General features: G+C 36.2%; 2 protein-coding genes across 2 annotated transcripts; both read right to left on the bottom strand.

Annotated features, from left to right (window-relative positions):
- Positions 1–26,877: 26,877 nt before the first annotated feature.
- On the bottom strand, positions 26,878–32,268 carry LOC142221792 (uncharacterized). The gene is made up of 2 exons (XM_075291609.1): positions 32,076–32,268; positions 26,878–27,335 (listed from the first exon to the last, which is right to left on the bottom strand). The coding sequence occupies exons 1-2, from the start codon at positions 32,259–32,261 to the stop codon at positions 26,979–26,981; spliced, it is 543 nt and encodes a 180-aa protein (XP_075147724.1). The 5' UTR covers positions 32,262–32,268; the 3' UTR covers positions 26,878–26,978.
- Positions 32,269–58,879: 26,611 nt separating this feature from the next.
- Positions 58,880–67,949, bottom strand: LOC142241881 (uncharacterized). Its single transcript, XM_075313721.1, has 4 exons — positions 67,814–67,949; positions 67,386–67,668; positions 66,603–67,270; positions 58,880–59,895 (listed from the first exon to the last, which is right to left on the bottom strand). Exons 3-4 carry the CDS (start codon positions 66,716–66,718, stop codon positions 59,298–59,300), a joined length of 714 nt encoding a protein of 237 aa, XP_075169836.1. The 5' UTR covers positions 66,719–67,270; positions 67,386–67,668; positions 67,814–67,949; the 3' UTR covers positions 58,880–59,297.
- Positions 67,950–72,089: the final 4,140 nt, after the last annotated feature.

The raw sequence follows: 72,089 nt of genomic DNA, 5'->3' as shown, positions 1-72,089 counted from the left end.
TGTACCGAAAACGTTTTTCTTTTGTTAGAGTTTTTGAATTGCTTCCAAAATTTTAAACTTTTATCATCAAAAAAATTCGTTTGTTACAAAATTTTTATTTTTTCAATAAAAAAAGTTATTTTTGAAACAACAACACAGTCCATTTCGTTTATATCAAACACTGTTCTTTTCTCACTTTAGGTCTTTAATAAGACACATTTTACAGTTCAAAATTTAATATACTACAATGTAATGTTGAACATTTTTTCGGAATCTTCCGAACATGTCTGGAATATATGTAAAAAAAAAAAACAAAAAAAAAAAAACTTTGGTCGAAGCAGGGATCGAACCCACGACCCTTGGCATGCAAGTCGGACGTAGCAACCACTGCACCACGGTGACAAACTAAATGTTTGTTTCTGTTAAATAAACTTTGTTTATTCGGTTCGTGGGCGCCGCAAGCTATGCTATATAAATATAACTTATATGGATATTTATCTATTGATGACCATAACAGGTACATAGCCCAGTGGTTAGTGTGTTGGCTTACAAAGTGCATGGTCCGCGGTTCGATTCTCCGTCCAGGCGAATGGTAAAAAAAAAAATTTAAAAATTTATAAAATCGTATAATTTCTTTTACATTGTTGGTATTACAGGAAAACGTGTTAAGAACTAAAAAACATCGTGGATGTGAGAAAGATGTGAGGAAAATGCAATTAGCAAGAAAACAATGTTTTTTTGAGTTAGTCTTTATGAAATTATTTTTACATCCTGGAAAAGAATAAACGTTTATCACAAAAAGTATATACTTTTCTCCCAAATACACTTCCTTACCGAAACTGAGGCCTATCTTGAGGCAAAACCGAAGGAGTACTACCAAAATGGTATTAAAAAATTGGGAGGTCGTTATAATCGTTGTATCGCTCTTGAAGGGAACTATGCTGAATAATAAAACCGAATTTTAACAAAAAATGTGTTTTTCTTTGTTAGACCGGGGACTTATCAGCCAACCTATTATGGGAGCTGTACCTAAATCTGAAACGATTTCGGCTAAATTTGACACACAAAGTTGGAATGTAATTTCTACTATGAGAGCTATATCTAAATCTCAACCGATTTCAACAAAATTTGGCATACTTGCATATACCATCAATTGTACTCTTTATGCAAAATTTGAAGTAAATCAATATGAAATTCTGGCCTCTGGGGCCAGAATAATATATGTGTGAGCTATATCGAAATCTGAACCGATTTAGTTGATATATTGCAAGTTTTACGGGACTTGCAAAACATTTAGATGTACGAAATTTGAAGAAGATCGGTTCTTAAATACATCAATTATTATCACTTCGGTGATTAATATATATATGGTTGCTATATCTAAATCTCAACCAAAATCAATGGTGATTGTATTTGACCCGGTGTATGTATGTTCCGGCTGTATACACTTGTTTCTTTCTTTTCTATCTTTCTAGCTCCAGATATTTTAAATAGTATTCCATACCTCACAGCACCATAACTATAATATGCAACAGCTAATCCTTGTTAGACATGTCCGTATCTAAGAACATTTGCCTTACATTGTGCTTCAGATGCACAAATTTTCTCATTGATGGTACCGACTTTGTTAACATTGTGCCGTGGGAATACAAACTATAACGATATAATCAATAACTCTTAACTAACTTCAACCACAAAATTTAACGTTACACATTTCGATTAGACTGACAGTCTTCAACGTCACCAAATATTGAAGTTATCATCAGCAGTTTCAAGTTCAATTTCCCAACAATGTCAATAAGGGCTTTTTGTGGTGTACATCAGGGAATCAAATTGTTCGGAGACTTGTGAAGAGTAGTAGTAAGCAATACACTGCTCACTCAATTACATACACTGAAAATATATAAACTTAATTATATTATTGGGAGTTTTTTAGTAAACTACATTTCTTTGATATGAACATTATTTAATAAAGACAACATTTTGCATATTGGTTCATATTGGTTCAAAAGAGGTCATATTTAATAAGCATATCCATTCAAATGTATAATTTTGTTATTTTACTTCATATATTGCACACATACACCCTCCAAAAAGTCGTGTTTGTAGCAAGCATATATATATATATATATTTTCAGAATGTGTTCAAATAAAAAATTGCACTTAGCAAACATATTATTTTTATACCCTCCATCATAGGATGGGGGGTATATTAACTTTGTCATTCCGTTTGTAACACATCGAAATATTGCTCTAAGACCCCATAAAGTATATATATTCTGGGTCGTGGTGAAATTCTGAGTTGATCTGAGCATGTCCGTCCGTCCGTCCGTCCGTCCGTCCGTCCGTCCGTCCGTCCGTCCGTCCGTCCGTCTGTTGAAATCACGCTAACTTCCGAACGAAACAAGCTATCGACTTGAAACTTGGCACAAGTAGTTGATATTGATGTAGGTCGGATGGTATTGCAAATGGGCCATATCGGTCCACTTTTACGTATAACCCCCATATAAACGGACCCCCAAATTTGGCTTGTGATTGCTCTAAGAGAAGCAAATTTCATCCGATCCGGCTGGTACATGGTGTTAGTATAGGGTCTCTAACAACCATGCAAAAATTGGTCCATATCGGTCTACTTTTACGTATAGCCCCCATATAAACGGACCCTCAAATTTGGCTTGCGATTGCTCAAAGAGAAGCAAATTTCATCCGATCCGGCTGAAATTTGGTACATGGTGTTAGTATATGGTCTCTAACAACCTTGCAAAAATTGGTCCATATCAGTCCACTTTTACGTATAGCCCCCATATAAACGGACCCCCAAATTTGGCTTGTGTTTGCCCTAAGAGAAGCAAATTTCATCCGATCCGGCTGAAATTTGGTACGTGATGTCAGTATATGGTCTCTAGCAATCGTGCAAAAATTGGTCCATATCAGTCCACTTTTACGTATAGCCCCCATATAAACGGACCCCCAAATTTGGCTTGCGATTGCTCTAAGAGAAGCAAATTTCATCCGATCCGGCTGAAATTTGGTATGTGGTGTTAATATATGGTCTCTAACAACCATGCAAAAATTGGTCCATACCGGTTCATAATTATATATAGCCCCCAAATAAACCGATCCCCAGATTTGAACTCCGGAGCCTCTTAGAGGAGCAATATTCATCTGATCCGGTTGAAATTTGGTACGTGGTGTTAGTATATGGTCTCTAACAACCATGCAAAAATGGGTCCATATCGGTCCATAATTATATATAGCCCCCATATAAACCGATTCCCAGATTTGGTTTGCGGATCCTCTAAGTGAAGCAAATTTCATCCGATCAGACTGAAATTTGGTACATGATATTAGCATATAGTCTCTAAGAACCATTCAAAAATTGGTCCATATCAGTCTATAATTATATATAGCCCCTATATAAACCGATTCCCAGATTTGAACTCCGGAGCCACTTGGACGAGCAAAATTCATCCGATCCGGTTTAAATTTGCAACGTGGTGTTAATATATGGCCGCTAATAACCATGCCAAAATTGGTCCATATCGGTCTATAGTTATATGTAGCCGATCCCCAATCACACAAAAATTGGTCCATATCGGTTCATAATCATGCTTGCCACTCGAGCAAAAATAATCTAGCAAAAGTTGTCGAAATTTTATTCCTATAGACAATGTTGTCTAATTTTATTTCTATAGAAAATTTTGGCAAAATTTTATTTCTGTAGAAAATGTTGTCAAAATTTTAATTCTATAGAGAATGTTGTCAAAATTTTAAATCTTTTGAAAATTTAGTAAAAATTTTATTTCTATAGAAAATTTTGTCAAACTTAATTATATACGTATTTAATCGGCCATTTTAAGTTTAATATATACCACGTATGGACTACGTGGTATATATTACGCAACTCAAGTAAATCGATTGTGGATGACAGTCTTCAATCCATGGTGGAGGGTACATAAGCTTCGGCCTGGCCGAACTTGCGGCCGTATATACTTGTTTACCCTAAGCAGATGTTTGTTTGTTTGTTTGTAGCAAAATATCTTAAATTTAGTTGTTTTGGAATACAAATAAGTCGATAATAAATCGATACTCAGCAGCCTCCATATCTATTTGATGTAAATATTTTTTACATATTTTTAAAAGTCTTTCGTTATCTATCCCCGTCTCCACCTATATCGTTTCCCTCTATTCTACCTCTCTCTCTCTCTCTTACGTTTCTAAACATATATAAGTTTATTCAGAAACGTTATATTTAAGAAATTGTTATACCCTCATCACTTTGTAAACCAACATTTTTGATACCATTTCAACTCCTTCAAATTTGTTGGGAGTATGTAAAGGTTTAGATTCCCATATACAAATATATAAATCAGAACCGATTGGGAAAAACATTTTTAAACTTCTACAAAATCTCTTGACATTAAATTTAAATCGGCTAACGCCCTGCAACGAAACACAATCTTAAATACCCAAAAAATTTTTTCTACCCGTGTATGCCTAAGGTCAAATAGTACAAACAATATTTTGTTTGGACCAATCCTGAAAATATATATTCTTGAAGCAAAATGTGTTTGCGGTATATGTTACAGAAGCGATATTTTTGAGGGTGTACGGACCGAAAATACCTCTAAATTTTGAATTTCCGGCAAATCGTATAAAAATTGCGTTGTCTCAAATTCAAATAGGGAGATCGGAATAAAAGGGGGTATATCAAAATCGGTCGATACGCCCTATATTCGGCTTACTTATGTGTGATTCCAAAATACCTCTTGATTTTGAATTTCAGACAAATCGCATAAAAATTGGGATTTCCACACACTTAAGAGGTAAAATCTGAAGATCGGTCTATATGAGGTAAATACAAAAACATAAACCGATACACACCATATTCGGCGTACTTATGCGTAGACCCAAAATAACTCTAAATTTTCAATTTCAGACAAATCGGATAAAAATTGCGGTGTCTAGAAGCCCAAGAAGTAAAATCGGGAGATCGGTCTATATGGGGGCTATACCAAAACATGGACCGAGACACACCTATTTGTCGTCCTAAAATACCTCTAGATTTTCAATTTGAGACAAATCGAATAAAAACTACAGTTTCTAGAAGCCCAAGAATCCAAATCGGGGGATCGGTGTATATGGGAGTTATATCAAAACCTGGACTGATATAGCCCATCTTCGCCTGCGTGCACGGACGAAAAAGACTGTTTTTCATATGTTTGTGTATAAAAATTATATGTTTGGAACTCTAATTTTTAAACACAATATTTTTAAGTGCAAGCATATAATGTTCATAAACTATCATAATATGTTTAGGACATAATGTTAATATGTTAGAACATATTATGTCTGGGACATAAAATGTTTGTAAATATAATATGCTTGGATGCAAACATATATTAATTTAGAAATAGACTATAAACATATATGTGTTTAGAAAGAGAGACATAAAGTGTATGCTGGAAGTAAAATAATGAAAGTAACCAATTGGCGCCTTAAAAATATATATACACAAAAAAAAATCCATTAAAGATTGGAAAAATACTATGTGTGAATATAAACAAGTATAAATTTACAAATTTGGAGTAAACATATATAGGTTGTGATATAAGACCGCCAAAAATTTTATATGCTTAAGTAAAAAGACTAAAATGAGTATTCGGAAAATTCATTCGGAACCAAGAGAAAAGACATTAAAAAAAGCATGAGTTTTGTTTATCATTTTCGCATTACGGGCACTTTTTTTTTTGTTTCGTCAAAACAAATCCGAACGTACACTGAAAAAAACAGTGAACCCACCAGGAAGAAAACTTTCGGTTAATTTTAGAAAATTTTGAATATTTGTAGAAAATTTTAACTAAACAGTATTACAAACGTTGGCATCACGCCGATGTCATAAAAATAAGTAAATATTTTTCGACAAATACAAGACAATTTATTAGACATAACTAAGTTTTTTCACTTGTTAAAGAAAATTTTGTAGTATGAAGACACGAATTTAGTTAATCTTTATGCTTCATTTGAGTGTATTTTTTCCTCGGGTTTAGTTAATTTAACTAACGTACACAAAAAAGTATTAGAGTAAAGAAAACATTCTCCAAACATAATATTTCTATGAACTAAAATAAATTTAAATTGGCTTTAGTGAAATAGAGAGTTCACTTTTTTTTGAGTGTAGGATGAGTAAGTCAAAATATTCAAACAAAGGTAATTAAAGGGATCTTCATAAAAACTAACGAAAGGGCACTATACACTGAAAAAAAAAAAAAAACATACCCGGTTCCAAAGATTGTGTCTCTATTTTAAAAATTTTGGTATTGATTCCAAGCTAATGAAAGCGAGAATTCAAGTAAGGATACTTTTAAGACACAATTCTCTTTAATGTGGGTTTTGTGTATTTGACTCTATGAAGCAAATTTTATTTTTTCGCTTTTTCAGCTTTTTTCATATGCTATAAAAAATCCGTTAAAAACAAGACAGTAGAAATTGTGCTATGTTTAACGTCTTTAAAATAAAGTGTTGAAAAACATGTCCTATTTTTTAACGATTTTTGCTTTGTAGTCAAGATGCAAAAATGCAACAAATTTAAAGATACTTTCATTAGTTTTAACGATTTTTTCTGAATTATTAAAGTCAAGTTGACCTTAGTTCAAAATTTTTTCTTTCTTGTTATGATACCCATTTTCAACTAAAATCACTTAATTATAAGGACAACACGACTTCATTGAAAAGTTTATCGACTTTTGAACATGGAAAAAAACTTTATATTAGAGAAATGCGTCGTCTAAGCTAAGCAAAATTTGTATTCTTATTTTAAGGCCGTGAAATCTTTGGTCACACGACAATATTTTCTTCAGTGTACTCTTTTTAGAGTTGTTACAGTAAAATGAAAACATTGGGAAACAGTGAAAAATTAAACAGTAAGATCTATAAAAACAAAGTTTAATTCCTCTTTATTAATAAGTAGTCCAAGAGGAGTTGACGGATACTTTCGAAAATAAAAGCGGACATTGAGTTTGAGTTTTGCCACTAAAATTATTTCTCATTTTAACGGCAAAACTCGCATCGGTAAAACCAGAATAACATTATAACTTTTTTAGGCAAATTGTATTATAACTTGGTGGGGAATGATCCAAAGAAACAATTGAATATGTTTATTTTCTTTAGAATAAATTATTAAAGAAAGCAAACAATTGTTCACACCTAAATAAATTTATGCGTTGGTTGTAAAATTATTGTTTCGAATTTAAATATAATGTGCTTTTGAATGGTTATCGTTAACTTTAGGATTCGATGGAAAAATATTTATATATTACTCGACTTCACATTCTTCCTTTGTAAGAGTTTTTTGAATTTCTTCGAAAATTTCAAACTTGTGTACAAAACCCTTTTTTGTTACAACTTTTTATTTTTGCAATAAAAAATAATATATGATTTGAAATCAGTCCATTTCGTTTATATCAAGCACTTTTCTTTTCTGAATTTAAGTCTTTTATAAGACACACTTTACAGTTTCGTAGTAAAAAGTTAATATAGTAGTATGTAATGTTGAACACATTTTCGGGATATTCCGAACGTATTTGGAATATACGTAAAACAATATATGTAAAAAACAAAAAAAATGGTGTCGGTCGAAGCAGGGATCTAACCCAGGACCCTTGCCATGCAAGGCGGACGTACCAACCACTGCTCCACGTCGCCAACAAATGTATGTTTAACAATGTTATGTTGTTATACAATGTTATGTTTGCATCGGCTCGTGGGCGCCTCAAGCTATGCTATATAAATATGACTTATAACGATAATTATCTCTTGATGACCATAACAGCTACGTAGCCCAGTGGTTAGTGTGCTGGCTTACAAACTGTGTGGTCCGCTGTTCGAATCCCCGTCCGGCAAAAGGTAAAATTTAAAAAATTATAAAATTTAATAATTTCTTCTACAATGTTTGTATTACAGAAAAAGGAGCTAAGAACTAAAAAAATCATGGAAGTGAGAAAAATGTGAGGGAATATACAATTAGGCAGAAAAAAAATTTGAGCACAATCTTCTTTGGGAGAAAATTATTCTAAGCATATAATATTTTTGGGTTCAAAATGTTTCCAAACATATTATATGTTCACATAATAACATATAGTTTTTTGGAAGACAACATTATTGAATTTGGATGGAAAAATACATAATGTTTGGAACTTAGACTACCCAAACATATTATATTGTTTAGACCAATATGCTTTCAAACATATTATATATTGGAAGAAATCAAATACATAAATATTTGGGCAATACCTAAAAATGTATATGCTTGAAGCAAAATGTGTTAGGGAGTATATGTTACAGAATCGATTTTTATTGAGGGTGTGCATACAAAAGACGAATATGAGCCAAATTTCAGGACGATAGCGCCATTATTGAAGACTGTAGCGTTATTACACCAGACAAACGGGCAGACGGACATGCTTATACCGTCTTAAAATTTCTTCCTATCAACAATATATAATTTATATAGTCGGAAATCGATATTTCGATGTGTTATTATACCCCATTCAACATTCTATGGTGGTGGGTATAAAAATATGGGACATACAAAGCTAAAGCCATTTTATTGCACAAAAGTGCATTTGTGATTTATCCCACGATACACATGTATTAGAGGTATAGTACACATTGAGGAATTTTTATTTTTGCTCCTTCACAGTGCTCAGTTCACATATATATGGGAGCTATATCTAAATCTGAACCGATTTTAACCAAATTCGGCATGAATACCTATAATATTAATTCTGTTGTGCATAGCCTAACATAAATCGGAGTAAAACTTTGGCCTCTATGGTTATATGAGTTTAAATCGGATATGTATGGGAGCTATATCTAAATCTGAACCGATTTCAACCAAATTTAATTCAATTCCTTATGCAAAATTTCACGTAAATCCGTGTTAAACTTTGGCCTCTGTGGTCATATGAGTCTCAATCGGGCGAAAGATATATATGGGAGCTATATCTAAATCTGAAACGATTTCAACTAAATTTACCACAATTGACGACAATATAAGTTAAGCTTCTTGTACAAAATTATGAACAAATCAGGGTAAAACTCGGGCTTTTGGGACCATATAAGTACATATCGGGCGAAAGATATATATGGGAATTAAAATCTGAACCGATTTGGCTCACATTTTGCATACTTTTTGAGACTCATAAAATATTTGGATTTATGGAATTTGAAAAAGATCGGTTGATAAACACGTCAATTATGACCCGATCAGTGATAAATATACACACAAAAAAATAACTGCAAATAAATATTAACAACTTTATTTGTATGTAAAATCTGCTGATGCTCAACAAATTTGTCTATTGAATACGAGGCATTTGTTGTTGAAATGTGTTTGCAGATGCTTGACAGAGGAAATAATAGAAATATTCTGAATTTTCAACAAATTGTTTTGTTGCGAAAATAGTTGACTGCTATCGATATGAAAACAAAAACAAAAATTCAAGACTGGTTACGCGCACATCGCTGAGAACATGTACGAAAGCTAAAAGAAGTATGCGAAGAATACCGTTAGAACAAAATGAGTATGAGCACATGTACGTGTATGATAGCAAGCAAAGAGCTCATTCATCAGAGAATACAGAAAAGCATTTATAAATGTCTGTGAAAAATGTATATTTTTCAATTTGGTAGTTTCTTAAATGTGTTTGTTTTATGAGATAATTAATAAAACCATATTAATATCGGGATTAGAATTATTGCAATTCTAATTAACTAGAATATATATCACTGGGCAAAAAGTTGTCAAAATGCTTGCTAGACCCTGGACTACTCAAATTTAAAATCGTCATACATTTACAAAACTGAGTATAGGATTTTCGACAAAAAAATTTTACATGTTCCCCGTCCAAAAATAGCATTTTGGTCATATTCCTCCTCTGTGTGTACTTAACAAAATATCTCCAAAATTGTTCCGGCAATTTTGCAATTTTGGTGCAATAATACTGTCAATTTCAATTTAATTTTTTGTCAATACACCATTAAATTTGTTACAGGTCATTGATAGACTCCAACAAACCACATACAATTTTTTTCGTTCAAATTCAAAAATATTTGTTGAGGATTAAACGTAACGTTCAACAACAAATATTTTGTACTGTTGGAAGCTCAACAAATTATGTTATTGAGAACACAAATTATTTGTTGCCTTCTGATGGTAACGATTGCTAACAACTTTTTTGTAATAATGGTTATTAAAAGTACAAATTAGTTTGTTGCAGGAAAATTAACAAATTTTGTTATTGGTTTTCCAACAAAAGTTATTGGTTCTCAAACTTATTTTTATCTGTGTATATGGCAGCTATATTTAAATCTGAATCGATTTTTTTCAAAATCAATAGCAATTATCTTTGTCCCGAAAAAAAGACCCTATGCCAAATTTGACGATCGGACATAAACTGCGACCAAATCCAACGCATTGATATTTGGAGGTTTTGGTTGCCATTGTGCAGTAGAATTGAAGCGAAGAGACTCCTTTTAAAGCCATTATTGGTTGACGCCTGTTGAGTGTGATAGTGCTGAGTCCTGTTGTAATGCCCATGGTCTGCGGACGAAATGATTGTCCACCACGGGCTTCAACTAGACTGGTGCTAGTACTCCACTTTGTCTCAAATTTTAAACTTTCAAAAAATTTCGTGATTTCTATACTTTTTATACCCACCACCATAGGATGGGGGATATATTAACTTTGTCATTCTGTTTGTAACACATCGAAATATTGCTCTAAGACCCCATAGAGTATATATTCTGGGTCGTGGAGAAATTCTGAGTCAATCTAAGCATGTCCGTCCGTCTGTTGAAATCACGCTAACTTCTGAACGAAACAAGCTATCGACTTGAAACTTGGCACAAGTAGTTGTTACTGATGTAGATCGGATGGTATAGCAAATGGGCCATATCATACCACTTTTACATATAGCCCCCATATAAACCGACGCTCAGATTTGGCTTGCGGAGCCTCTTGGAAGAGCAAAATTCATCCTATCCAGCTGACATTTGGTATGTTACATGGCCATAGGAACATACCGGGGAACTGCGAAGCGGATGAGTTGGCAAGGCTAGGAACTACCTTACATATTCCAGGGGAACTAGAATCTGTTGGTATGCCCCTGGCTACCTGCAAGCTCATGCTGCGTGAGAATGCTGTTATGATGGCAAATGTTCGATGGGAGAATTGCAAGGGCTGTAACGACACCAAGCAAATATGGCCCCATTTAAACTTAAACCGCACACTAGATATGCTAGTGTTCTCGAGACGTCAGATATCACTCCTGATATTTGCTATAACGGGTCGCTGCCTGATAGGCGATTTTGCAAAAACTATAGGCGCGAAGTATAATGACTATTGTATGAGCTGTCATGATGCGGAGGAAAAGGAATCAATTAAACACCTGTTATGTGAGTGTCCTGCATTTTGTGTAAAGTGCAAGCAACTTTTAGGAGCATATACCTTCAGATTACTGGCGGATCTGGAAAACGTTAACTTAAGCAGTCTGCTAATGTTTTTGGAACAATCTGGTTGGTTCAACAAAGAAAAATAATCAAGAAGGTTCAGCGGTTAAAACTAGAAGGGCCCATATGTAATAGGTACTTTTAGTTAATGTGGTATCACAATGGACTGAATAGTCTAAGTGAGCCTGAATCTTAATCGGGCTGCCACTTTAACCTAACCTAACCTACATGTTGTTAGTATATGGTCTCCAACAACCATGCACAAATTGGTCCCCATCGGTCTATAATTATGTAGCCTCCATATAAACCGGTCCCCAGATTTAGCTTGCGGAGCCTCTAAGAGCAGCAAATTTCATCCGATCCGGCTGAAATTTGGTACATGGTGTTAGTATATGGTCTCTGACAACCATGCAAAAATTGGTCCATAGCAGGCTTAATTATATATAACCTCCATTTAAACCGATCCCCAGATTTGACCTCCGGAGCTCTTGGATGAGCAAAATTCATCCGATCCGGTTGAAATTTGGTACGTGATGAAATTTGGTACATTGCACTAGTATATGGCCGCTAACAACCACGCCAAAATTGGTCCATATCAGTCTATAGTTATATATAGCCGATCCCAAAAAATAATCTACCACAATTTTATTTCTATAGAAAATATTGTCAAAATTTTATTACTATACGAAATTTTGTCATTATTTTATTTTTATAGAAAATTTTATCAAAATTTTATTTCTATAGAAAATTTTGTCAAAATTTTATTACTATACAAAATTTTGTGAAGATTTTATTTTTATAGAAAATTTTGTAAAAATTTTATTTCTATAGAAAATTTTGTCAAACTGACTATAAGTATTTAATCGGATCTTACAGTCTTTAGTACAAGTTTCTATGCAATCCATGGTGGAGAGTACATAAGATTCGGCCTGGCTGAACATACGGCCGTATATACTTGTTTAATAAAAATCTTATTGGATATACAAATTCACTGAAATACAATTATCAGAATAATCTTTTGTTCCAAATATTCCAAAAGTTTTGCTTCTCTGGTGCGATTCAGATGCTCAAAATGAAACATTGTTTCCCGAGAATTTGGAAGACGATTATCGTTCTCCTAGTTTTTTGTTTCAAAATCTTGATCTTATTGCGGCCCGCAAGGTGGTATGAGAAATTTTTAATATTTTTCCCAATTTTACTGATTTTCTACAGTAGCCTATATTTTTATTTTTATACCCTCCACCATAGGATGGGCATGTACTAGCTTTGTCATTTTGTGTGTATTTAACATATCGAAATATTTGCCGCAGACCCCTAAGGTATATATATTCTGGGTCACGGTGAAATTCTGACTCGATCTTGCGATGTCCGTTCGTCCGCAAACGCAAATCATGCTAACTTCCGAATGAAACAAGCTATCCATGTGAAAATTGGTACAATTAGTTGTTATTGATGTAGGTCGGATGGTATTGCCAATGGGGCATATCGGCCCACTGTTAGGTAAAGCCATCGATTTGGCTTGTGAAGGATCCAAGTTTCATCCGAGCCGTTTGAAATTTGGTACGCGACGATTGTATATGTTTTCTAACAATCATGCAAAATTTAGTCAACATCGGTTCATAATTATAATATAATTTCGGAAGCCTCATGAAGGAACAAAATTCATTTGATCCTGTTGACTTTTGGCCCTCTAATTACCATGTACAAATTGGTTCATATCGGTTCATAATTATTTATCTTTAGTATTGTAGAAGGTACATATAATTTGGCCTGAACGAACTTTCAGCGGTATTTAATTGTTTTGTTTTTTTTTTTTTTTTAACTTGTCAAACATTTATTGGGGATTTTTGTGAGTAATTTTAATTTAAATTGGGGATTTTTGGGGAGCGTCCCAAGTTGGAGGAATTATGAAAAAAGGAGACTATCTTGATATTGTACAATCAAATTTGCCTGATTTTGTGGAAGTTTTCGCCTACATTGAGAATCAAGTTGTTTTTGAAACAAGGGCAACCACAAAGCACCGATTTCAATCCCATCGTGAGTCACGAAAATTCTCGTGACTGTAATAAGTTAAAATATATTGATTAAATTATATGTATTAATTATATTTGAATCTACCGTAATTTTTCCAGTGTACTTTCCGTTTGCAATTGTTATTATGATGGCTCATAAACGATTTGAGACGATTTCTACCATTTTTTTCTGTTATTGTTAAACTTTTTCAAGATTTTAGCATATTTTATTGGAAGACTTCTTTACTATTAGTATTGGTCTTAGTTGTACGGAATGTGGTGGTGGTGGAGTACAATGGTGACATAACTTCTTCCTTAGACTAAAGATGCTTCGCGGCCAAATGGGTTTGTGTGTCAGAGAGTGTGGTTGTTTTTTATTGGAATATGTTTTGTTGTTAGGAAACATTTCATTGGGATATAAAAGTTTCCTAGCTTTTCGATGCTGCTTTCTGTTTTTTTTTTGTTCTTTGCTCTTCGCTATGGTATCAGCGACAACTTTTTTCATTTGCTATCTATCGGTCGTGTAGTATTTTATTGTCTGAATACAATTGGAAGAATGAACATCTCGTGGATTGAATGGAGAAAAGTTTTAAATTTCAACTTTGCTGCTTATTGCTGTGTGCTTTATGCAATGCAATCGACGTAAAGGATAAATATAAATAAATTGGATAGAATGGCTTGGTTTTGGAAGTAGAGCTGAACACAGAGTAAGATGGTGGCAAGGGTAATATACAAAAGTCAAGTCGCAAAATATAGCAATGACAGCTTCAAAAGTCAAAACAAAAAGCTTTAATTTAAAAACTAAATAAGCCAAGAATATCTTCCACTCACACACCTATCGCTGTGGATATAAAGAAGTTGATGTTTTTTTTTATATATTTCGACAATTCATAAATTGGAAATCTTAAAAGGATATTGAATACAAAAAATGTCTGTTAAATAGAAAAGTCGAAGTAAAGACACAAGTACCATTCAGACCTTTGCACTCTATTTATAACTCAAGAAACAGTTATAGTCAAGCCATTATTGTATTTTTAACTAATCTAAGTGGTAATCGGTGGATATATGAGATGTTATACACTAAAAGGCTTTGTTTACAGTCCCAAACAAAAAATGTCGCCAAAAAAGTAATGAAAATGTTCTTTTTAAATCCGGAAGTGGTGCAAAATTGACGCAGAAGCGATGAATTTAACATGGGCTTGTCATAGGACGAAAGTCCTCCCTTTCAACAGCCGTTGCACTGAATTTGCATCACTTCTTTAGGTGTGATCCGTATTCAATGTTTTGGATGTAAATAAAACAAGTACATATGGCCGTAAGTTCGGCCAGGCCGAATCTTATGTACCCTCCACCATGGATTGCGTAGAAACTTCTACGAAAGACTGCCATCCACAATCGAATTACTTGGGTTGTGGTATCTTAAATCATTTTCTAAATTGTGAGTTATTCCATACGTGGTATATATTAGACAAAACAAGTATATACAGCAGTAAGTTCGGCCGGGCCGAATCTTAAATACCCACCACCATGAACCAAATATTAGGGTTTCCTTTGAAATTTCAGGAGGGCTAGAGGACTTGAGGACACTTCCCGAAGATAAATTTAAAGATTTCACCTATGAGGACTATATCAGATTAAGAATTTATAAGAACCATTTTTGCTTGAGTTGTAGAGGAATCATTAACATCTCTTGTAAGTGTACAAGAAATTTATAAAATAACGCCTTGATTTGAAATCTTAAATCTGTAGAAGTAAAATCTGGAAATTTTACATTGAGTTTCAAGCAATTTTCATCATCAGTGCGCCTTCTACACCCTCAAGAAGTGAAGGCGGTCTATATTATATGGAGGCATTAGCAAATGGACCGATAAAAATTTAACCCGATACACGTTTTTGTGAGCCTAAAATACCAGAATATTTACAATTTCAGGCAAATCAGATAAAAACTACGGTTTCTAGAAACCCAAGGAGTTAAATCGGGAGATCGTTCTTAGGGGGGCTATACTAAAATATGGACCGATACTCACCGTTTTCGGCACACCTCTTTATGACTCGAAAATACCTCTAGATTTCCAATTTCAGGCAAATTGGATAAAAACTTCGGATTCTAGAAGCCCAAGAAGTAAAATCGAGAAATCGGTCTATATGGGGGTTATACCAAACTATGGACCGATACTCACCATTTTCGGCACACCACTTTATGGTCCTAAAATACCTCTAGATTTCCAATTTCAGACAAATTGGATAATAACTACGGTTTCTATAAGCCCAAGACCCCAAATCGGGAGGTCGTTTTATATGGGGACCATACCAAAACATGGACCGATACTCACAATTTTTGGCACACGTATTTGTGGTCCTACAATACCTCTAGATTTCCAATTTCAGGTAAATTGAATAAAAACTGCGATTTCTATAAGCCCAAGAAGTAAAATCGGGAGATCGGTCTATATGGGGGCTATAGCAAAATATGGACCGATACTCACAATTTTTGGCACACGTATTTGTGGTCCTACAATACCTCTAGATTTCCAATTTCAGGTAAATTGAATAAAAACTGCGGTTTCTATAAGCACAAGAAGTAAAATCGGAAGATCGGTCTATATGGGGGCTATACCTAAATATGGACCGATAGTCACAATTTTTGGCACACCACTTTATGGTCCTAAAATACCTCTAGATTTCCAATTTCAGACAAATTGGATAAAAACTACGGTTTCTATAAGCCCAAGACCCCAAATCGGGAGGTCGTTTTATATGGAGACCATACCAAAACATGGACCGATACTCACAATTTTTGGCACACGTATTTGTGGTCCTACAATACCTCTAGATTTCCAATTTCAGGTAAATTGAATAAAAACTGCGATTTCTATAAGCCCAAGAAGTAAAATCGGGAGATCGGTCTATATGGGGGCTATACCAAAATATGGACCGATACTCACAATTTTTGGCACACGTATTTGTGGTCCTACAATACCTCTAGATTTCCAATTTCAGGTAAATTGAATAAAAACTGCGGTTTCTATAAGCACAAGAAGTAAAATCGGGAGATCGGTCTATATGGGGGCTATACCTAAATATGGACCGATAGTCACAATTTTTGGTACACGTATTTGTGGTCATACAATTCCTCTAGATTTCCAATTTCAAGTAAATTGAATAAAAACTGCGGTTTCTATAAGCCCAAGACCCCAAATCGGAAGATCGGTCTATATGGGGGCTATACCAAAACGTGGACCGATACTCACCATTTTTGGCACACGTCATTATGGTCATAAGATACCTCCAGATTTCAAATTTCAGGCAAATTGGATAAAAACTACGATTTCTGTAAGCCCAAGACCCCAAATCGGGAGGTCGGTTTATATGGGGACTATATCAAAACCTGGACCGATATAGTCCATCTTCGAACTTGACCTGCCTGCAGACAAAAGGCGAGTTTGTGCAAAATTTCAGCACGATTGCTTAATTATTGAAGACTGTAGCGTGATTACAACAGACAGACAGACAGACAGACGGACAGACGGACATCGTTATATCGTCTTAGAATTTATCCCTGATCAAGAATATATATACTTTATATAGTCGGAAATCGATATTTCGATGTGTTACAAACGGAATGACAAACTTATTATACCCCCGTCACCATTCTATGGTGGTGGGTATAAAAAAGTATGTGTAGGTAAGTCTACAAATAATTACGAATCGATATGGACTTTTGCACGGTACGTAGGGAGCCAGAATTGATATATGAACTTGATATGGACCAATTTTTGTGTGATTGGGGATCGATTTATCTGAGGGCTTTATATATAACTATAGACCAATATGGACCTAACAGGCTAACCAAATATCAACTGAATCATATGAATTTTGGTCTTCCAAGAGGCTCCGGAGGTCAAATCTGGTGATCGGTTTATATGTGGGCTATATATAATTATGCACCGATGTGGACCAATTTTTGCATGGTCATTAGAGACCATATAATAAAACCATGTACCAAATTTCAGCCGGATCGTATAAATGTATAGAAGAATACAAAATACTATATATAGTTCCCAGCAAATTCAAAGGATTTGAGATGGTTAGGTTAGGTTGAAAAGAGGATTAAGTTTGCCCTGTCTCATGTCGAACCGTAATGTCTGCTATTGCTTTCATTGCCCTCCGGCACACTATGGAAATATTCACGTTATGTGGCCTCGAGTTATTTCCCAGTCATTTAACACACTCCGTTATGGTATGCACTTCTGCCTGCTGAATTGTGCTGCGGTACAGTAATCACACCCATATTTGATCCATCAGTGTAGCAGTAATTTCCCTCTGGTATCTGTTCTGAGGTCCCATTCCCGTCTTCCCTTTTATCCGTTGATGGTTCGGATGTTTCCTGTTTCCGTTCATTCTCCCAACATCTTCAATCTCAGCGCAGCCATGGCGACCACGTTTTTGATCTGAACCTCTATAGGTCCTAAGTCCAGTATCCTCTCCAGGAATCTGGTTGACGTGGTCTTCATTGCCAAAGTTATCCCAAGACAACATGTCCGTTGGACACGTTAGGTTAGGTATAGTGGCAGCCCGATATTTCAGGTTCACTTCGACTATTCAGTCCATTGTGAAACCATTGTGAGTGCTGTCCGATTGTATGTTAAGGTCAATGACAAGGGATATCCCTTTTCTAGCCGAGTCCGAACGGTGTTCCAGGATCCTATCCAGGACTCTGGTTGACATGGTCTTCATTGCCCAGTTATCCCAAGACAACATGTCCGTTGGACACGTTAGGTTAGGAATAGTGGCAGCCCAATATTTCAGGCTCACTTCGACTATTCAGTCCATTGTGAAACCACAGTGGAAAACTTTTCTCTTTTTGTACTGAGTGCTGTCCGATTGTATGTTAAGCTCAATGACAAGGGATATCCTTTATATAGCCGAGTCCGAACGGCGTTTCACATTGCAGTTAAACCACTTAGAGAAGCTTTGAAACACTCAGAAATGTTACCAGCATTCTGAGGTGGGATAATCCACCGCTGAAAAACTTTTTGGTGTTTGGTCGAAACTGGGTTTGAACCCACGATTCTGTGTATGCAAGGTGGGCATGCTAACCAGCACGGAGAAATTTCAAAGCTTCTCTAAGTGGTTTCAGTGCAATGTGGAACGCCGTTCGGACTCCGCTATGAAAAGGAGGTTCCTTGTTATTGAGCTTAACATAGAATCGGACAGCATTGAGTGATAAGAGAGAAGTTCACCAATGTGGTATCACAATGGACTGAATAGTCTAAGTGAGTCTGAACTATCAGGCTGCCACTAAACCTAACCTAACGATCTTCTGTCAATTTAAATAATCTAGTTTTCTCAGAAACTTTGGATCGGTATAAGCTTTTCTTTTCAATATACAGGATATGACTATATCTTTATACAGGATATGACTATATCTTTCGTTCGTCAATAATAATGAGGTCTTATGGTTCATATTTATATCATCTTCCTTTGTTTTGATGCCCATATCTTATTATAATAAAAGGATATGGGATTTGTATTATAAAGTGCATATCCATTTCTGGCTAATAAAAAGAGATTTCCCTCAATTTTTTTGCAGTCTCCAAGCCCCCACAAAATTCATGGTTCAAACTAAAGTTTTTGGGAAATTTTTATATCCCCAAGAAGGGAATTGCAATATGATGTCCATGCAAAGAAACATCACTTGTTTGTCCTTTTGTCCGATAAGCCTCAGGAATTGTTGTTCTCCTGTGAACGAACGAACAAAACACTCACACACACAACAAAAGACATTGACAATGACAATGAGCAGAGGGCGGACCATAACGACCACAAGGACTAAGAAATGTATCTTCTGGCATGGTGTCGTTGTGTTGGCAACCTTATCAGTTGGGGTCACGTGATTTTGGTATATTTTGTGGTTTTGTTAAAGAAAACTTTTTTGGCCAAAAATATCTTGCTGTTTGGTAAGTTTTTTATTTTCGTTATTTTTTTTCTCATAGCTATTGGATAAAATTAGGAGGATTGCTGGCCCAGATCTCGTTTTCTCTTGGAAAAATATATCCCTGGATAGAGGAAAATCATATTATTTTTATTATTTCCCCGAACGTATTTCTTTGTTCCGTCACTTGGCCTTTGTTGGGTGAAAAAGTTTTGTCGGTTATTACTGTTATTTAGTTAAGTTTAAATGGTAGAAATGGAGAGAAAAAGAAAGTCAATTTACATTTAAATACTTTTCTTAAATGATTTCGAATCATTTACGGGGATTTTGCAACATTTGGATTTCGTAAAGCATTTATGGCCAAGTTAAAAGTTTTCGAATGACAAAAGTATTTTGTGAGGTATTTTGGTCTTCTTCTTCTTTGGAAGGTACATTTGTTTTTCATCAGATAAATTTTGCTGCGATATAGTGCAAAAGTTTTGAAATGAACATGACACATACAAAGCACCAGTGGCAACAACGACTTTTGGGATTTCAACCATAGTGAACTTGTCCAAAGTCAAGAGGGTCTAAGCATTTACTGTGTTAAGGTATAGTGATGATTTGATGTGAGATATTTTTTCAAGTTGATTGATATTATGACGATAGATAAATCCGTCAATTTCTATTTAATGTCGATAAAATGAGGGCGGGATAATTCAACAGGTGTTTCGAAAATTGCGTGGTGTTAACCAAGCCACATAAGCTGCATTATGTGGCTGAATTCTAAAATGACATTTTTATACTCTGCACCACTACAGTGGTACAGGTTATAATAAGTTGGTACATTTATATGTTAAGCCAATAAGAGACACTCTGAGACCCATCGTTTAGTGTACTGATTGTCTTAGAATTAAATTCTAAATCGACTTAGCGGTGCCCGTCTCTCTGTCCATCGTTTCAAGTATTTTTGTATGCCAAGTTCATCTCGATCGTCTTTAAATTTGACACACCGTCTTACTTCGGCTCAAAGACAATCGCTATTGATCTTGGAAAAAACGGTTCAGATTTAGATATAGGTGCCATATATATTTATCACCGTTTTGGTCATAATTCATGTGTTTATTAACAGATCTTCTTCACATTTCGTACATGTGAACGTTTTGTGAGTCAGTGAGTAAAATTTGAATATCAGCCAAATCGGTTCAGTTTGAGATATTGATTCCATATATGGTATATCTTTGGCCCATATGCATTTATGTGGGCCCAGAAACCTACTGATTTGCAAAATTTTGTTGAAATCAGTTGAGATGTAGATATAGCTCCCATATATATCTTATGCCCGATTTAGATTCATATGACCACCGCACTGTTAGAAAAATATGTTTTTCATATGTTCGATATAACAAAATGTGTTTCGGGCACAATTTTTAAACACAATATATTTAAGTGCAAACATGTAATGTTCCTAAACTAACACTAAATGTTTGGGACACATATGTTAGAATATATTATGTTTGGGGCATGAATGTTTTATAAAAATAATATGTGTGAATGTAAACATATATAAATTTACAAATTTCGAGTAAACATATATATGTTGTGGTATTTTATTCAGAGAGCGACAGAGAGAGAGAGAGTATAGAGAAAGAAATAGAGATGGAAACCGGGAGGAGAGCAATTTCAGTGAAACCGTTTGTATGTTGTTTCGGAAAACTGTTTTATGATAACGCCAAAAATTTGATATGCTTAACTCTAAATATTATTTAATTTGAATATTAGAATGAGTATTCGGAGTAAAAAGCATAGACATCCGGAACCAAGAGAGACATTTGAAATAAAAACAACATGTGTTTTCGTTTTGAGAGCAGAATTTTATGTATGTGTGGATATGTGTTTTGTTTATCATTTTGTCATTATGGGCACAATTTTTTCTTGGTTCGTTAAAAGAAATCGGAACGTACGAGAAGTAAGTCAATTTATTCAGGCAAAGGAAATTACAAAAGCGGTGAAAAATATACAATAATTACAAAGGTATCTTCATAAAAATAACGAAAGGGCACTATATTCCTTTTAGAGTTGGGACAGTAAAATGAAACAAGTATATACGGCCGTATGTTCGGCCAGGCCGAAGCTTATGTACCCTCCATCATGTATTGCGTAGAAACTTCTTCTAAACACTGCCATCCACAATCGAATTACTTAAGTTGCGGTAACGCTTGCCGATGGCAAGGTATCTTAAAACCTCCTAACACCATCTTCTAAATTGTATGTAAGTCCATACGTGGTATATATTAAATCAAAAAAGATCGATCCAATACGTATATAATTCAGTTTGACAAAGTAGACATAACATTTTGACAAAATTTTCTACAGAAATAAAATTTTAACAAAATTTTCTATAGAAATAAAATTTTCACAAAATTTTCTATAGAAATAAAAATTTTGACAAAATTTTCTATAGAAATAAACTTTTGACAAAATATTGTATAGAAATAAAATCTTGGTAGATTATTTTTGGCTCGAGTGGCAACCATGATTATGAACCGAATAAAATTTGAACAAAATTTTCTATAGAAATAAAATTTTGACAAAATTTTCTATATAAATAAAATTTTGGTAGGTTATTTTTGGCTCTAGTGGCAACCATGATTATGAACCGATGTGGACCAATTTTTGTGTGATTGGACCAATTTTGGTATGGTTGTTAGCGACCATATACTAACACCACGTTCCTAATTTGAACCGGATCGGATGAATTTTGCTCCTCCAAGAGGCTCCGGAGGTCAAATCTGGAGAACGTTTTATATGGGGGCTATATATAATTATGGACCGATATGGACCAATTCTGGCACGGTTGTTAAAGATCATATACTAACACCATGTTCAAAATTACAACCAGATTGGATGAAATTTGCTTCTCTTGGAGACTTCGCAAGCAAAATCTGGGGATCGGCTTATATGGGGGCTATATATAATTATGAACCGATGTGGACCAATTTTTGCATGGTTGTTAGAGACCATATAGCAATATCATGTACCAAATTTCAGGCGGATCGGATGAAATTTGCTTCTCTTTGAAGCTCCGCAACCCAAATCTGGGGATCGGTTTATATGGGCGCTATATATAATTATGGACCGATGTGGACCAATTTTTGCACGGTTGTTAGAGACCATATACCAATACCATGTAACAAATTTCAGCCGGATCGGATGCAATTTGCTTCTCTTTGAGGCTTCGCAAACAAAATCTGGAGATCGGTTTATATGGGGTCTATATATAATTATGAACCGATGTGGACCAATTTTTGCATGGTTGTTAGAGACCATATACCAACACCATGTACCAAATTTCAGCCGGATCGGATGAAATTTGCTTCTCTTTGAGGCTCCGCAAGCCAAATCTGGGGATCGGTTTATATGGGGGCTATATATAATTATGGACCGATGTAGACCAATTTTTGAATGATTGTTAGAGACCATATACCAACACCATGTACCAAATTTCAGCCGGATCGGATGAAATTTGCTTCTCTTAGAGGCTCCACAAGCCAAATCTGGGGATCGGTTTATATGGGAGCTATATATAATTAAGGACCGATATGGACCAATTTGTGCATGGTTGTTAGAGACCACATACCAACACCATATACCAAATTTCAGCCGGATCGGATGAAATATGGTTCTGTTAGGGGCTCCACAAGCCAAATCTGAGGGTCCCTTTATATGGGGGCTATACGTAAAAGTGGACCGATATGGCCCATTTTCAATACCATCCGACCTACATCGATAGCAACTACTTGTGCCAAGTTTCAAGTCGATAGCTTGTTTCTTTCGGAAGTTAGCGTGATTTCAACAGACGGACGGACGGACATGCTTAGATCGACTCAGAATTTCACCACGACCCAGAATATATATACTTTATGGGGTCTTAGAGCAATATTTCGATGTGTTACAAACGGAATGACAAAGTTAATATACCCCCATCCTATGATGGAGGGTATAAAAAGATCGATCCAATACGTATATAATTCAGTTTGACAAAGTAGACATAACATTTTGACAAAATTTTCTACAGAAATAAAATTTTAACAAAATTTTCTATAGAAATAAAATTTTCACAAAATTTTCTATAGAAATAAAAATTTTGACAAAATTTTCTATAGAAATAAACTTTTGACAAAATATTGTATAGAAATAAAATCTTGGTAGATTATTTTTGGCTCGAGTGGCAACCATGATTATGAACCGAATAAAATTTGAACAAAATTTTCTATAGAAATAAAATTTTGAAAATCTTTCTCAAAATTTTGACAAAATTTTCTATATAAATAAAATTTTGGTAGGTTATTTTTGGCTCTAGTGGCAACCATGATTATGAACCGATGTGGACCAATTTTCGTGTGATTGGACCAATTTTAATATGGTTGTTAGCGACCATATACTAACACCACGTTCCTAATTTGAACCGGATCGGATGAATTTTGCTCCTCCAAGAGGCTCCGGAGGTCAAATCTGGAGAACGTTTTATATGGGGGCTATATATAATTATGGACCGATATGGACCAATTCTGGCACGGTTGTTAAAGATCATATACTAACACCATGTTCAAAATTACAACCAGATTGGATGAAATTTGCTTCTCTTGGAGACTTCGCAAGCCAAATCTGGGGATCGGCTTATATGGGGGCTATATATAATTATGAACCGATGTGGACCAATTTTTGCATGGTTGTTAGAGACCATATAGCAATATCATGTACCAAATTTCAGGTGGATCGGATGAAATTTGCTTCTCTTTGAAGCTCCGCAACCCAAATCTGGGGATCGGTTTATATGGGCGCTATATATAATTATGGACCGATGTGGACCAATTTTTGCACGATTGTTAGAGACCATATACCAATACCATGTAACAAATTTCAGCCGGATCGGATGCAATTTGCTTCTCTTTGAGGCTTCGCAAACAAAATCTGGAGATCGGTTTATATGGGGTCTATATATAATTATGAACCGATGTGGACCAATTTTTGCATGGTTGTTAGAGACCATATACCATCATCATGTACCAAATTTCAGCCGGATCGGATGCAATTTGCTTCTCTTTGAGGCTCCGCAAGCCAAATCTGGGGATCGGTTTATATGGGGGCTATATATAATTATGGACCGATGTGGACCAATTTTTGAATGATTGTTAGAGACCATATACCAACACCATGTACCAAATTTCAGCCGGATCGGATGAAATTTGCTTCTCTTTGAGGCTCCGCAAGCCAAATCTGGGGATCGGTTTATATGGGGGCTATATATAATTATGGACCGATATGGACCAATTTTTGCATGGTTGTTAGAGACCATATACCAACATCATGTACCAAATTTCAGCCGGATCGGATGAAATTTGCTTCTCTTTGAGGCTCCGCAAGCCAAATCTGGGGATCGGTTTATATGGGGGCTATATATAATTATGGACCGATATGGACCAATTTTTGCATGATTGTTAGAGACCATATACCAACACCATGTACCAAATTTCAGCCGGATCGGATGAATTATGCTTCTCTTAGAGGCTCCACAAGCCAAATCTGGGGATCGGTTTATATGGGGGCTATATATAATTGTGGACCGATGTGGACCAATTTTTGCATGATTGTTAGAGACCATATACCAACACCATATACCAAATTTCAGCCGGATCGGATGAAATATGGTTCTGTTAGAGGCTCCACAAGCCAAATCTGAGGGTCCCTTTATATGGGGGCTATACGTAAAAGTGGACCGATATGGCCCATTTTCAATACCATCCGACCTACATCGATAACAACTACTTGTGCCAAGTTTCAAGTCGATAGCTTGTTTCGTTCGGAAGTTAGCGTGATTTCAACAGACGGACGGACGGACGGACGGACATGCTTAGATCGACTCAGAATTTCACCACGACCCAGAATATATATACTTTATGGGGTCTTAGAGCAATATTTCGATGTGTTACAAACGGAATGACAAAGTTAATATACCCCCATCCTATGATGGAGGGTATAAAAAGGAGGAAATAGTGAAAAATTAAACAGTAAAATGTATAAAAACAAAGTTTAGTTCCTCTTTATTAATAAGTAGTCCAAGAGGAGTTGACGGACACCTTCAAATATAAAAGCGGGCATAAAGTTCGAGTTTTGCAGCTAAAACAATTGGAAAATTTTATTTTCATTAAAATTAATTATTAAAGAAAAGTAGAAGGCAAAACAGGGACATTTTGGAGCGATAATGCCAACTTAATAACGGCCTTAAAGATAAAAGTGAAATTAAGTACAAAATACGATATACTTTTAAATGCATTTAAAATGGTATTAAATGCTAGTAAAATGTTGTTCACGTCTATATAAATTTATGTTGTTCACGTCTAAATTATTTATGTATGTTTATACTTGACTCCACGTTCTTCTTTTGTAAGAGTTTTTGATTTCCTTCCAAAATTTAAAACTGTTATACCAAAAACAGTTTTCTGTTACAAAATTTTTATTTTTGCAATAAAAAATAATATTTTATCCAAAAGCTCAGTCCATTTCGTTTATACCAAGCACTGTTTCTGACTGTAAATCTTTAATATCCCACATTTCGAAGTTTCATTATAAAAATTTAATGTAGTATAAATATAAATGTATAAATTAAAAAAGAAATGGTATTCGGTCGTAGCAGGGATTGAACCCACGACCCTTTGCATGCAAGGCAGACATGCTAACCACTGCTCCACGTGGCCAACAAATATATGTTTCTGTTATATAATGTTATGTTTGCATTGGCTCGTGGGCTCTGCAAACTATGCTATATAAATGTAACTTATAACGATAATTGCCTACTGGTGACTATAACAACTACGTAGCCCAGTGGATAGTGTGTTGGCTTACAAACTGTACGGTCCTCGGTTCGATTCTCCGTCCAGGCGAAAGGTAAAATTTAAAAAATTTATAAAATTTAATAATTTCTTCAACATTATTTGTGAATGCGTGGCATAAAAGTAGAAAAGAAATAAAAAGGCACTGGTTTAGAAGTTGAACCAAAATGTATGGGCTTTATTTAATAAATTATTGTTCGTCAAACAATATTTACCTTCGTAGAAGCGAGAGAGTCTCAAAGAGAAAGACAAAAAGCTTGGATGCCGAAAGGCGGGGGTTGATGACATTTGACGTTAGAAAATGTCCTTATTTTCGTACCGAAAGGCAGAAAAAGGCATAGACAAATCCTAACGGAGGGGTTACACTTGAAAATGATTATATGACTGAACAAAGCTAAAAAAACGGCATTTGAACTTAAACATTGCCGCCCGCCTTGCAACATCCAGCCATGTTGCAAAATTTAAGAATAAGTTAAATAATATTTACATGTTCAATAAGGAAATAGTGAAAGTATACAGAATGTACATTTCAGTTAACAAAAAAGAGCATTTTATTTTAGTTCAATTCTTTTTTTTTCTCTTGTTATGGTGTCCAATTCATGTTTCATTTTTTCCAAAACATATTATTTACAAATGTGCTCGTTAAGCACGCGATCGTAAATGGACTCGTCAAGCCCGATCGTTGTTATTAAAAATTTTTTTAAAAAATTTGACTCGGAAGAGCCGGGTGTCGAGGACTCGTAAAGTCAGAAGGCAGTTGAAGACTACCTTACACCCAAGTGTGATATGGGGTGGCGAAGCCACAAACAATTCTCCTGGAGGAACCCCAGAAGCCGTCGTCAACGGTTTTTTATTGGTTGCTGTTGCAACATTGTCGGCCAGAATGGCAGAATCAGTAGTCGTACTGATGGTATGTTCATCGGCAAGGGGTGCGATGCTAGAATTAATCTCCCGTTCCTCATCCAACATGGGGACGTCGTCCTCAGACTCTGGAAGGGTAGCAGCCATCTTTGCTATGTTTTCTATCTATGAAAATATAGAAAGATTTCGGAACGGAAAACCAAATTAACATAATGGTCAGGGTGACCAGAAACCGTAGGTCGCCTTACAACTTGTAGTCCGATCTATTGCGATTCGAACGCGGCCATCAACCCAAAGATTTTTCACGTAACAAAAACTAGGGAGGACGCGAGCATAACGCGACAGATAGACCTATGTTAACTCCCTAAAAGACAAGGATGTAATCCATTTGAACAAACGACGACCGTTAGTACCCGGATGAACATCGCGAATACGACATAATTTCCACGTAGTGGGGAGTAATAGTTCTCGTCGAGAATGTCGTGGACAAATCAAAAGTAGCATGTAAAGTTACCGCTTTCGTAGAAAAGCAGACAGTTTTGTAAATATAACCGTGATAAATAGCGTACTATAGGACAAGCTCAAACTCATGGCGTGTATTGCCCCTTGACCCAGGCGCATTACCCAAATTATGGTACCCCGTCAATACGTCGTCAACGTACATGCACCTCCGTAGGACGTATGCATAAAGAGGAAACTCATTCTCCGTGCCGTCAGCCAATGGTAAAATATGTCAAAGTCACTGTTTAATTAAATAAAAAGTCCTGGATAGTATTTGCAGAGAATATCGTAGTTGTATTCAATGATGAAAAATCTAGAACGGGTCAACATATATATGTCTGTATACATCTGTGTGATATCGCAATTGTATACGAATTTATACAACCTCCACCTCAAAACGAGGAGAAACAAGTCTGATTGTTGAGTCGGACCGACGTGTAAAAATGTCATTCAAGGCAGTGAAAACCAATCGAAGTTAAATTGTCTTCTCCTCATTCGTAGGCGTAACCTAAACTGGCCCCATATGGTATAACCATATATACCCCCGGACAAAGTCGTGGTGAATCGTCTTAATTCATGGTTTTCACAAGAAGAATGCCTCATTTCGAAGAAAGTGTGTCAGGCAACCCGTCCTTGATTTCTGATTTGTCCGGAGAAATAAGTTTTGAGATGAAGAGTATCTTCACTCAGAATCCCGTCGGTTTGTCTTTTCATAATTTTACCCGCAAAGCTTATCTGAATCAGATAAGAGAGGACGTCGGGGAAGCTCTTCTAGTTCCCAAAGTGCGGAGACGTGTCTCGTCAAGACTAGTTCCCTCGGAGAGGTCCACAGTAGTCGTGTAGACTGAAATATTCGAAGAAGGGATAGGACCCGTGACAACCCAGCCGCAGACTGTGTTTTGCGCTAGTAATGATCCCAAAATATTCGTTCTCGTACCGTCCAACAAAATTTTCGGATAAAGATCCGCGCCTAACAGAAGGTCAACAGGACGACAAACAAATAAATTGGGGTCAGCCAAACGTAGATTTGGCATGCTAGACACAATGTCACGATTTAGAGAAAAAGATGGCAGGTTGCCGGAAATGTTCGGGAGAACGTACGCTGTAGTCTCCAGTAGGAGCGACTCGTCTAGTGGGGTACCAATGCAAAGTGAACAAAGTTCTCTCGACGTGATCGAAACACTTTGATTCACACCAGAAATTGTAGCCGAAGTCGAAGACGTACTCAGTCCAAGTCGGTTCCGCAATCCTTCCGTAATAAAGGATGATTCCGAAGCGGGATCTATTAAGGCCCTAGCAGAATACGTGATACCCTGGTGAACGATATTCACCATTGCAGTCCCTAATAATACATTTCCAGTACGTGAAGTATGGAATACCTGTCTACTCGACGACCCAGAAACAATGCCAGTCGACGTAGAAGGTTGATCGGCATCCGGTGATGCCACTTCGGTATTTCGCGTAGCCGGTGCGGAAACGACCGGAGTAGTCCTAGGGCTATTCGACATATCACTATGCAAAAGAGTGTGGTGTCTTCTACCACATCTACCGCAATCATATGCGCTGGGACAATCATTTGTCACATGTCTGCGTGACAGACAATTCATACAACACTGATGGCGCTTAATCACATTCATCCTCTCAGGAACTGAAAGATTATGAAACCTAGAGCATGTTCTGAGGTGATGCTGTCGTCGACAGAGAACGCATAATCTGTCAGGAGAGGACTGGGAGGAACGAGGCGTACTTGTTGGGGGACGAGGTGCTTTCGCATTCGTGAAATGCGAACGAACTCTTTTGTTGGCCGGAGGCCTGGCGTCAATGCCGCGGATATCCCGAAGACATGTCAATGTCTGGATTCTTTCCGTGAGAAAGAAGTCCAAATCTGACCAAGAAGACAAAGCAGACTTTTCCTTAATACTCTGTTCCCAAAGTGTGACAGTACATTTCGGCAATCTTTGAAGGCATAAAAAGACGAGGATGGGATCCCAATCGTCAGTAGCCACATCGTAGATGGACATTGTCGAAATGCATGTCGAGATACCACGTTGTAACTTCTTCAGTCCTGAACTGGTCTCAGACTCCAAGACTGGCAAATCAAATAATAATTTGAGTTGGTGGTTCACCAGGAGGCGGGTATTATCATAAGTACCCTTTAGCGCCTTCCACGCAAGAGCGAAGCTTCTATGCGTGAGCGGAAATTTCGAAACCACATCGCGAGCTTCACCACTGGTTTTCTTGAGTAAATGACACAATTTTTCAATATCGCTAAGTCGGCTATTGTTAATATATACCGCTGTGAAGAAATCTCTAAATGTTGGCCAATTGAGAAAATCGCCGTCAAAAACATCTATATCACAAGGCGGTAGATTGAGACTATGGGAGGAACTATTGTCTCCCCTAGAGCTAACGGAAGAACTGTGTGAGTCATCGGACCTATGAGAAACATTCAAAAGAGATGTTTGGTCCTCCAACCGAGGCGATTTAGCAGAATGCTTAGATGGTGCACGTAGTGCATCCAATTTACCTTGAATTGACTCCATGACATTCAAGTAACAATTATAAGCCACATCATATTTGCCGTCAGCAGCAGCGGCTGCCTCGGTGGCGTTGCTCTGTGTGGAAACAAAGTCAAGACATTCGTCGAATAAGCCCTTAACCTTTTCCCACAATGACTTAGCCTCGGAACCATGACATTCTAGTCTATAGGCGGTGAGATCATTGTCTCGCAAACTGTGAAACTTCGCTTCAAATCGGACTATTGCGTCAGTTGCTCTTGTGAAGGCGGTAAGTGGTGTAGTAGTCATTATGAAAAAGTACGGGAAAATTTAAAGGGCGAAAAAATTGACACGTGATGTCCAAAACTCTCGAAAAGAGTATAAATCGATCCAAACGCTACTTCGATTTGTCGTCGAACAAATGAAAATGCAGTTTTTTCTCCAGTGTATGCGAAATGTGTATCGTCAACACACAATATTTTTCGCAGTGTACCGAAAGTACCACAAATGTGAACAAGGTAACGTAATTACCACAAAAACACAAAAAATGAGATCAGAAAATTTCTCACAGTGTACGGAGTACAACCAATTTTTTACAGTGTATCGTCGATACACCAATTTCCTCACAGTGTATTGGAAATACCAGCTAAAATCAGCTCTGTAGGGTAAATTATAAGTATTTCAACTTTTTGTAAAAATTGGCGAAAAATTTCTCCAAGTGTATGAAAACACGTAAAGTTTCTTCCAGTGTATCGTAAATACAAGAAACCCTTTTTCGCGTGGCGAAATATATGCAAAATCTTTATTTGGAAAATATTACAATATTTTCCCAGTGTACCCTGTGTTCCAAAAGATTTTTGCAAGTGTATCGTGAATACAAAAAAATATTTTCAGTGTATCGTAGAATACAAAGAATAATTTTTGCGTGGCGAATTATCGAAAAAATTGAAAACTTTATATATTACGAGAGAGTTTCTCTCAGTGTATATATTATCCAAATTTTCTCCCAGTGTACGTAGATACACAAAATTTGTGCAAGTGTATCGTAAATATCACTTGCCAAATGGAAAAATTACAAGACAATTTAAAGTCGTGAACTTTAAATTGTAAAATGTCAACTTGACCGATTGTAGGGTGCACGGACTGTAAGATGCACACTACGAAACAGTAAGGTCCAACAACAACAATAATATAAAAAATAAAAAAGTTTCGTGGAAACTCAAATATGTCAGTATTACGATAATATAATATATAATAAATACTGTTATTTTATTGTTTATATCGACCGACCGTAGGGTACACTACCACGTAACACGAACGATAATAGTAAACGACCGATATCCGTAGGAATCAACAATAAATACTTTTCTCAATTGAACTTGCAAAAAATTATTTTTATAATTTCGCGCCGTAAGCGACCCACGCTAATAAACCAACGTGTATGCAGTTCGAACGTATGTTGGATGTAACACCTGTGTGCGTACGTGTGTATAGCAAGTTGAACGGCAACTGTATAACACTTTACTATTGATGCCTATTGGCAAACCAATGCTTACAACCAATGCAATTGTTTTTGTTTTTTCTATGCCGATCAAAAAACCAAAGAAAAAACACAACAATATGAATGTAATCAAATGGAGAAATACAGCGAAATTGAATTCAACTTTGACGTAGAATATTTGGACGAAAACAAAGTGGAATTAAACGCACTTTTCAACACTTTAATGAGAATGTAACCGGGTATTAAAGACCGACGGATAATTTAATTTTTTCTCGTAGAGATTTAATGTACAACCGATATAAAATACGAGTTGTAAAGCGACCGTAGGCGAGTGTCTATTTCTGTTTTATTTATATTTACACCGAAGGATATGCTCACTTTTTAATTATCACTGAAAGTACATACCTTGGTTGTTGATAATAAAAATATTTGTGTAATAAATTGAAAATGCCTCGTAGAGGATGGTGATCGTCGATCGTTTGTTGTTGTTGTTGATTGGCGTAGCCTTTGCCTTCGAGGAAGAAATAAAAAACACCGAATTAATACTTTCCAACAATTATCCGGTTCGAAGGACCAATGAATGCGTGGCATAAAAGTAGAAAAGAAATAAAAAGGCACTGGTTTAGAAGTTGAACCAAAATGTATGGGCTTTATTTAATAAATTATTGTTCGTCAAACAATATTTACCTTCGTAGAAGCGAGAGAGTCTCAAAGAGAAAGACAAAAAGCTTGGATGCCGAAAGGCGGGGGTTGATGACATTTGACGTTAGAAAATGTCCTTATTTTCGTACCGAAAGGCAGAAAAAGGCATAGACAAATCCTAACGGAGGGGTTACACTTGAAAATGATTATATGACTGAACAAAGCTAAAAAAACGGCATTTGAACTTAAACAATTTGTATTACAGAAAAAGGTGCCAAGAGCTAAACAATTTCGTAGAAGTGTAAATTATGTGAGGGAATGAGCACAATCTTCTTCGGGGAAAATTCTTCCAAGCATATAATATTTTTGGGCTCAAAATGCTTCCAACCATATAATATGTTCACATAAAACAAACATATTAATGTTTCGGCAGTAATCAATTATATATGTGCTTCCTGCAAAATATGTTTGCAACATATGTTAGAGAAGCAATTTTTTGAGGGTGCGGAGTCGAAATGACAATGATTTGGCGCCAATGTTTTTTTTTTACTCTTAGTTCATTGTTTCTTCTATGAGAGGGTGTAATTTCGTGAACTTCAGTTAAAAAGTACACCAGGGCATTCAATTTTCCTGGTTTTAACACCGCTTTGTGAAAATCTCAAAATGTAGAATAGAATTTAGTTCCATTTTCGCACAACGTAATTCATTCTTGGGAGCCACCGTGGTGCAATGGTTAGCATGCCCGCCTTGCATACACAAGGTCGCGGGTTTGATTCCAAAAAGTTGTTCAGCTGTTGATTATCTCACCTCAGTAATGCTGGATACATTTCTGAGGGTTTCAAAGCTTCTCTAAGTGGTTTCACTGGAATGTGGAACGACGTTCGGACTCGGCTATAAAATGGATGTCCCTTGTCATTGAGCTTAACATGGAATCGGGCAGCACTCAGTGATAAGAGAGAAGTTCACCACTGTGGTATCACAATGGACTGAATAGTCTAAGTGAGCCCGATACATCGGGCTGCCACATAACCTAACCTAACCTAATTCATTCTTCCTATGAAACAGTTTACTTTTTGTGTATCATTATGTATGGAAAATATGGTTGAAATCGGTTCAGTTGTAGATATACAGTAGGGAGCAAAACCGAGTGCATGTTTTCACTTTTTGCAATATTTTTTAAATAGAAAATGTCTAATAAGGCCCACAAAGATTGGGTCGTTGATGACAGCAAATAAGTTAAATGATGAAACAAATATAATTTGCAATATGACATTACTGGTAACGACCTCCGAACATTACTGGTAATGACAAAGTCTCCAAAAACACCACATCAGACAAACCGTAAAACATAGAGGGGGAAGCTTCATGGTATAGGGATGGTGATACATTTGGCCGTTTGTTACACCCTCAAAAAAATCGCTTCTCTAACATATGTTCCAAACATATTTTGCAGGAAGCACATATATTATTCGACACTGCCGAAACATTAATATGTTTGTTTTATGTGAACATATTATATGTTTGGAAGCATTTTGAGCCCAAAAATTTTATATGCTTGGAAGAATTTTCCCCAAAGATGATTGTGCTCATTCCCTCACATAATTTTCACTTCCACGATATTTTTTAGTTCTTGGCACAATCTTATAAATTTTTTAAATTTTACCTTTCGCCTAGACGGAGAATCGAACCGAGGAGCATACAGTTTGTAAGCCAACACACTATCCACTGGGCTACGTAGCTGTTATAGTCACCACTAGACAATTATCGTTATAAGTTACATTTATATAGCATAGTTTGCAGCGCCCACGAGCCCATGCAAACATAACATTATTTAACATAAACATACATTTGTTTGCCACGTGGTGCAGTGGTTAGCATGTCTGCCTTGCATGCAAAGGGTCGTGGGTTCAATCCCTGCTCCGACCGAACATTTTTTTTAATTTACACATTTATATTTATACTAAATTAACTTTTTATAATGAAACATGATATAAACGAAATGGACTAAGCTTTTTGATAAAATATTATTTTTTATTACAAAAATAACAATTTTGTAACAGAAAACTGTTTTTGGTATAAAAGTTTGAAATTTTGGAAGGAAATCAAAAACTCTAACAAAAGAAGAACGTGGAGTCGAGTTTAAACATACATAAATAATTTCGTAATATACACATAAATTTATTTAAGCGTGAACAGTTTTTACTAGCATTTATCACCATTTTAAATGCATTTAAAACTGATCGTGTTTTGCACTTAATTTCATTTTTACTTTACGTCCGGTATTAAGTTGGCATTATCGCTCTAAAATGACCCTGTTTTGCTTTTTACTTTTCTTTAATAATTCTTTTTAAAGAATATAAACTTTTTCAAATGTGTTAGCTGCAAAACTCGAACTTAATGTCCGCTTTTATATTTGAAGGTGTCCGTAAACTCCTCTTGGACTACTTATTCATAAAGAGGTACTAAATTTTGTTTTTATACATTTTACTTTAATTTTTTAATTAATTTTTCACTATTTCCTCCTTTTTTCATTTTACTGTCCCAACTCTAAAAAGAGTATAGTGTCTTTCGTTATTATTTATGAAGATCCCTTTGTAATTTTTGTATATTTTCCACCGTTTTTTAAATTTCCTTTGCCTGAATATTTTGACTTACTCCTCGTACGTACCGATTTCTTTTAACGAACAAAACACATGTCCAAAGTTACATAAAATGTTGCTCTCAAGGCGAAAACACATGCTGTTTTTCTCTTTACTCCGAATACTAATTCTAATATTCAAATTAAATAATATTTAGACTTAAGCATATCATAAAACAGTTTTCCGAAACAACATACAAGCGGTTTCACAGAAATTGCTCTCTTTTGATTCTCTCGCTGTGTTATGTTGATATCTTTCATCAACCCTCCCGATTTCCATCTCTATTTCTTTCTCTATACTCTCTCCCTCTGTCGCTCTCTGAATAAAATACCACAACATATATATGTTTACTCGAAATTTGTAAATGTATATATGTTTACATTCACACATATTATTTTTATGAAACATTCATGCCCCAAACATAATATATTCTAACATATTAACATATGAGTCCTAAACATTTAGTATTAATTTAGGAACATTGTATGTTTGCACTTAAATATATTGTGTTTAAAAATTGTTCCCGAAACACATTTTGTTTATATCGGAACATATGAAAAACATATTTTTCTAACAGTGTAGTGAGAAGGAATCATGAAAAAAGGAGATTGCCCTGATATTGTGCAATCAAATTTGCCTGAGTTTGTAGAGGTTTGTGCCTACCTTGAATATCAAGTTGTTTTTCAACAAGACGGCAATCCCGAGCATACTTACAAAATAGTAAGAAAATGGTTGTCGGAGTACAGTTCTCAAATTCCCAAAAGGCTAGCACAAAGCCCCGATTTCAATCCCATTGAGAATTTATGGTCTCTCGTTAAAAGGTGTTTGAGATTACACCAAAGAGCATCAAAAACAAGTAAGGAAAGTCTAAAGTCGGGCGGGCCCGACTATATTATACCCTTCACCACTTTGTAAGTCCACATTTTCGATACCATATCAAATCCGTCCAATGTGATGGATGCTATATGAATCCATACACATATATTCTGTATATCTGAGCAGATCTGTACAGAGTTCTGCAATACTTATAGATTGTACATTTAAGAGGTGAGGTGTTAGTAAAAAAATATAGGAAACATTAAATATGAACCAATTTTGAGGCAACTTCGCAAAAGTGTATTTATGATTTATCGGTCGATAGATGTGTAATAGAGTAATAGGAAAATTTGAGTCATTTTGATAAGTTTTCGATTTGGCAGTGGCGATTTGATAAGGAAAATGGAGGTATTTCGTCCAATTTTGCCTAAAAAGGAAAAACATATATATGGAATCTATATCGAAATCTGAACCGATTGCAATCAAATTTCACGTGCATAGTTACTATGTTGAATGTACTCCCTGTGCAAAATTTCACGTAAATCGGATAACAACTTTGACCTCTGTGGTCATATGACGGAAAATCGGGCGAAAGATATATATGGGAGCTATATAAAAATCTGAACCGATTTCAACCAAAATAAACACGCATATGCAGAACCTTAATTCTACTGCCTGTGCAAAGTTTCAAGTTCAATTCTACTCCCTCTGCAAAATTTCCCGTAAATCAGAGTAGCACTTTTCCCTCTGTGGGCATATTAGTCCAAATCGGGCGAATGATATATATGGGAGCTATATCTAAATCTGAACTGACTTCAACTAAATTTTGCACAATTAACGATACTATAAAACGTACTCCTTGTGCAAAATTTGAAGCAACTCAGGGCAAAACTCTGGCTTTTGAGGCCATATAAATGCAAATCGGACGAAAGATATATATGGGAGCTATATCTTAATCGGAACCGATTTTAACCAAATTAAGCACACTTAACGATACTATTAAACGTACTTGTTGTGCAAAATTTGAAGCAAATCAGGACAAAACTCTGGCTTTTGTGGCCATATAAGTCCAAATCGGTCGAAAGATATATATGGGAGCTATATCTAAATCTGAACCGATTTCAACTAAATTTGGCACTATTAACGATACTATTAAACGTACTCCTTGTACAAAATTTTAATCAAATCAGGGCAAAACTCTGGCTTTTGAAGCCATATAAGTCAAAATCGGACGAAAGATATATAGAGGAGCTATATCTAAATCTGAACCGATTTCAACTAAATTTGGCAAAATTAACGATACTATTAAACGTACTCGTTGTGCAAAATTTGAAGCAAATCACGGCAAAACTCTCGCTTTTGGGGCCATATAAGTCCAAATCGGACGAAAGATATATATGGGAGCTATATACAAATCTGAACCGATTTAGCTGATATTTGGCAGTTTTTACGGGACTGACAAAACATTCAGATGTACAAAATTTGAAGAACGTCGGTTCATAAATACGTGAATTATGAGCAAATCGGTGATAACTATATATGACAGCTATATCTAAATCTGAACCGATTTTTTTTCCAAAATCAATAGCGATTGTCTTCTACCCGAAGAAAGACGTTATGTCAAATTTGAAGACGATCGGACTTAAACTGCGACCTGTACTTTGTGCACAAAATTACATATACAGACAGACGGACGGACGGACAGACAGACAGACAGACAGACAGACAGACAGACAGACAGACAGACAGACAGACAGACAGACGGACATCGCTAAATCGACTCAGAATTTAATTCTAAGCCGATCGGTATACTAAAAGATGGGTCTATGACAATTATTTCTTGGCGTTACATACAAATGCACAAACTTATTATACCCTGTACCACAGTTCAGCACAATTATTCGGATATTCCAAAAGAAATAATAACAAGTATATACGGCCGTAAGTTCGGCCAGGCCGAAGCTTATGTACCCTCCATCATGGATTGCGTAGAAACTTCTTCTAAACGCTGCCATCCAGAATCGAATTACTTAATTTGCGGTAACTCTTGCCGATGGCAAGGTATCTTAAAACCTTCTTCTAAATTGTATGTAAGTCCATACGTGGTATATATTAAATCAAAAAAGATCGATCCAATACGTATATAATTCAGTTTGACAAAGTAGACATAAAATTTTGACAAAATTTTCTACAGAAATAAAATTTTCACAAAATTGTCTATAGAAATAAAAATTTTGACAAAATTTTCTATAGAAAGAAAATTTTGACAAAAATTTCTACAGAAATAAAATTTTAACAAAATTTTCTATAGAAATAAACTTTTGACAAAATTTTCTATAGAAATAAAATTTTGACAATGATGAAAATTTTATTATGAACCGAATAAAATTTTAACAAAATTTTCTCTAGAAATAAAATTTTGACAAAATTTTCTATAGAAATAAAATTTTGGTAGATTATTTTTGGCTCTAGTGGCAACCATGATTATGAACCGATATGGACCAATTTTTGTACCAATTTTACCAATTTTGGTATGGTTGTTAGCGACCATATACTAACACCACGTTCCTAATTTGAACCGGATCGGATGAATTTTGCTCCTCCAAGACGCTCCGGAGGTCAAATCTGGAGAACGTTTTATATGGGGGCTATATATAATTATGGACCGATATGGACCTATTCTGACACGGTTGTTAAAGATCATATACTAACGCCATGTTCCAAATTACAACCGGATCGGATGAAATTTGCTTCTCTTTGAGGCTCCGCAAGCCAAATCTGGGGATCGGTTTATATGGGGGCTATATATAATTATGGACCGATGTGGACCAATTTTTGCATGGTTGTTAGAGACCATATACCAATATCATGTACCAAATTTCAGGCGGATCGGATGAAATTTGCTTCTCTTTGAGGCTCCGCAACCCAAATCTGGGGATCGGTTTATATGGGCGCTATATATAATTATGGACCGATGTGGACCAATTTTTGCACGGTTGTTAGAGACCATATACCAATACCATGTACCAAATTTCAGCCGGATCGGATGCAATTTGCTTCTCTTTGAGGCTTCGCAAGCCAAATCTGGAGATCGGTTTATATGGGGGCTATATATAATTATGGACCGATATGGACCTATTCTGCCACGATTGTTAAAGATCATATACTAACGCCATGTTCCAAATTACAACCGGATCGGATGAAATTTGCTTCTCTTTGAGGCTCCGCAAGCCAAATCTGGGGATCGGTTTATATGGGGGCTATATATAATTATGGACCGATGTGGACCAATTTTTGCATGATTGTTAGAGACCATATACCAACACCATGTACCAAATTTCAGCCGGATCGGATGAAATATGCTTCTCTTAGAGGCTCCACAAGCCAAATCTGGGGATCTGTTTATATGGGGGCTATATATAATTAAGGACCGATGTGGACCAATTTTTGCATGGTTGTTAGAGACCATATACCAATATCATGTACCAAATTTCAGGCGGATCGGATGAAATTTGCTTCTCTTTGAGGCTCCGCAACCCAAATCTGGGGATCGGTTTATATGGGGGCTATATATAATTATGGACCGATGTGGACCAATTTTTGCATGGTTGTTAGAGACCATATACCAACACCATATACCAAATTTCAGCCGGATCGGATGAAATATGCTTCTGTTAGAGGCTCCACAAGCCAAATCTGAGGGTCCCTTTATATGGGGGCTATACGTAAAAGTGGACCGATATGGCCCATTTTCAATACCATCCGACCTACATCGATAACAACTACTTGTGCCAAGTTTCAAGTCGATAGCTTGTTTCGTTCGGAAGTTAGCGTGATTTCAACAGACGGACGGACGGACGGACGGACGGACATGCTTAGATCGACTCAGAATTTCACCACGACCCAGAATATATATACTTTATGGGGTCTTAGAGCAATATTTCGATGTGTTACAAACGGAATGACAAAGTTAATATACCCCCATCCTATGATGGAGGGTATAAAAACTTAGTAGAAGTATGTCAAGACGAATTAAAACCATAATTAGAAATAAAGGACTATAGGCTAAATACTAAGACATTTGATTTTTATGTATTATGCATAAAGTGTATATAATTTATCTGAATGTACAGTTTTGTTTATCAGGAAATGAAGTATAAAACAAGTATATACGGCCGTAAGTTCGGCCAGGCCGAAGCTTATGTACCCTCCATCATGGATTGCGTAGAAACTTCTTCTAAACGCTGCCATCCAGAATCGAATTACTTAATTTGCGGTAACTCTTGCCGATGGCAAGGTATCTTAAAACCTTCTTCTAAATTGTATGTAAGTCCATACGTGGTATATATTAAATCAAAAAAGATCGATCCAATACGTATATAATTCAGTTTGACAAAGTAGACATAAAATTTTGACAAAATTTTCTACAGAAATAAAATTTTCACAAAATTGTCTATAGAAATAAAAATTTTGACAAAATTTTCTATAGAAAGAAAATTTTGACAAAAATTTCTACAGAAATAAAATTTTAACAAAATTTTCTATAGAAATAAACTTTTGACAAAATTTTCTATAGAAATAAAATTTTGACAATGATGAAAATTTTATTATGAACCGAATAAAATTTTAACAAAATTTTCTCTAGAAATAAAATTTTGACAAAATTTTCTATAGAAATAAAATTTTGGTAGATTATTTTTGGCTCTAGTGGCAACCATGATTATGAACCGATATGGACCAATTTTTGTACCAATTTTACCAATTTTGGTATGGTTGTTAGCGACCATATACTAACACCACGTTCCTAATTTGAACCGGATCGGATGAATTTTGCTCCTCCAAGACGCTCCGGAGGTCAAATCTGGAGAACGTTTTATATGGGGGCTATATATAATTATGGACCGATATGGACCTATTCTGACACGGTTGTTAAAGATCATATACTAACGCCATGTTCCAAATTACAACCGGATCGGATGAAATTTGCTTCTCTTTGAGGCTCCGCAAGCCAAATCTGGGGATCGGTTTATATGGGGGCTATATATAATTATGGACCGATGTGGACCAATTTTTGCATGGTTGTTAGAGACCATATACCAATATCATGTACCAAATTTCAGGCGGATCGGATGAAATTTGCTTCTCTTTGAGGCTCCGCAACCCAAATCTGGGGATCGGTTTATATGGGCGCTATATATAATTATGGACCGATGTGGACCAATTTTTGCACGGTTGTTAGAGACCATATACCAATACCATGTACCAAATTTCAGCCGGATCGGATGCAATTTGCTTCTCTTTGAGGCTTCGCAAGCCAAATCTGGAGATCGGTTTATATGGGGGCTATATATAATTATGGACCGATATGGACCTATTCTGCCACGATTGTTAAAGATCATATACTAACGCCATGTTCCAAATTACAACCGGATCGGATGAAATTTGCTTCTCTTTGAGGCTCCGCAAGCCAAATCTGGGGATCGGTTTATATGGGGGCTATATATAATTATGGACCGATGTGGACCAATTTTTGCATGGTTGTTAGAGACCATATACCAATATCATGTACCAAATTTCAGGCGGATCGGATGAAATTTGCTTCTCTTTGAGGCTCCGCAACCCAAATCTGGGGATCGGTTTATATGGGCGCTATATATAATTATGGACCGATGTGGACCAATTTTTGCACGGTTGTTAGAGACCATATACCAATACCATGTACCAAATTTCAGCCGGATCGGATGAAATTTGCTTCTCTTTGAGGCTCCGCAAGCCAAATCTGGGGATCGGTTTATATGGGGGCTATATATAATTATGGACCGATGTGGACCAATTTTTGCATGGTTGTTAGAGACCATATACCAATACCATGTACCAAATTTCAGCCGGATCGGATGAAATTTGCTTCTCTTTGAGGCTCCGCAAGCCAAATCTGGGGATCGGTTTATATGGGGGCTATATATAATTATGGACCGATGTGGACCAATTTTTGCATGATTGTTAGAGACCATATACCAACACCATGTACCAAATTTCAGCCGGATCGGATGAAATATGCTTCTCTTAGAGGCTCCACAAGCCAAATCTGGGGATCTGTTTATATGGGGGCTATATATAATTAAGGACCGATATGGACCAATTTTTGCATGGTTGTTAGAGACCATATACCAACATCATGTACCAAATTTCAGCCGGATCGGATGAAATTTTCTTCTCTTTGAGGCTCCGCAAGCCAAATCTGGGGATCGGTTTATATGGGGGCTATATATAATTATGGACCGATATGAACCAATTTTTGCACGGTTGTTAGAGACCATATACCAACACCATGTACCAAATTTCAGCCGGATCGGATGAAATTTGCTTCCCTTTTAGGCTCCGCAAGCCAAATCTGGGGATCGGTTTATATGGGGGCTATATATAATTATGGACCGATGTGGACCAATTTTTGCATGGTTGTTAGAGACCATATACCAACACCATATACCAAATTTCAGCCGGATCGGATGAAATATGCTTCTGTTAGAGGCTCCACAAGCCAAATCTGAGGGTCCCTTTATATGGGGGCTATACGTAAAAGTGGACCGATATGGCCCATTTTCAATACCATCCGACCTACATCGATAACAACTACTTGTGCCAAGTTTCAAGTCGATAGCTTGTTTCGTTCGGAAGTTAGCGTGATTTCAACAGACGGACGGACGGACGGACGGACGGACGGACGGACGGACATGCTTAGATCGACTCAGAATTTCACCACGACCCAGAATATATATACTTTATGGGGTCTTAGAGCAATATTTCGATGTGTTACAAACGGAATGACAAAGTTAATATACCCCCATCCTATGATGGAGGGTATAAAAATACATTTTTAGCAATTGGACTCAATAGACGGTTTTTATTAAGCTCGGTTTTGCGCATGTTGGCCAAATTTCGTTTCAATTTATTTGAAATTTTACACTGACAGTAGAATTAACATTTTACCAATATGAGACAAATTTGGTTTTAATCAATTAATATTTGGATATAGGAAATATGGTGAACATTTAATATTTTATCCCCATTTTCAACGGGATTTTACTCCAATTAATTTGATATTGCACACAGAGAATATCTGTAACATTATATTTAAGTGTGTGAAATTTGATCCTTCAGTTCGGTTCAGGTTTAGATAAAGCCCTCAAGTTTCAATATTTCGGGCTAAGGGAAGGTCTACTCCCCGGCCTAAAGAATTAGGGGATTATTTCGTAGAGACAACTCTCAATCTTCCCGTCGGGCTAAGGGAATCTCCACTCCCCGGCAAAATATGGCAAAACAATAACACATATTTGTGCAAAATTTTAAGTCGATTGGACTAAAATTGCGACCTAGCCGTTGTTCACAGACAGACGGACGAACACACGGACATGGCTAGATCGACTGACCGTCTGAGCAATATTGCCAAAGACACCATGGGTTCATCTCGTCTCCTTTCGAGTGTTACAAACATATGCACTATCTTATAATACCCTGTTCCACAGTGTGGCGCAGGGTACAATTAGCGGATTATTTAATAGATACACGCAAAGAAAAAAAACGTTTGGAAAACGTGTACCGAAAACGTTTTTCTTTTGTTAGAGTTTTTTGAATTGCTTCGAAAATTTTAAACTTTTATCACCAAAAAAATTCGTTTGTTACAAAGTTTTTATTTTTTCAATAAAAAAAGTTATTTTTGAAACAACAACAGAGTCCATTTCGTTTATATCAAACACTCTTCTTTTCTGACTTTTGGTCTTTAATAAAACACATTTTACAGTTCAAAATTTAATATAGTACAATGTAATGTTGAACATTTTTTTCGGAATCTTCGGAACATATGTAGAATGTATGTAAAAAAAAAAAAAAAAAACTTTGGTCGAAGCAGGGATCGAACCCACGACCCTTGGCATGAGAGTCAGACGTAGCAACCACTGCTCCACGGTGCCAAACTAAATGTTTGTTTCTGTTAAATAAACTTTGTTTATTCGGTTCGTGGGGCGCCCAATATAAGTTATATTTATATAGCAAGTTATATTTATATAGCAAGCTATGCTATATAAATATAACTTATATGGATATTTATCTCTTGATGACCATAACAGGTACATAGCTCAGTGGTTAGTGTGTTGGCTTACAAAGTGCATGGTCCGCGGTTCGATTCTCCGTCCAGGCGAAAGGTAAAAAAATTTTAAAAATGTATAAAATCGTATAATTTCTTCTACATTGTTTGTATTACAGAAAAAGGTGCTAAGAACTAAAAATCTTCGTGGAAGTGAGAAAGATGTGAGGGAAAATGCAATTAGCCAGAAAAAAAAATTTTTTGAGTTAGTCTTTATGAAATTGTTTTTACATCCTGGAAAAGAATAAACGTTTATCACAAAAAGTATATACTTTTCTTCCAAATACACTTCCTTACAGCGAAAAGCAAATGAGAAACGAACTTTGTTTGTCTAAAATTTCGTTTGGGAGGAAAGAATTATTTTTTTGCGTGTACCACCTTCAATCTTCCCTAAAACATTTCAAGAAAATCGGGGAAATTTTATAAAGATTAACGACTAGAAATGAGCTATGCTACATTTATTTCACAACCTCCCACACGTCTTCTGTAAATTTTAAATAAATCCGAAAAGTCGACTTTTTTTCACTGTACAATAGAAACAAATCGGACAAAGGGATAGCCCCCGCCTCCCCTGCCAAATATCGAAAAAATAGCGGATCTTTGTCTAGACGCCACTTTTGATCTTCACTGAAAATTTCAAGAAAATCAGAGAACTATGATTTAATTTTCAAAATGTCGGCCATGAAGGAAGTCCCTCTTCCAAACCAGATATAAACATATAGACCGTGGATTCAACCCAAATTTCCACCGAACACCAAAAAATTTTTCAACGGTTGATTATCCCCTCTCAGTAATAATTGAGCTTAACATTGACTACGGCAGAACTCAGTGATAAGAGAGAGGTTCGCCACTGTGGTATCACAATGGACTGAATAGTTTAAGTGAGCCTGAAATATCGGGCTGCCACTATATCTAACCTAAGCCTAACGTGGCATTTTTTTTTTTCAATATTGAGCTTAAAATTCAGCCGCCAGGAGTGTAAAGAACGTAGCTTTTCTTGGCTGTTATTATGTCAAGTTTCGTTTCCATAAAACAGAACTTGTGAATAGCCGCCTCAAAAGTAACAATAGAAAGGTTTATTGTTTAAATACATAATGGCTTAAAATAGAATAGATCGGGTAGGATTCATGCAAATCCTTTTTTTCGCGAATATAACAGACATATTTGGATTATTAAATCCATACAGAAAAATCTATTGATCTAATATAAAAGACATATAGGGTATATCAACCGTATATACACCATGTTAATTTCACAGTCTTCACCTATGTCCTCTGTAAATTTCAAGTAAATCGGAAAAGTTGAACTTATCACTGTACTACTATAGAAAAAAGTCGGGCAACGGCGAGGTTCCTCTTCGAAAAATAATGTAGCGTATCTTTCTGTAAACGCCACCCCGAACCTTCCCTGAAAATTTCAAGCAAACTTTGATCCAATTTTCAGAAAGTCGGACAAGGAGGAGGTCTCCCTCCCAGACCAGATATTAAACAATGATTTACCCTATTTTCACCATATTATCACCCTCTACGCTTCTTCGGAATCTGGGAGTCAGAGTATATAGAGGTCCTAAAAGTGGTCCGATATGGCCAATTTGCAAAACTATCAATAACAGATACATGTGGTAACATACGTTTCAAATCAACAGCTCGTTTTGGTGGATGGAAATTGCTAGGTCGTCTAAGAGTTTTCTACGACTTACATTTTGGAGGACCAATATCACGATGTGTGAACGACAATGTTAGTAATGATGTAGGGTATAAAAAGCATATTAAATGCATTCTCAATGTACTTCTTTTGGCTCGAAATAATTACCCTGTTTTCAGTGCAGGTAATAACAGGCCGGTATAAAATTCATTGCTTCTGATTTGAGTTTGCACAATTTTCGTATCCAAAAAGAAAATTTTCATTGTTTTTCGGTGGTGTTTATACCCTTCACCACTACTGTGGTACAGGGTATAATAAGTTTGTGCATTTGTATGTAACGCCAAGAAATAGTGGTCATAGACCCATCTTTTAGTATACCGATCGGCTTAGAATTAAATTCTGAGTCGATTTAGCGATGTCCGTCTGTCTGTCTGTCCGTCCGTCTGCTTGTATATGTAATTTTGTGCACAAAGTACAGCTCGCAATTTAAGTCCGATCGTCCTCAAATTTGGCATAGGGCCGTTTCTTGGGACAGAGACAATCGCTATTGGTTTTGGAAAAAATCGGTTCAGATTTAGATATAGCTGTCATATATATTTATCCCCGATTTGGTCTTAGCTAGCGTGTTTATCAACCGATTTTCTTGAAATACCGTACATCCAAATATTTTATGAATCTCGCAAATCCTGCAAAATATCAGCCAAATCGGTTCAGATTTAGATATAGCTCCCATATATATCTTTCGTCCGATTTAGACTCATATGACCACAGAAGCCAAAGTTTACTACCGATCTTCGTGAAATTTTGCACAGAGAGTAGAATTGACATTCTACCAATGCTTGGTAAATTTGATTGAAATCGGTTCAAATTTAGATATAGCTCCCATATATATCTTTCGTCCGATTTGAACTTATATGGCCACAAAAGCCAGAGTTTTACCGTGATTTGCTTCAAATTTTGCACAAGGGGTACATTTAATAGTGTCGTTAAGTATGTCAAATTTTGTTAAAATCGGTTCAGATTTAAATATAGCTCACATATATATCTTTCGCCCGATTTGGACCAAAAAGCCCGAGTTTTGCCCTGACTTACTTCAAATTTTGCACAAGCGGTACTTTTAACGATACTATTGTATGTGCCAAATATGGTCAAAATCGATTCAGATTTAGATATAGCTCCCATATATATCTTTCGTCCGATTTGAACTTGTATGGCCTCAAAATCCAGGGTTTTGCCGTGATTTGCTTCAAATTTACCACAAGGAGTACGTTTATTAGTATCGGTAATTGTGCCAAATTTGGTTGAAATCGATTCAGATTTAGACATGGCTCCCATATATATCTTCCGTTCGATTTGCACTCATATGACGAGGGGGGCGAAAGTTATACTCCCATTTACGTGAAATTTCGCATAGATAGCAGAATTATTTTTCTAACTATACACGTCAAATTTAGTCAAAATCGGTTCAGATTATATATAGCTCCCATATATACGTACACCAGAGTTGGGGAAATATGGTAGACTGTTACACATTTTAGACCCAATTTCAATGGAAGGTTCCTCCAATTAACTGGATAGCGTTAGCCGATTTAAATTTTAATTCTAGAGATTTTGTAGAAGTGAACAAATTGTCTCCTTAATATAGCTTCCAGCAAATGTGAAGTAGTTGAGCAGGTAACACAAATTTTGGCCTACATAGGGGTGAAGGGTATAATATAGTCGGCCCCGCCCGACTTTAAACTTTACTTACTTGTTTTTTTTTTCTAAATGCTTGAAAAGTCTCTTTAAAAGTGCCCCCTATAGGTTGCTAGTATGATAACAAGATAACTTTGATTTTCATTGATATCAAGGCCATTTTTTGATGACAAACATCATCTTAATGATGCATGTTTGCCTATTGTATCATAATCCCCAGAGATGAAAAATCATTTGTTTCACTTCCCATCTCATAACATTAACGACAATGATGAAGACAAAGACGAAAGCCCACATCATTGGTATTAAATATTGAGACGTTTCTTAAATGTGCATTTAATTGCTATCAATGCTAATGTCTTGTGGTGTGCATGTGTGTCAAAATGAGAGATAGTTAGGATGATATCAGATATCGCATAACCATTAAGAAATAGGCCATCGAAGTCGATTGATATGGACTCTACTCATGTGCTTTTATGAACATCAAAAGTTTTCTATGCTACACTGAAAAATTTAAGGCCTATTTCAAATTAAGGCCAATTGGATCCTATATTCAATAAATTAAGTTGTGTATATATAGACGCCCAATCACAATATCAGCAGATACACCCTTAATAAATATGCATAACTATGGACCGATATGGACCAATTTTTGCATGGTTGTTAGAGACCATATATTAACACAACATTCCAAATTTCGACCGAATCGGGTGAAATTTGCGCCTCCAAGAAATTTGCTCTTCCCAGAGGCTCCCGAGGTCAACTCTGGCGACCGGCTTATATGGGGGCTATATACAATTATGGACTGATATGGTTAAATTTTTGTGTGTTTTTTAGTGGCCATATTCTTACACAACGCCGAAAATTTCAACAGAACCGGATGAAATTTGCTCCTCCAAGAGTCTCCGAAAGCCAAATATGGGGATCGGTTTATATGGGGGCTACATAACATATAATTATGGACCTGTATGGACCAATTTTAGCATGAATGTTAGAGACCATAACAGGTTGGCTGATAAGTCCCCGGTCTAACAAAGAAAACACACATTTTTTTTGTCAAAATTCGTTTTTATTAGTCAACATAGTTCCCTTCAAGAGCGATGTCCTCCGTGCTCATTTCACCACGCTTGAATTTTGCATACCAATCAATTATTGTTGATTTCCCTGGGGCAGAGTCCGGAAACTCATTATCAAGCCAAGTTTATGCTTCCACCGAATTTTTTCCCTTCAGAAACAGTATTTTATCAAAACACGAAATTCCTTTTTTCCCATTTTTTTTTTTTCACAATAACAAAAGTTGCTTCACAAAAGACGCTCTATCTCACAAACTTACAGACGTCGACACGAATCATTTGATGGTTAATACTATATAAAAATATATATACTTGTCAGACCGGGAACTTATCAGCCAACCTGTTATACTAACGTCTATATACTCCGCAAGCCAAATGTGGGGTCGGTTTATATGGGGGCTATACGTAAACTTGGTCTGATATGACCCATTTGAAATACCATCCGACCTACATCAATAACTACTACTTGTACCTAGTTTCACGTCGATAGCTTGTTTCATTCTGAAGTTAGCATGATTTCTTTGTGATTTTTCTTAGGGTGTACCCTCAAGAAGTTAAATCGGTCTATATTAAAAAGTAAAATCCAAATGGACCGGTAAATATAAATGCGATACAGATTTTTGAGGGTCTAAAATACCAGTATATTTACATTTTCGAGCAAATCGGATAAAAACTACGGTTTCTAGAAGCCCAATGATATAAATCGGGAGATCGGTCTATATGGGGGCTATACCAAGACATGGACGGATATGGACCATTTTCGACACACCTCTTTATGGTCCTAAGATACCTCTAGATTTCTAATTTCAGGCAAAGTGGATAAAAACTAAGGATTGTAGAAGCCCAAAGAAATAAAGTCGGGAGATCGGTCTATATGGGGGCTACGCCAAAACATGGACCGATTGGCACTATTTTCGGCACGCCTTTGGATGGTCCTAAAGTACCTCTAGATTTCTAATTACAGGCAAATTGCATAAAAATTACGTATTTTAGAAGCCAAAGAAGTAAACTCGGGAGATCGGTGTATATGGGGGCTACACCAACACATGGACCGATACACCCCATCTGCGACACACCTATTTGTTTTCTTAAAATACGTCCAGATTTTCAATTCCAAACAAATCGGAGAGATATAGTTTGTAGACGCCCAAGAAGTAACATCGGGAAATCGGTCTATATGGGGGCTATACCAAAAAATGGACCGATATACCCGGTATACCTATTTGTGGTCATAAAATTCTTCTAGATTTCAAATTTCAGGCAAATCGGATAATACATACAGTTTCTAGAAGCCCAAGAAAAAAAATCGGAAGATCGGCCTTTATGGGAGCTATAACAAAGCATGGACCATTTCGGCATTTTCGGCACACCTTTTTATGGTCCTAAAATACCTCTAGATTTCCAATTTCAGACAAATTGGATAAAAACTACGGTTTTATTTTAAACCCAAGACCCCAAATCGGGATGTCGGTTTATATGGGAACTATATCAAAACTTGAACCGATATAGCCCATCTTCGAACTTGACTTGTTTGCAAACAAAAACGAATCTGTGCCAAATTTCAGGACGATAACGCCATTATTGGAGGCTGTAGCGTGATTACGACAGACAGACGGACATGCTTATATCGTCTTAGAATTTCTCTCTGATCACGAATATATATATACTTTCTATAGTCGGAAATCAATATTTCGATGTGTTACAAACGGAATGACAAACTTATTATACCCCCATCACCATTCTATGGTTGTGGGTATAAAAACTTAAATTAAAACGTGTTTATTTTAAAGAAATTTTTTCCATAATATTGTGTAAATGGCGTGCCTTAAAATTTAGATTGCGTAGTTTTTCACATTAGGTCAATATTTTGTTTCTGTGTAGTCAGGCTTGTACACGGACGAAAGAGACTGTATGTTTGGATGTACAGTTTTTAACACATTATTTTTAAGTGCAAGCGTATAATGTTCATAAACTAGCATAACATGTTTGCGACATATATGTTAATATGTTAGAACATATATATGTTTGGGACATAACATGTTTGAATGCTAACATATATTAATTTAGAAATAGCCTATAAACATGTATGTGTTTAGAAAAAGAGACCTAGAGAGTAAGCTGCAAGTAAAATAATGGAAGTAACCAATTGGCTCGTTAAAAGTATATACTCGTATACACAAAGAAAATTTCATTAAAATTTTTTCTACCAGTTTATGCTTAAGGTTAAACATAATATGTTTGAACAAAACAAACAATATTTTGTTTGGACCAATTCTGAAAATATATACGCTTGAAGCAAAATGTATATGTTACAGATTTTTTTTGAGGGTGTATGAGATTGGTACTTAGCTCTTTATTTTCAATATCTCGATTAAGAAAAACCCCTTCAGTATATTTGTCCAAATTTTGTTTCAAATGCTCTGAAGAACCTAAAATGCCATGCCATTTGGCATACATACAGCCTTAAGATGGACTAGCAAAAATGGACAATTTCGATTTTTTTAATGGTTTGCATGTTCATACCTACAGGCGTTTGAAACGTACAACACTCAAAGTTGTTGGAACATTGCTACGACATGGCGTCATTTCATGTCAATTAATGTCTCTTGTTTGTCATCATCATCATGACTGTCAACGCCACCAGTAGTGTAGAGCATTCCATTCGGACCTAGCAAAATGTGCCTTGTCCTACTCCTCCATAAAGTTCTGCAATATGCCTTCGACCCATTTTGGCCTATGTCTCCGCCTGTCCACTCACTCACTCATCTCTCGGACTCATTGATATCAGTTTTGCATAAGGATATCATTAATAATGTGGTTGGTCTTATCCTTGTGCACTGCACTGAAAAAAATATTTACGTGATATTAAAGATTATGCAACCTCAATTTTAGGATGCAAAATTTACCCACTATTAAGGACAAATTTCTTTAAAACTGATGATAAATTTTAATTAAAAGAAAGTTTATAATCTTTAATTCAAAAATTTTTTCATCGTCCTTAAATTAACTGAAATATTCAATCTTTAGATTTAAGATAGAAAGGCTTCAAATATAGGCTAAGACTTATGTTGAGGATTTAGCATCTTTGGTTTAAAGTTTTTTTTTTTGAATTAAAAAAAAATTTTACTTGGAAGTATCCGTCATAATTTGGATTTTTAAACTGACATTTGTTCGTACGTGAATTGCTTTATTAATAAACCGGAAAAATAGAATGAAAATTCGACAAATGATATCTGTATCCTAATTTTAATTTTATAGATCCTAGATTTAAAACCAGATAGATCGCAGAAAAAATTTCTTATTTTAAAGAACCCGCATCTTTGGCTCGGAATCAATACCAAAATCCATAAAGGAAGGTTAAAATCTTTGGATCCAAGTAAACTTTTTTTGTGAGTGTGTGTCTGCATGCGTTGTGTTAAGTCCTTGTCATTGGTTGTGTCGTGTGTCGAAGGAATCGAAGGAAACTGCTAAGATAATTAGCAAGTTGTATGACAACCGACAAAAACTACTTGGCTGAACCGATGATATCCAACAAAAAACCAAACTAGCTCACCCTAATCGATTATGGTTCGGATAATTGATGATACAAAATTTCGTTCAACTTTCCTTCTTAGTTCAACAGCAACTTTTGGCTGCTGAATAATCAGAAGGCAAAAATTATTTACTACGAAAAATCTTCTATGAATTGATGAAGTTTTTTGGGATCTTTTTATCATGTTTTCCAGTTTTTCTTTCTTTTTTTTTCTGACCACTAAAAGTTATGTCACACGAAATATGAACTTTTAAGGAACATTTGATAAAGCAAGAAATAATGAGTGCTGACCAGAACTGTGTTAACAAGAAGAACATGCGTTTAGATGCTATTGCATAAATACTTGGAGGATGAAATTCAACTTAATTCGAATGGGATTATCGAAAAGGATTTTTCTTTAAGCTCATGTATGAAACGGCGTGTGTAATCGACCATTCAAGTCTTGAGTACGCACAGAAAAAAATTAAAATGTTTTATAGTAAAAATGAACTACGTCGTGCGAAAATTGAACTAAATTATACTCCACATTTTGAGATTTGCACAAAGCCTATTTATGTTAAAACCAGGAAAATTGAATGCTCTAATGTACTTTTTAACTGCAACTCACGAAATTACACCCACTCACAGAAGAAAAATTAACTAAAAATACAGAAATCATTGGCGGCAAATCATGATCATTTTAACCATACAGTAGTTCATTCATACTATTTTTGGGAATCGTATGAACATTTTCTTTTGCGTTAGTTCATATTGAACTTATGCGTACAGTCAGTTCATAAAATATTTGAGGCATACTTAAGAAAAGTAAAATTTCATAGGGCTATGGAAAGTTTCGAAAGAATAATAAAATTTAACTACAGACAAATAATTTGTTTCCAATAAAAATAAGTAAAATTTATCGTTAGTTTAACTATGGAATTTATTTTTCTGTGCGAGGGTTGAAAAACGGTTTATTGTTTTCACAAATATTCCCCATTAACCCTCCTGTTAGGTTAAGACCATTTGGTCTAATTTTTGTCTAATATATACTGACTTATTTTTAAAGCGTACGTTAAACACTGTAAGTTCGGCCAGGCCGAATCTTATGTACCCTCCACAATGGATTGCGTAGACATTTCTGCTAAAAGGGGTGTACTACGTTCTGTTTTTCCACCATACCACTAAATTAAATGTAAAAATATATTTATGAAGGTGATTATATTTTGATCGAGTCTTGCCAAATAATGAATGGAAAAGTTCCAAGGAATTGATTGCAAATAATTATACCCTGCGCCACACTGTGGAACAGAGTTTTAGTCCAATCGACTTCAAATTTGGCACAAGTTTCTGTTTTGGATCAGAATAGAACCCTATTGATTTTGATTTGAAATCGGTTCAGACTTAGATATAGCGTCCATATATATCTTTCTCCGATATGCACTTATATGGACACAGAAGTCAGAGTTTTACCCTGATTTTGCACAAGGAGAACAATTAGTACTATAGTCAAGTGTGCCAAATTTGATTGAAATCGGTTCAGATTAAGATATAGCTCCCATATATATCTTTCGCCCGATATGGCACCAGAAGCCAGATTTTACTCTAATTTGCTTGTAATTTTGCACAAGGAGAACAATTAGTAGCATAGTCAAGTGTGCCTAATTTGATTGAAATCGGTTCAGATTTAGATATAGCTCCCATATATATCTTTCGCCCGATATGGACTTATATAGCTCCAGAAGCCAGAGTTTAAGCACAATTTGTTTGAAATTTTGCACTACACGCAAAGAAAAAAAAAGTTTGGAAAACGTGTACCGAAAACGTTTTTCTTTTGTTAGAGTTTTTTGAATTTCTTCAAAAATTTGAAACTTTTATCACCAAAAAAAAAATCGTTTGTTACAAAATTTTTATTTTTTCAATAAAAAAAAATATTTTTGAACCAACAACACAGTCCATTTTGTTTATATCAAGCACTGTTCTTTTCTGAATTTAAGCCAGAAAAGAATAAGATAATAAAAATTTAATATAGTAGTATGTAATGTTGAACATCTTTTGGGAATCTTTCGAACATATCTGGAAATATACGTATGTAAAAAAAAAAACACTTTGGAGTTCGGTCGAAGCAGGCCTCGAACCCACGACCCTTGGCATGCAAGGCGGACGTAGCAACCACTGCTCCACGGTGCCCAACTACATATTTGTTTCTGTTAAATAAAGTTTTTTTAATCGGCTCGTGGGCGCCGCAAGCTATGCTTATATGGATAATTAGCTATTGATGACAATAACAACTACGTAGCTCAGTGGATAGTGTGCTGGCTCACAAATTGCATGGTGCGCGGTTCGATTCTCCGTCCAGGCGAAAGGTAAAATTTTAAAAATTTATAAAATCGTATAATTTCTTCTACATTGTTTGTATTACAGAACTAAAAAACCTCGTGGAAGTGAGAAAGATGTGAGGGAAAATGCAATTAGCAGGAAAAGATTGTTTTTTGAGTTAGTCTATGAAATTGTTTTTACATCCTGGAAAAGAATAAACGTTTATCACAAACAGTATATACTATTCTTCCAAATAAACTTGCTTACAGCGAAAAGCAAATTAGAAACGAACTTTGTTTGTCTAAAATTTCGTTTGGGAGGAAAGAATTATTTTTTTGCGTGTAGGAGTACAATAAGTAGTGTAATGAAGTGTGCTAACTTGTATCGAAATCGTTTCAGATTTAGATATAGATCCCATATATATCTTTCGCCCGATTTTCCGTCATATGACCACATAGTTCAAAGTTGTAGTCCGATTCACGTGAAATTTTGCACAGAGAGTAGAATTACCGTACTAAATATGCATGTCCAATTTAGTTGAAATCGGTTGAGATTTCGATATAGCTTCCATAAATATGTTTTTCCGATTTGGGCGAAAATGGCCAAAATACACACATTTTCCTTATAAAATTGCCACTACTAAGTCGAAAACTTGTAAAAATTACTCAAATTTTGCTTTATTTCTAATACATATCTATCGACCGATAAATCATAAATACACTTTTACGAAGTTGCCTCAAATTTGGTTCAGATTTAAATGTTTCCTATATTTTTGACTAACATTATGTTCTACCTCAGGGCATTAGCCTACTTAAATTTGAAGTCTTGAAAACAAGCTGGTTTTCAGCTTGAAAATTGAACATATGTTAGTACTCAGCTAAAGGCTGGAATCCACAATCGACTTACTTGGATTGTGCTAACACTTGCCAAGGTATCTTAAAACCAGGGCTGTGGAGTCGAGTCAATTTTGCTCGACTCCGGCTCCGACTCCAGCATTTCTTATTAGCCTCGACTCCGACTCCGGAGTCGACTCCAGGTGGTGTACCTAAATCTCATTTTAACAGTATTCCAATTGTAATTTTAAGGTGTAGTGTTCCAAAAATAGACCGATATAATTATTCTATTTTGCCATATGTGTTTATATGTCCTAAAGAACCCTAATTTTAAAATTTGATACGACTCAACGACAAATCTCAGCATTTCAGGGATGTAAAGAACTCTACATTTTAATGTCAGGCCAATAAATGAAAATGCGACACAAGACTATATAGAGACCACATCAAAATATGGGTAGATAACAACAATCTCTAGAATATGTATTTATGAAAACAAAAAATTTCAAAAAATAATTAGGCTTCCAGAAGTTTAAGAAGTAAATCCTGGTATTAATCTATATAGGCATTTTATAAAAAAATAAATCTATATAAAAAAGAAAAATACACAGAAATTAAATATCGGGCTAATCAGATAGAAAGTTTAGATGTTAAAAATTGTATTGTGCCAAAAATTAGAACGGGCGGAATTTTAAATAATCACTACCATACAACAGATGACAGGAATAGTTGGACAGTTACGAATATTGTTTCTATAGAAATAAAATGGTGAAACATCGATTTATAAATGGTCTATCAGTTATGGACATTAGAGGCCATTAATTTAATGTAAAGAATTTCGAGTGGCTTTGATGAAACAAACTTTCTCCCAAAAGACTGGCTCAGATGGCACGTTGGCAGAGGTTTAATTTAAAATTACAGCTTCCAAGGACATCGGGTGTATATTGAGATTTCTCAAGTAATTATCTCCATATACAAAATCTGGCCCGACGGGAAATTTGCGCATTTATTTATGGATCTCAAATAACTCTAAGTTCAAAATTTCTGATAAATCTTATGAAAATATTAGACTGGGAAAAACTTCTTAAAACAAATCGGAAGATGGGTTTATATGTAGGTGCTATACCTCAAAATTGTCCGGTATGACCCATCTTCGAACTCGACATGCCTGCCAAAAATTCAGAATGTTAGGTTCTACTGCTATATTGCCTTAAAATTTTACCTTTATATATAGAGTTTAAAATCGATAGTTTAATATGTCAAAAATTTACTATACAATTGATCAATTCAGCCCATATTCTAATAAAACCTACTTTTTATATCACCGTGAAATTTCGCCCATATAAATACACTTTGAATGGCCTGAAATCCAGTACTTCGTTTTTCGTTGTTCAATTAAAACCCCCAAACGAATCTAATTTGTCGAAATATTTCTTTAGTTACAAAGATATGAAGTGTTTTTCAAATTTTGTTTCGCCGGAGTCGGAGTCGAGCAAAATTTATACGACTGAGGCTCCGACTCCGACTCCAGCAAAATATTCAGACATCGCCTCCAAGACTCCGACTCCGGCTCCGACTCCACAGCCCTGGTTCTGACCCAAAACTCATTTTTGCAAAATTTGAAGTCAATTAAAAACAAGTATATACGGCCGTAAGTTCGGCCAGGCCGAATCTTATGTACCCTCCACCATGGATTGCGTAGAAACTTCTACGAAAGACTGTCATCCACAATCGAAATACTTGGGTTGTGGTATCTTAAAACTTCTTAACATCGTTTTCTAAATTGTGAGTTAGTCCCTACGTGGTATATATTAGACAAAAAAGTTATGTATAGTTAATTCTACAAATAATTACGAATCGATATGGACTTTTTGCACGGTACGTAGAGAGCCAGAATTGAAATATGGGGGTCACTTATATGGGGACTATATACAATTATGAACTTGATATGGACCAATTTTTGTGTGATTGGAAATCGATTTATATGAGGGATATATATAACTATACACCGATACGGACCTAGTTAGGCATGGTTGTTAACGACCATATACTAGCACAATGTACCAAATTTCAACTCACTCGGATGAAATTTGCTCCTCCAAAAGGCTCCAAAACCAAATATCGGGATCGGTTTATATGGGGCTATATATGATTATGGACTAATATGGACCACTTTTGGCATGGTTGTTAAATATCATATACGATTACCACGTACCAAATTTCAAGCAGATCGGATGAATTTTGCTTCTCCAAAAGGCACCGGAGGTCAAATCTGGGGATCGGTTTATATGGGAGCTATATATAATTATGGGCTGATAGGAACCAATTCCTGCATGGTTGTTGGATACCATATACTAACATCACGTACCAAATTTCAACCGAATGGGAAGAATTTTGCTCTTCCAAGGGGCTCTGGTGGTCAAATCTGGGGATCGGTTTATATGGGGCCTATATATAATTATGGACCGATTTCGACCAATTTTTGAATGGGAGTTTGGGGCCATATATTAACACCACGTACCAAATTTCAACTGAATCAGATGAATTTTGGTCTTCCAAGAGGCTCCGGAGGTCAAATCTGGTGATCGGTTTATATGAGGGCTATATATAATTATGGACCGATGTGGACAAATTTTGGCATGGTTGTTAGAGCCCATATACTTACACCATGTACCAAATTTCAGCCGGATCGGATGAATTTTGCTTCTTTTAGAGGCCTCGCAAGCCAAATCGGGGGATCGGTTTATATGGGGGCTATATATAATTATTGACCGATGTGGACCAATTTTTGCATGGTTGTTAGAGACCATATACTAACACCATGTACCAAATTTCAGCCAGATCGGATGAAATTTGCTTCTCTTAGAGGCCTCGCAAGCCAAATCGGGGGATCGGTTTATATGGGGGCTATATATAATTATGGACCGATGTGGACCAATTTTTGCACGGTTGTTAGAGACCATATACTAACACCATGTACCAAATTTCAGCCGGATCGGATGAAATTTGCTTCTCTTAGAGGCCTCGCAAGCCAAATTTGGGGGTCCGTTTTTATGGGGGCTATACGTAAAAGTGGACCGATGTAGTCCATTTGCAATACCATCCGACCTGCATCAATAACAACTACTTGTGCCAAGTTTCAAGTCGATAGCTTGTTTCGTTAGGAAGTTAGCGTGATTTCAACAGACGGACGGACGGACGGACGGACGGACATGCTCAGATCGACTCAGAATTTCACCACGACCCAGAATATATATACTTTATGGGGTCTTAGAGCAATATTTCGATGTGTTACAAACGGAATGACAAAGTTAATATACCCCCCATCCTATGGTGGAGGGTATAACTAGACTTTGATTACAAAGGTGTGTTTACAAGACATCGGTAAATCGACTGAGGGGGCGGCCCTTCTGGATGTTGCAAGCACATGCCCTAACTTATAATACTCTGTTCCACATTGTGGCGCAGAGTACGCAAAACTTTATTTAAGTAGCATTGCGAGTGGCCATAATTCCTGATATCGACTTTTAGTTTTATTTTACCGTATTGATTGAATAGCAATAAAACTTTGTTTTACATATTACTCTCTTACAGCGAGAAAACCAAAAACGATTTATTATTAAATATTATATTTCATAACAAACCAAACTCGTTTATTATGGTGCCTGTTTAGATTTATAGCTTTTATTTTCACGGATTTATTAAGTAGAACTAAGGTTCTCTGTGAGATTTAAATGTTTGGAACTAAGGTCCCGTGTGAATGGATTTGGATGACAGAAACAAATCCTCATCCAACACATGTGAGCTTAGGCTCGATGAATAAAGCAATATTAGAAGAAAGAATTCTGAATAAAATTCTAACCAGCTTCAGCACAACCAAGAATTAGAAACACGTTGGGATTTCATTTCACTTACATTATTTTATTGGGAAATATAGAATAATGAGAACAAAGGTGTGTGTATCGTTGAACTGCTGTTTGTGAGAAGAAAGAGGAAGTCTGGCGAACAATGCAGGCAACCTCGGTTTCTGTACTCAAAAATGCTCGGATAAAAACAGGATTAGTGCTGCCACGTATTAAAACATATAGAAACCGGTTGTAATTCAAAGGTATATGTTAGCTTAACATTAGGTGATCAATTCAGCAAAGTATACATTCACAGAATAAAGGTTATACGCTACATTTAAATTGATTAATATAATTCATAATTCACAATTCATTATTATTTATAGTAATATAAACAAAATTGTAATGAGGATAAGTTTATGGGCAAATTGCAGTAAACATCCTCCCCCACCTTGACCGAAAAGGGCAAATGTTCAATCAGTAAGAGCATCGTTAAGTCTGTGTAGCGCCCTGATAGCTATTTGAACCATGTGGATTTGCTCAAGCACTCGACTGTGGATAGCTGAACTTCTGTCTTCTGTTCGTGTAACGCGATATGGCGTTTGACTTGGTTCACGGTTGATGGGGTTTTTGCGATGGTCGGACGTTGATCTAGTATGGCTGATGGTTTTGCCTTCACGAATATTTCTTTGATTCAAGGAGTGTTGATGGCGACTTTGTCTATGAACAGATTTCTGGTGATTTGCGGGACTTCTTTCCCTATTTATCCTGGTTAACAAATGCCGCATATCGGATGGTACTCGTCTACCTCTCATTTGTTCTTCTGTAAGCCGGGGCACGGGATGAAGGTGAAGTAAGGTGTGATGTTCACCTCCACATTCCTTGCACGCTACTTCCGAAATGCAGTCGTATGACTTGTGGGACCGAGCCAGGCAGTTCATGCAATATCCAAGTCGTCGAACTTCTCTTCGTCTAGCGCCAATGTCCATTCCTAGAAATTTTCGGCAAAAACGTAATGAGTGGTATCGGCTGCAAAGGAGACACTGGTGGATGTTTGGATTTCTTGGTGCCCTATTTTAAATAAATAAAGAAAAAAGCTTAAATGGAGTATTTTGGATTTGTTTGTGTTTGTGTGTGTTTTTTTTTTTTTTTTTTTTTTTTTTTGCAAATTTATCATAAAGAAGAGACTTCGGTTTATTTAGTTTTAAGTGATAAATCCTTGGATTCCAGATGTAAAGGACACAATCTTGTGATGTCTCTTGTTGTAACGCCATTTGCTGTGTTTAATTCCGCTACTCGAACGAATCCATCACGTCCAGGAAATGTCTTCGTTATCCGCCCAAGTTTCCATTCACAGGGTGGAAGTTGATCATCTCTTATAATAACTAACTGATTGACTTCGAGATTTTCTTTTGGCCTTTGCCACTTGTATCGCCGTTGCAGCTCTTTCAGATATTCATCTTTCCAACGCCGAGCAAAGTGATGTTGCAAAGATTTAAGTTTTTCCCATCTGTCAGTAAGTGATATAGTGTCTGACACGTACTCAGGTTGAGCTATCAATGGGGCACCTCGTAGAAAATGTCCAGGTGTTAATGCATTCAATTCCAATGGGTCATCTGTCATTGGTGATAAAGGACGAGAGTTTAGGACTGCTTCGATTCTAGCTAATAAAGTTGAGAACTCTTCGAATGTGTACTTAGAGTTTTGAGCGATCTTCTTAAAATGAGATTTAAAGGATTTGACACCTGCTTCCCACAAACCACCCATGTGTGGGGCGTTTGGAGGAATGAACTCCCAATGGAGACCTTGTATAGAATACTTTTTCGATATATCTTCCGAAACATTATTTATAAATTGATGAAAATCGTATCGAAGTTTTCGCTCTGCTCCAATAAAGTTTGTTCCGTTGTCGGACATTATTTTATTTGGAAGGCCTCTTCGGCTCACAAATCTTGTAAATGCTGCCATAAATGAATTCGAGGAGAGATCTGAACAAAGTTCCAAGTGGATGGCTTTGGTGCAGAAACACACGAAAACACATACATAACTTTTTTGGTAAACTGCATTTCTTAGACTTGAAGCTTTTACTGCGAACGGACCTGCGAAATCCAATCCAGTAAATGTGAAGGGTAGAGAGAAACTACTTCGTTCTGAAGGAAGGGCTGCCATTAGTTGGGACTGTATCTTACGTTTGTGTATAGTACATATTCTGCACATACGAATGCATTTCTTGATCGCCGATCGTAGTCGAGATATATAATATTCTTCCCGTATACTCCGCATCAATAAATTATTTTCAGCATGTAATAACAAAGTATGTGTAAACTGTATTAACAATTGCGCATAACATGATTGGACCGGTATTATAATCGGATGTCTTTCGTGGTAATTAAGATCTCCGTTGGCTATCCGTCCGCCAACCCTTATAATTCCATTATCATCAACGAATGGATTGAGGGAAAAGAGAGAACTCTTCTTATGAACAGGTTTAAAGCTTTCAAGTAACGTGTATTCTCGGGAGAAATATGACCGTTGAGTTAATGCAATGAGTCTATTTTTTGTGCTTCTGAATTCTTCGTGTGAGATCACAACTGAACTAAAATTCTCTATTTTACGAGTTACCTTACAGAAGAGTACTCTAATAGCTCTATCCCACCTGGAGAACCGTTTAATAATCTCGTCTTCGACTTCACAAGTATAAAAATTTTCAACTCTTCTAATTTCCGGTAAATCTCCATATGTTACTGTGGGCTTTGGCCATTCCTCCGGGGGTCTTTGAAGCCATGAGGGTCCATGCCACCAAAGGTCATTATTAGCCAATTCTTGAGGACTACATCCGCGTGAACCAAGATCTGCCGGATTTTCCGTAGAACGAACATGCCTCCATTGGCAATTTCCCACATTTCGGATAACTTTCGCTACTCGATTTGCAACATACGTTTTCCATGTAATTGGGGGCTTTCCCAACCAACCAAGGGTGATAGAGGAATCACTCCAAAGAAAAAGTTCCGTGTGTTCAAGAGACAAATTAGAAAGTAAATGTTTAGCTAACTTGGACAACAATACCGCTCCACAAAGCTCAAGACGTGGAAGACTCACAGGTTCTATAGGGGCCACCTTAGTTTTAGAAATTAAGAGATGAGAAGAGATTGAAGTTCCATTGTCAGTCCTAAGATATATGGATGCACAATATGCCTTTTCTGATGCATCGCAAAATCCGTGTAGTTGAGAGGTATGAAAAGGGATAAAGTTCACCCATCTCGGGATTTTTATTTGGGAAATATGTCTCATGTTTTCCAAAAATGTGATCCATTTGCTCAAAGTGGAAGGTCTTACGACCTCATCCCATTGAGTTCCTTCAATCCACAATTGCTGAAGAAGTATTTTTGCTTGTATTATGATCGGCGAGACCCATCCGACGGGGTCAAATAATTTTGAGACGGTGGAAAGAATTTGTCGTTTTGTTGTAGGTTTTGAAGTTGGAGACAGTTCGAGGTCATATGTAAATATATCACACAAGGCATTCCATTGAATGCCAAGTGTTTTTGTACCGCTTGTCTCATAAAACCTAAGAAATTCAGAATCTAACACGTTTTGTTGGGGAACAGAAGATAGAATATCAGAACAATTCGAAGTAATTTTCTTCAATGGGAATCCGGCAGAGTTTAACATATCAATTAATTGGGATAAAGTGTCGACCGCTGTGTCTATGTCGTGAGCACCCGATAAAATATCGTCAACATAGGTTTCCTTAAGAATCACCTTAGATGCCCTTGGATAGTCATTCTGTGAATCTCGGGCGAGTTGAATTAGTGTCCTTATCGCTAAATAAGGAGCACAATTAACACCAAAAGTTACTCTGGTTAGGGCATAATCGTTTATAGGACCTAGTGGGGAAGGTCTGAATAATATTCTCTGAAACTGAATATCGTCATCGTGGACTATAATTTGGCGGTACATTTTTTCAATGTCACCGCAGTAAACATACTTATATAACCTCCATCTAAGAATTATTGTTGTCAAGTCCAGTTGGAGAGTGGGACCAATATGAAGCACATCATTAAGAGATACTCCTGAGCTTGTTCTTTTCGACGCATTGAACACAACTCTCACCTTCGTGCTACGACGCTCGGGTTTAACGATGGCGTGATGGGGTAAATAGAACGAACAAACTGATGCATTAGATGATGATTCTTGAGAACTTGTAATTGTCATATGATTTAAAGTTAGATATTCGTGTAGCACATCGTTATATGCCGTTGCTATTTGGGGATCTCTGAAAGCTGTTTTTTCCATCCTAATATATTGACCGAGAGCATGAGATCTGGATGGACCTAAAGGTGACTGGGACATATAATCCTGTTTGAATGGAAGTCTAACCACGTACCGACCATCTTGGTTCCGAAACGTAGTCCTCTTAAAAAGATTTTCGCAATATTCATCATCCGCTGAAGAGCAAAATTCTGTAGGAACTTCTTCTTGTTCCCAAAATACTCTAAGTTGGTTACTAAGTGCGTCGTTCGACACCTCTGTCGCATGCAAGGAAAAAGAGGAAGTTGTTCGAATTGATATCGGACCACTGATTATCCATCCAAATATCGTAGCCTGCGCTATCAACGAACCACATACATTCTTCACTCCTTCCAATAACAAATGAGGAATTACATTGCTACCAAGTAATAAATCTACATGCCCAGGAGAATGGAAGTAGGGATCTGCTAATTCCAACTCATCCAAGTCATCAAAAGAAATGTCAGGCCTTTTAACAAAAAAATTCGGAAGTAATCGCGTTATCCTGGGAACAACTATAGCCATAGCATTAACAATTTTACCGTGAGAACTGGAGAAAAGAGAAAATGAGCACATCGATTTAGAATTAGCTACAACCTGACCACCCAATCCTCTAATTTCAAAACGCTTCGCCTCAGTGGGGAGCATCAATCTCTGTTGCAATCCGCTTGAAATAAAAGTCTTCTCTGATCCTTGATCAAGGAAAGCTCTTGCGGTAAAACAGTCTCCCCTATGCTTGATTGTCACCATTGCTGTGGGTAGAAGTGTGTTCTCAACGCTCTCCTCGTTATCTTGGGAAGAAAAGTGAGAAGATGTTTGACAAACCTCGGACGCCGTTGCTTGTTCAAAAGTAGAAGAGTCCTCTTCGAAGTCTTCGTGAGTAGTTAGACTATTCTGCGGGCTAGAAATTGTTTGAAAATTGGCGGCTTGGTCACCCTGTGTCCTGGTGTTAGGGAAATGTAAAAGAGTGTTGTGATTCCGTTTGCAAACTATACACATGTGTTTACTTTTACAATCCTTCCTTGAGTGTTTATCGGATAGACAATTGAGGCACATTCCATTCCGCGAAACAAATTGAGAGCGGTCAGCTGGCGAGAGCTTTCTGAACTGCTGACAATTCCTTAGAGCGTGAGATTTATTGCATAGCTTGCATGTAACATGTGATACACTTTCTGTGTTGAACGAGTTTATCTCAGGTGACTTCCTAGAAACTGCTTTTGTGCCGTGAATAGTATCAAGTCTTTCTACTATTTCATATCTATCAGATAAAAACTGATCCATTTCGGACCATTTTGGTAGCTCCTTATGAGATTTCAATGACTGTTCCCAAAGCGATAAGGTTTCGTGTGGTAGTTTTGTCGAACACAAAAATACCAAAATTGGATCCCAGTCTCCAGTGGATATCTCTTGGGCCTTGAGAGCAGCCAGACAATCATTAATAGTTGATTGGATCTTCTGCAACGATTCGCTACTTTCTGAAGAGATGCTCTTCAAATTGAAAAGTATTCTTAGCTGATTATCGACTAATATTCTTTTATTCTCATATCGGGCGCGAAGTGCTTCCCACGCCAAAAAAAAGTTATCACCGCATAGATTATACTTCCTCACTATACCCGCGGCTTGCCCCTTCACTTTCAAGCGGAGATGATATAGTTTCTGAACTGGCGTAAGCTTTGGATGATTAATGTACACTGCTGTGAACATATCTCGGAATGAGGGCCATTCCTCATATCCGCCTTGGAAATTTTCTGTGTCGCAGGGAGGGACTTTAATGCAACTGAAATCCGTGTCAGTATCTTGCAAATTAAATGACGTTCTCGACGGATCAGATGGTGAGATCAGAGTTTTCTGATAATCTAGAATCCTTGCCTTGCATCTATGAAAAGTCTTAGTACAAGTCGCATATTTCTCCTGCGCCGCCTTTTTAAATTCCTTATCCACATCATCAATCCTATTGGCGAACACGAGCTTATAGGATTTTTGGACATTCATCCACCTTTCCTTTAAATCCTGTAATATGACTTCTAAAACGGAGTCCGTTTGATCAGCCGGTGCAATCTCACTATGTCGAGAACAAAACATCATCAAATCGTCTGAATAGAATATGAAATCGTCTTGCGTCTCAGCCATGTCAACACGCTACGCTCTTGAAGGTATAAATAAACAAAAGGCAGGAATTTGAATGAGGGGTCAGTCTGTCCTAAATCAAATCTCCTACTAATGGGTGTCGATATCGAACACTCAACAGAGTAGTTCCAAAAACAGTAGGCCCAGCACAAAACGATGCAAACACGACCAAAAAAATGGATTTATCGTAAACTCAAAATCGAACACTAAACAATATTTAATGGTTGAATTCACAAACAAAAATCTTCGATCGTTATCCGGAAAAATTATTCCGAAAGAATGCTAAAATTAATAATTCTAACAATTCACGAAATGTTTCGCTAAAGGTCTCATGAGATTCCTTAAAAATTACCGTTTAAAAAATTGGAGGAATGTCGTAGTGTCCGCAAAATACTCGACCAATTTCTCTATTCTCGGGAATGAAATGTCTCCCTATCTCCGAACTTGATAACAGGATACCTAAATCGGGTTAGACTCCTGAAATTCTTTGGTGACTTGACAAACAACTAATTCAGCAAACAAAATTTCATTTCATCAACCCTTCTCATTAACACACATTCACATAGAGATAGAGTCACAACCATTAAATCAGTTTTTCGTAAAGCCAAAATAAATCACTCATTCCAGACCAACAATTTGTAAACAACAACAACATTTATCCTCAGCAAATAACGAGCCAGAAGATTCATTGTGCAACAAATCATATAAAACTTTCAACAAATTTCGAAAATCTTACGACTTTCAATCATAGCATTATCGACGTGGCTATGCATTAAACAAATATCAAATTGCGGTATGATCATGTAAATAGCATTGCTCCTTAAAATCCTTACGACGATTTCCAATATATTTGTCTCGGTCATTGAGCAAATAATATATATTTCGTTTCCCAGGGATGGAAATTCAAAGGCAATATGTATTTATAAAATTTGTAGAAAAGTATTTATTTATATAGAAATAGGTGCAGGTGACTGACAACTTGTAATTTGTATGAGGCAATTATGTGAAATTATATGGTGGATACTTCCTTAATGCATTGACATTTATATATAATATATATAGTAATACGCCAAGGGTTGTAAGGGATTGTACGATATGATTTGGTTTCTTGTGTATTATGGCGATAAGCAATTCACATCTAGATTTACTTTCCACTTTTATATATTCAAACCCTTCACTTTGCAAAATGTTGCTAATGGCCGTGGTTTCGTTACTCTATTGTGTAAAAATACTTAATAGGAAAAGTCGGTGCCTACTTTCAGGCTGCCCATAATTATAGTAAAGACGTCAATAAATTTCACTTTTGTAAGGAAACCATGACCATACTATGAAAATATATAAAATAAAATTTTCTGACTTACAGCGACTCCAAGCAAATGTTACCGAGTGTCATTGTAGATCTGAGTAGATTAAAATTTCTGTAGGTGTATTGTTGTGTGTTGAGTTGCAGTGTTGCTGGAGAATGTCCCAGTTGCATAAAGATGTTGGGTTGATGATAAATGTTGTGATTCTATTTGCTGATGTTGCGATTATAGATGACAAAAAAGAGTCCAATGACGTTGATGTGTTGTGTTTGATGTCTGATGAGCTTGTAGTTATTGCGAAATGTTGCTATGGATGACTAAAAATGTTCCAGCTGTGTTGTGTGGTGATACTGACTGATTGGGAAATGTTGCAGAGAATAAATGTTGCCAGCGTTTGTTTTGATATGTGAAATATGTACGGTGTTTCATATAAGGGATGATTCTGATGATGGGAGCTTTTTGGCCATGCAGTACCGTAGTTGATGATAGAGATGACACGAATTGAAATGATCACTGGAATGTACTTTTACCCAAGAACTGATGCTGGCACTTTATACAGATCCAACACCTTTCCAATGCGTGTATGTGAATTTTCTATTATTGTTGTCACCGGTGTACCTTAATTAGGGCTAAAGTTTGTTGGAAAGCCACTGGTAATATAAAATTTCACCGTCACTGAATTCAATGTTGCCCACCGCGATTCATCCGTATCAATGTTGAACAGCCTAATTTGTACAACGAAAATGTATGAGTAAAGGTTCAAATGAAGGAACACATTGTTTGTATTGAGTAAGATTAAACAAAACCTGTGAAGAATTCTTGTGATGACAACGAACGTACCAAATTTCTTGAGCGCGTAGCTTTTATGATTTCTTTTTAGGCCTCACTAAGGCAGCTTCCTGTGGGGAAATGTCTTCTTTACCTCTTAAGGGAGCACTTTATTCAATGTTGGAAGCAACTTTGAGTTTTGGAAAGCCTTTTTTTTCCGTACTCTACGCTTTTCGTAGGTAATTCTGATAATTGATTATATGACCGTTGTGCCGAGTAACTTTACCTTATCCAGCGAATTTCCCGGCTATATTTATAACCTTACGCTTCAGTTAGTGGTTCTGGATACTTGATTCTGAAATTTAAGAAGCACGAGAGTAGTTAAATTACTGCCGCCTTGTTATGTAAATTATTGTTGGGGCTCCCTCGTGGAGCTTTGTTGCGTAATCTTCTCGACTGATGTGGATATCAGAAAATCTAGGCATAAATTGGCTTCTTACCTCGAACTTCGTTCTTTTTATTATGTTACTCTTGTAACTGTTACGTGTTATCGCAATCTCAATTTGATCACATGCATCAAACCATAAAATTTGAAGATTTAAGTTTATTTGACGAATTTCTTTCCTTCGACCGACGCCTTGTTGAGAAAAAATGGTGCCAAATTCACTTATACTTTCATCAAGGTTGCCAAACCGCTCTAAAGATATTATTTTTAGATGTTTGCAATTAATTTGGAGTTTTTCTTTTTATAAATGTAATTGAACATATTTGGTTCAATGTGAACAGAAGGTATGAAATCCAAATATGTCTATTATAATGGTTGGTGTATATTTATAAACATATTTACCCAGCATACGGTAATATTTGGGTAGAAAATATGGGATTTAACACTTTCGTGCAATGCAATTTCTGGACATTAATCCGAGGACTATATTTTGAAATAGAACTGATATTGATAAATTTCGAAGGACCATGTTTAGATTTATAGCTTTTATTTTCACGGATTTATTAAGTAGAACTAAGGTTCTCTGTGAGATTTAAATGTTTGGAACTAAGGTCCCGTGTGAATGGATTTGGATGACAGAAACAAATCCTCATCCAACACATGTGAGCTTAGGCTCGATGAATAAAGCAATATTAGAAGAAAGAATTCTGAATAAAATTCTAACCAGCTTCAGCACAACCAAGAATTAGAAACACGTTGGGATTTCATTTCACTTACATTATTTTATTGGGAAATATAGAATAATGAGAACAAAGGTGTGTGTATCGTTGAACTGCTGTTTGTGAGAAGAAAGAGGAAGTCTGGCGAACAATGCAGGCAACCTCGGTTTCTGTACTCAAAAATGCTCGGATAAAAACAGGATTAGTGCTGCCACGTATTAAAACATATAGAAACCGGTTGTAATTCAAAGGTATATGTTAGCTTAACATTAGGTGATCAATTCAGCAAAGTATACATTCACAGAATAAAGGTTATACGCTACATTTAAATTGATTAATATAATTCATAATTCACAATTCATTATTATTTATAGTAATATAAACAAAATTGTAATGAGGATAAGTTTATGGGCAAATTGCAGTAAACAGTGCCTGTGAAGCATTATAAATATTTCGCTTTCATTAATTTATTCATCCATTGTAATTGAAGAGTACTTTTTTATGAGTTTATATATGTTGCTTTTTATACCCACCACCATAGAATGATAAGGGGGGTATAACAAGTTTATCATTCCGTTTGTAACATATCGTGGTGCAATGGTTAGCATGCCCGCTTTGCATACACAAGGTCGTGGGTTCGATTCCTGCTTCGACCGAACACCAAAAAGTTTTTCAGCGGTGGATTATCCCACCTCAGTAATGCTGGTGACATTTCTGAGGGTTTCAAACTTCTCTAAGTCGTTTCACTGCAATGTGGAACGCCGTTCGGACTCGGCTATAAAAAGGAGGTCCCTTGTCATTGAGCTTAACATGGAATCGGGCAGCACTCAGTGATAAGAGAGAAGTTCACCAATGTGGTATCACAATGGACTGAATAGTCTAAGTGAGCCTGATACATCAGGCTGCCACCTAACCTAACCTAACATATCGAAATATTGATATAATCACCCTAAAAATGTTTCGAAAGCAAAATGTTATTTTTGGACGGTGAACATGGAATATGTTTGTCCCAAACATGTTATTTCCTCGAAAATTATGTATCTGATTTCGACAAACATGTATATGTTTGGCGAGAATATAACATTATTGCGGCAAAAATGTTCCATGTTCACCGTCCAAAAATAACATTTTTCTTTAAAAACGTTTTTGCGGTGATCATATAGCTTCTCTGTGTATAAATATTCTTGATCGGGAAGAAACTCTAAGACGATATAATTAGGTGCGTCTGTCCTTCTGCCTGTTCTAATCACGCTACGGCCTTCAACAATGACGCAATCGTGATGAATCTTGGCACATATTGGTTTTGTCTGCACGCAGGTCAACTTAGAAAATGGGCTATATCGGCTGACCCCCATAATAAAAAAAAAGTTTACTGAAACCAAAGACTTCGGCCTTACCTTGAGGATTTTATTATTGATTCCGAGCAACATATGAGGCGTTTATACCCTTCACCACTACTGTGGTACAGGGTATAATAAGTTTGTGCATTTGTGTGTAACACCAAGAAATAGTGGTCATAGACCCATCTTTTAGTATACCGATCGGCTTAGAATTAAATTCTGAATCGATTTAGTGATATGCGTCTGTCTGTCTGTCCGTCCGTCCGTCTGTATATATAATTTTGTGCACAAAGTACAGCTCGCAATTTAAGTCCGATCGTCCTCAAATTTGGCATAGGGCCGTTTCTTGGGACAGAGACAATCGCTATTGGTTTTGGAAAAAATCGGTTCAGATTTAGATATAGCTGCCATATATATTTATCCCCGATTTGGTCATAGTTAGCGTGTTTATCAACCGATTTTCTTGAAATACCGTGCATCCAAATATTTTATGAATCTCGAAAATCTTGAAAAATATCAGCCAAATCGGTTCAGATTTAGATATAGCTCCCATATATATCTTTCGTCTGATTTAGACTCATATGACCACAGAGGCCAAAGTTTACTACCGATCTTCGTGAAATTTTGCACAGAGGGTAGAATTGACATTCTACCAATGCTTGGTAAAATTGATTGAAATCGGTTCAAATTTAGATATAGCTCCCATATATCATTCGTCCGATTTGAACTTATATGGCCAAAAAAGCCAGAGTTTTGCCGTGATTTGCTTCAAATTTTGCACAAGGGGTACGTTTAAGAGTATCGTTAAGTGTGGCAAATTTTTTTAAAATCGGTTCAGATTTGGATATAGCTCACATATACATCTTTCGCCCGATTTGGACTTATATGGTCTCAAAAGCCAGAGTTTTGCCCTGACTTACTTCAAATTTTGCACAAGCGATACTATTGTATGTGCCAAATATGGTCAAAATCGATTCAGATTTAGATATAGCTCCCATATATATCTTTCGTCCGATTTGAACTTATAGGGCCTCAAAATCCAGGGTTTTACCGTGATCTGCTTCAAATTTCGCACAAGAAGTACGTTCAGTAGTATCGCTAAGTGTGCCAAATTTGGTTGAAATCGGTTCAGATTTAGATATGGCTCCCATATATATCTTCCGTCCGATTTGCACTCATATGACCAGGGGGGCCAAATTTATACTCCCATTTACGTGAAATTTCGCATAGGTAGCAGAATTATTATTCTAACTATACATGATAAATTTAGTCAAAATCGGTTCAGATTATATATAGCTCCCATATATACGTACACCAGAGTTGGGGAAATATGGTAAACTGTTACACATTTTAGACCCAATTTCAATGGAAGTTTCCTCCAATTAACTGGATAGCGTTAGCCGATTTAAATTTTAATTCTAGAGATTTTGTAGAAGTGAACAAATTGTCTCCTTAATATAGCTTCCAGCAAATGTGAAGTAGTTGAGATGGTAACACAAATTTTGGCCTACATAGGGGTTGAGGGTACAATATAGTCGGTCCCGCCCGACTTTAGACTTTACTTACTTGTTCTAAAATATGGACTGTTTTTGGGGACCTCTATGGCTTTAAATATCGGATTAATCAAATTGAAAATATGACACAGATTTCGTTAATTAAATGTTCATTCTGTTTGGCGATATATTAATAATAGTAAATAATAATAAACAAGTATATACGGCCGTTAGTTTGGCCAGGCCGAAGCTTATGTACCCTCCACCATGGACTTTGATAGCATATGAAGAAAAAAAGCTGAGAAAGCGAAAAATTAAAATTTGCTTCCTAGAAGCAAGTACACAAAACCTAAATTTAAAAGAGAATTGTGTCTTAAAAGTATCCTTACTTGTATTCTCCGCTTCTTTGGCTCGGAATCAATACCAAATTATTTAAAGTAAAGACAAAATCTTTGGAACCGAGTATGCTTTTTTTCAGTGTAGTGAATTCAAACTTTCCTTTGGCAGCATTCCATTTCTAGCAGGAAACTTCTAATAATTTCTCTACTCAGAAGTTTCTGGATTTCTAATTGATACCTGCTCCAAATATTGCTCAAATTCGTTATATTTTTACGTAAAATAAAACGTTCTATCTTTGCTTATATCTATATCACAATACATCGCGCTTTTGGTTTTATTTCTTGTATCTCGGATTAAAGTTTTTTTTTATAAATTTTAAAATATTTTTTTTTGTCTGACTGTTTCTGATTGAATATCCCAAATTTGTTTTAATTTTTTTA

Source organism: Haematobia irritans, chromosome 1, assembly GCF_050003625.1.
Source record: "Haematobia irritans isolate KBUSLIRL chromosome 1, ASM5000362v1, whole genome shotgun sequence".
NCBI classification, from domain to species: domain Eukaryota; kingdom Metazoa; phylum Arthropoda; class Insecta; order Diptera; family Muscidae; genus Haematobia; species Haematobia irritans.
This window is presented reverse-complemented; position numbering and strand designations above follow the sequence as displayed.

What these genes read in the sequence shown, in the direction of transcription:
- LOC142221792 (XM_075291609.1), bottom strand. Translation starts at nt 32,261, where the DNA reads ATGCCACGCATTCATTGGTCCTTCGAACCGGATAATTGTTGGAAAGTA. An exon ending in TTTTATTATCAACAACCAAG is followed by an intron (nt 27,336 to 32,075) that starts GTATGTACTTTC and finishes ATATTTTCATAG; the next exon opens with ATAGAAAACATAGCAAAGAT.
- LOC142241881 (XM_075313721.1), bottom strand. Translation starts at nt 66,718, where the DNA reads ATGCAACTGGGACATTCTCCAGCAACACTGCAACTCAACACACAACAA. An exon ending in AACATTTGCTTGGAGTCGCT is followed by an intron (nt 59,896 to 66,602) that starts GTAAGTCAGAAA and finishes TATTTAAAATAG; the next exon opens with GGCACCAAGAAATCCAAACA.